This window comes from Amyelois transitella, chromosome W, assembly GCF_032362555.1.
Source record: "Amyelois transitella isolate CPQ chromosome W, ilAmyTran1.1, whole genome shotgun sequence".
NCBI classification, from domain to species: domain Eukaryota; kingdom Metazoa; phylum Arthropoda; class Insecta; order Lepidoptera; family Pyralidae; genus Amyelois; species Amyelois transitella.
In genome coordinates this window covers 6,916,070-6,988,158 of record NC_083536.1, presented here as the reverse complement: position 1 = coordinate 6,988,158, position 72,089 = coordinate 6,916,070, and the positions used below count along the sequence as shown (strand labels likewise).

Here is a 72,089-nt window from a genome sequence, read left to right as displayed (position 1 = left end):
AATCGATCTTTCCCCTCGTATCTTCACGAAAAATTCTCTTTTCGCGAACCGGACAATCGTCTAAGATCCTACAATAAACTTCTTCTATGTGTTCCTTTACACTCTTCCCATTCCTACTCTAAATCTTTCTCCGTAAAGGCTGCAAAGCTTTGGAATTCTCTCCCCTTGGACACTAAAAAAGCACAGACCCTCAACATATTTAAAAATAATGTATTTAAGTTCCTGTCCAGTTGAGCACCTAGATCGAACGTCAGGCAATTTATCTTAGTTTATGTATGTTTATTTATTAATAAGTTTATACATATATATTTATTGGATAGGTATATGTCTATTATATGTATTTCTGTTAGTATATTATTATATTGTTGCTAAAAACACAGTGACTTGCCGCTTTTTACTGAATTATCTAGTTCCTTTATTGTTTTGCCGGTTGACTGGAAGAGATCCCTTTATGGGATAAGTCCGCCATTGCTAGTGATTTGTTTATTTTATAACTTTGTACTTTTTTCTTGTTACTGTGTAAATTTCTATGCAATAAAGATATTACAAACAAAAACTTACTAAAAATAGTTTCGTGTACCAAAAAAAAAAGAACCGTTGTTTGGGTACGTGAACAGTTAACGTACCTAAATACTCTTTTGTGTTGAGACTTTACCTACCTGCAGTGAACAAAAACTTACCAAAAAGTTTTAGTGTACCCAAAAAAAAAAAAAACCGTTGTTTCGCGATACATGTGTAGGTACTATAATAGTTACGACTTTTTTTTACGCGGCCTGACTTTTTAAGACTTTTTATACAACTATTGTGTGTGTTGGACATTATTTATAAAGACTGGTGAACGTTGTGATAGTGCGTCTGGACTTTCGTGAACTCTTATTTCGACATACACGTATTGCTTCATCGTGTTACCATGGTGCTTACGAGATCTCGCGCAGAGAGTCCGTCGGCGGGCGCGGCCCAAGCTAATGTGGTGGCGTCGCCGCCGCCCACTCCGGAGGCTGTACAACAACCTGCACCTGCGCCAGAGGCTGTTCCATTGCCTCCGCTTGCTCCGATCATGATAACAACCGAGCAGCTGAGATTTTTAATGGAAAGGGTAAATGTCCCACCAACTGTAAGTAGTTCCTTACATGGTAATTTCGCAAAATGCACAGCAAGATTCGACGGCGAGAAGTCTAGCAACGTGGAATCTTTTGTAGACGCCATAGAGGTCTATAAAGATTGTGTTGGAGTAAGCGACGAAAACGCCTTGCGTGGCTTGCCTATGTTACTTACCGGGTTGGCTGCGACATGGTGGCAGGGTGTGAAGGATCATACCCCAACCTGGTCTGCCGCCATCGAAGCACTCAAACAGACGTTTGGACCAAGGTTGCCCCCGCACAAAATTTATAGAAAAATATTTGAAAGGGAACAGCGTAGTAACGAAGCTACAGACCTTTTCATATGTCACATCAGGGCATTAATGTCACAGTTACCCCTTCATTCCCTGTCGATGACCGTGCAATTAGATATGACGTATAGAAAATATATAGAAAAGATGTATTAGATCAATGTGTAATCTGCGCTCTAGAGATAGTTGTGTGCCTAAATTTAAATCGCTAAGAATATTAACATTCCCTTGTGTATACATATTGGAATTATGTTTATTTGTAAAATCAAATCCACTTTTATTTCCTAAATTTACGGAAACAAGAAAGAGGACAAATGACGTAAGAACACAGTACAAACAAAAACTGATTACAGGTGGACATAAGACTGCTATGATGGGCAAAAATGTAATAGGTAGGGCACCCATTATATTCAACAAATTGCCGGATACTTTAAAAAATCTGGACAGAATGACATTAAAAAAGAAATTAAAATTACTTCTGATTGAGAAATGCTACTATAATGTTCAAGAATTTCTAGATGATATTATTATAATTTAATTATTATTAATATGCATGACTCAGGAATTATATAATTATTTTAAATTGACAACAAATAAGGCTTTTTTAATTATTATTTAATTTTAATTTAATTCTTACTAATTAATTTAATTGCTTGTATGTTTTTGACTTTGAAATTTAATTGTAAATACGATATTGTACGTCCATTAGGACAGCTCACAGTGATGATCACAAATATGTAACAGCCTTTTAACCTATGTTGCACAATAAACATATTTGATTTGATTTGATTTGACGTACGGTTTGCTACATCGACGTATTCGTGAAAAGGTTTCGCGTTTGGAATTTTCTACCTTCGCTGAGCTTATTACTATGGCCCGTCGTGTCGAAGATATTTTGGATGAAAGCCGAACATCGACCAGCGATCTTAAACCGTTATGTTCGACGGCAAAGCCTACTACTGTACCCATTTCTCCGACGGCTTCGCAGTCGACAGTATCTTATAAGAATAAAGCTCGGCCACACTGTAATTACTGTAAAAAGTATGGTCATCTGAAAGATGCCTGTGAAAAGTTAGCCAAACAGAAACTTGGCACTGATGGAGAACCACGCGTCTCAACTATCACGTGTTTCGGGTGCGGTGCTCCCGGCGTGATCCGATCCAACTGCTCGACGTGTAAAAAGACAGAACCGGTTCCGTCCGTATCAACTTCGTTTCAATCTGTTTCTGCAAATAGTGTTAATATAGATTCGCGAGTGCGACCTTTGTTAGAAATTGAAATTTATGGTGAACGTGGTAAAGTGCTTATAGACACAGGTGCTAAACATTGTATAGGCAGTGTTAGTCTTAGAGCTCATTTAGTTAAGTATGGCCATAAGTTTGAAAATGTATTTACTGAGCTTAAATACGCGGACGGGCGGGCAGTTGCGCAAATTGTTGAACGTACGCAAGTTAGGGTTAGGGTGCGCGATGTCTGTTTAGATGTTAAGTTTATAATGTTGCCCAATGCTACTGAAAGTTTGTTGGGAATGAATTTTATTCAGGACGCTGGCATGGTATTAGATTTTTCTCGCGGTATATGGTTCATGAACCACGATAGGGTCCCTCAGCCCATCGTCTTTGAACCTAATGGTGTAAGGTCATACGAACCTTTGCATTGCTCGTCTGTGGGTCTTCACGAGGATGAAGGATTCCACTTAGGCAAGGACGAACGACAGCAGCTGTCCAACCTTCTGAATGTCAATGAGGACATTTTCACTCCAGGGGGAGGACCCACTCAGTTTGCTGTTCACCACATTGATACCGGAGACGCCAGGCCTATTGCGAGTCCTCCTTATCGCGTATCTCCAGCGAAAAAAGAAGTGATCAGAGCGGAATTAGAGAAAATGTTAGAAGATGACATCATCGAAGATGCTGAGTCAGAGTGGGCTTCCCCTGTGGTGCTGATACCCAAGAAGAATGGAGAGGTCCGCTTCTGTGTCGACTACCGGAAATTAAACAGCGTCACCCGTACTGATAAGTATCCACTTCCTGTCATAGATGACTTGTTGCAGAGTACCAGAGAAGGCTGTGTCATGTCCACCATAGATTTAAAGGCTGGTTACTGGCAGACTATTGTCGCTCCGGAGGATAGACCAAAGACGGCGTTCACCACACCTTTTGGTACATTCCAATTTCGCCGAATGCCGTTTGGACTTAAAAACGCGCCAGCGACTTTTCAGCGTTTGATCGACCGAATGAGGTCTGGTCTTAAAGACGTATGTGTACTGGCTTATTTGGATGATATTCTGGTAATATCACCAAATTTTAATCGTCACCTCCAGGACCTCCAGCAGGTTTTCGACCGTCTACGCCTGTTTAACTTAAAGGCTAATCGAAGTAAGTGTGTTTTTGCTAAAGAGAGGCTTACTTACTTGGGACATGTTGTGTCTTCACAAGGCATTGAACCAGATCCTCGAAAGGTGGAGGCTGTGCTGAAAATGTTGCCGCCGACGAACCTGAAGGCACTTAGGACCTTCTTACAGACGTGTTCCTGGTTTCGCAAATTTATTCCGCAATTCGCCGATGTCGCTCGTCCATTAACGGAACTCACTCGTAAGAACAAGATCTGGACTTGGAGAGAGGAACAGATGGTCGCATTTGAAACGCTTAAAACTAGGCTTTCTACCAGCCTAATTCTAAAGCAACCAGATTTTGAGAAGCCGTTCATAATAAGGACTGATGCGAGCGCATACGCATTAGGCGCTGTCTTGCTTCAAGGTGAAGATGTCCATGAAGAAAGACCAATAGAATTTGCAAGTCGCTTGCTCACGCAGGCTGAAAAGAATTATAATACCACTGAACGTGAAGCCTTGGCTGTGGTTTGGGCCTTAGATAGGTTCCGTGGCTACGTGGAGGGTGCAAAGGTCCGTGTCTCCACAGACCACCAGCCGTTAAAGTGGCTTATGGCGTTGAAGACGCCTACAGGACGTTTGGCTCGGTGGGCTTTAAAGATTCAGTCGTTTGATCTGGATATCGACTATACGCCAGGTAAGGTCAACGTTGTTGCCGACACTCTCAGTCGTCCTGTATGTGCTGATGCTGATGAACAGGTTTCGGAAGTCCAGAACACCTGTCCCGTCGTGGTTGATTTTCCTCAGTGGGCCCCAGAAGATATTCGTAGCGCCCAACTCGGTGATCCAGATATAGCTCGAATAATAAATAATTTTGAAGATACCGAAAATGCTGATATTACTCGATGGTCAGATCGAGGTTATTATCTTTCTCAAGGAGTGCTCTTTAGATGTGATCCGGATGCTGAGTCCGACGAGCCCCAGTTAGTTATTCCAGAGTCGTTGAGGGCGGAAGTTTTAAAGGAATTTCACGATGCGCCTACTGCTGGACACTTGGGTTTGGAGCGGACCTTGCGGAAGATTAAGGAGCGTTATTACTTTAATAATATGAAAACGTATGTGGCTCAATATCTTAAATCCTGTGACCTTTGTCAAAAGTATAAAGCCACCAATTTAAAGCCAGCAGGTCTGCTGCAAACCCCAGTGCCCCAGCAGCGTTTCGAGGTACTGGCGATGGACTTGTTTGGCCCTCTTCCCGAAGGAGAAAAGGGGGAGAAGTGGATCCTTTTAGTAGAGGATACTGCTAGTCGTTGGGTGGAGCTGTTCGCCATGCGTGATGCAACTGCAGAAACTTGCGCTAAGGTGCTTATTGAAGAAGTTTTTCTACGTTATGGGTTGCCCAGGCGGGTAATCTCCGATAACGGTACTCAATTTGTTTCGGCTGTAATGCAAAAGGCGATGTTTGTTTTCGGGGTTCACCAGGCTTTGATACCGGTGTACCATCCAGAGGCCAACCCCGCTGAGCGGAAGAACCGCGAGTTAAAGAAACATCTCGCCATCCTCGTGGGTACCGAGCATCGTTCCTGGCCACAGATGTTGCCAGCGGTACGTTTCTCTTCGAATAGCTCTTATAACGAAGGAACCGGCCATACGGCCGCATTTATAACTTTTGCACGTGAGTTGCGTACGCCTCTTGCAGTCCATACAGATTTCAGAACCATTGTGGAGCAGCAAAATTTTGTGCCTCAGATATCACCATATTTGAGAGATTTTGCTCGAATTCTTGTGGATGTCAGGAGACGTATTGAGTCGCAACAGGACAATAGGAAGGCTGTCGCCGATAAACAACGGAGGCAGGTTGCTCCGTTTAATGAGGGAGACATGGTCCTGGTGGAGGTCCATATGCCGAGTAATGCACAGCGTGGTATCACGAGCAAATTTGCTCCTAAGCGAGAGGGACCTTATCGCATATCTAAAGTTTGTAGTCCCACTTCTTATCTCGTCGTTGATTGTAACAACATTGTAAAGGGCAAATACCATGCCAGCGCCTTAACGCGTTACGTGGGTAAATCTCCTGTTATTGCGCATCAGCGCCATCGCGGTAGACCAGCCAAGTCACAGTCGGGTCGACCATGTAACTTGGAGGGGGAGGATATAGCGGGCAACATTGTAGGCCCTTCCGGGGGGACATCGCCTCACTCTCCGCCCCCCTCGTCCATACCACGCCGTTCCCAGCGCCCGCGCAGAGGACCGCGGACCGGTGCGGTATGCACCTCTTATTAGCGAGCGAGTTTTGTATTTCTTTTTATAAGTTACCGAAGTAAAGTTGTTATCCCGTAGTTGGCTTTTACTTCTCAATCTCGCCCCGCTATAATATGAGATATATAGCTGCAGTTATCATGATATTAGTAGATGTTTATTGGGAATTCTGGGACACTTTTGTGTCCCAGAATTCCCAATAAACAAAATTCGATTCATTCTAAACACAAAACATTAGTCGAATGCACTCACCTGACTCCGTTATAAAATTGATAAGAATCACCACCCGCGAGCTCGTGGAAAGATCACACACCGAACACACTTTTTACACATGATTCATTCTAACCATCAAACATTATTTTGTTGTGCTTTCCTGATTCCTGTTTTACCAACAAGATTTTACATGTTAAATTATTAAACGTGTTTATTCGTTAAACCTAAATTCATTTCGCTCAAATTCGTTGAGTACTGCAGACGAGTTTAAGCACATGCTAATAACTAGAAATGAAATTTGTGAAACAAAAAGACTCACTAAAATTAGATTGTATTTGTCCTGCTTCATCACAAGAACCAAAACGACACGGAAACCTTCTGCCGAACACAATACGTTGTATCGTTTGTGGTCCATCAAATTGTGGAAAAACCAACTTAGTAATAAGTTTATTGTTACATACAGATGGTCCACGATTTTGTAACTTATATGTTTATTCAAAATCTTTATATCAAGCAAAATACTTATTTTTAGAGAAAGTTATGAACATGGTTTCTGGTACAACCTTTCATAAATACAATCACAATTGTGAAATTTTGAGTCCTCACGAAGCGCTACCTGATTCAATTATAATATTTGATGATGTAGCTTGCGAAAATCAGAACAGCATTAGAGATTATTTTGCTATGGGTCGACATAAGAAAATTAATTGTTTTTATATTAATCAAACATATACAAAAATACCTAAACAACTAGTGAGAGACAATTCCAATTTGATTGTATTATTTAAACAAGATGATATTAATTTGAAACATGTTTATGATGAGCATGTAGGGTCTGATATGTCATGGAATCAATTTCGTGAAATGTGTTCAAAAGTTTGGAAAAAGCCTTTTAATTATCTTGTTATTAATAAGGATTGTGATAAAAACAAAGGATGTTATAGGTCAGCATTTGACACTTTTATAGTTCTAGATTAACATACTTAATACAATGTAGTGATAATGAAAGGTCACTTTAAAGTGTGATCTGCGACTGAACACAATATCAAGCAGTAAAATGGAAAAAACATTTAAAAAACAAATAGTAAAGTCAGCAGCAGCTGTTAAAAGAAAAGTGGGGATGATTAACGATACAAAAAACGTAAATAATATGGCACTGGAGAAAATTTTCAAACCTATTGTTGATCCCCTTAATTTGATAGCCAATAAAAATAATGAAAAATGGGTTGAGAATGAAAATAATTACATTCCCTCTGTTGGGAAAAAATGTAAAAATGAAAGTACATCGTCTTATTCATCCAATGAAGAATCGAATGACACTGTTTCTGAAAGCGACTTTCCTAATAATTACAACAAAACTTTAATTTCCACACCTTCTGAAGATCATAATGTCAGTGAAGGTTCGTTCAAATCTATTGCGTCTTCTCCAGATAATCGTCAAACTTTGTCGTGGTCTACATCATCAGAAGTAATGGATGCTATACCTTTTGGAGTAAGACATGAGCGGGGAAAACTAATGCTTGGCAATATTCGTGTTTTCGATAATGATAACATTCTGAAAATAGGAACTCGAATTTTAAAGAAGACAGATGGTTTAAGAGAGTTACTATTTAAAAGGAAACCTGATCTAGAAAAAGTCAGAGAGGAGGACTTGCAAAATTATAAATTGTTACTAATTGATACTAATGCACATCGACGTAATTATGAGTCATCTAAACCTATAAACAGTAACAAAGGTTTTAAATACATTAATGTCATTAAGCCTTTATTTAAATTCTCAAAAAATATGACTTCAAGTGTAGAAAGTCTCCCTCAAGGAAAAGGTATTCCACTTCTGAAAAAAGTAAAAAAATATACTGATTATGTTTATTGGGATGATCCCAACGAACTGGTAGAACGATTAAAATTGTTGTTAGGATCACGAGCGGCTGGCAATAGTGGTGTAGATAATGAAATTATTGCAGTCATAGAAGAATTACGAGAAGCTGGAATTATAAATATAGAACATAAACAGCTATCGCCACAGAAAATGACCAGTATAATTCGAGATCTCTAATCATCTAGACAGCAATGAATGTAGATAAGTTCGGTCATCACGTCCATAAACGTTTGCGATTATTGGAATTTATCGACACTTTAAACGATACATTGGTGAAAACTGATGCTGGACACTATGATTTGAAAACATCTAAATTAAAAGGTCTTTCATCTCCAAATGAAGCCGATGAAGCAGTGAACAAAGCATACGTCGATAATATACTACAAGAGTTAAGAAAAGAAATAAGAGTGGTTAATGATAATATACAAGTATATTTAAAAAAATTGGAAAAAGCTACATCAGACCGTTTGTCAAAATCGTTTTATACAAAACAAGAAACAGATAATTTGATTGAACTTAAATTGAACCAACACAATGAGCAAAAAAAACATAGTGGATGAAATTTATAAAGCAGCAAGAAGAAATTTTCCTCGTCGATTTACAATTATAAAAGGAATAGACGACTTATGGCAAGCTGATCTTATGGATTTTCAGAAATATTCTTATTTTAACAAAGGATATAAATATGTTTTAGTTGTAATAGATACTTTTACAAAATATGTGTGGACATATCCTATAAAATCAAAAAACAAAAAATGTGTGACAACAGCAATGTTTGAAATTGTATCTCGTTCAAAACGAAAACCTATAAATTTACAAACTGATTTAGGCAAAGAATTTTATAATGATGCTTTTAATAAATTGTGTAAGAAATATGACATTAATCATTATTCCACCTACTCCACCAAAAAAGCTTCTATTGTGGAAAGAGTTATTCGTACAATAAAATGTAATCTTTACAAAATGTTTAGTTTGTATGGTTGTTATAAATAGTTAGGACCAAATTTAAATTCCGTTGTAGAAAAATATAACAATACTACTCACCGTACTACTAAATTTAAACCAGTCGACGTAAATAAAGTAAACCAGATACATGTTAGATGTAACATATTGCGTGCACAAAAGCGAGTTTTATATCGCAAGCCTAAGTTCCACGTTGGTGATAGTGTTCGGATAAGTAAATTTAAAGGTGATTTTTATAAAGGATACACTCCCAACTGGTCGACAGAAATATTCGTTATTGTCAAGGTAAATGATACGAATCCACCAACATACCTATTAGAAGACAAACATAAACAGAAAATTTTGGGAGCTTTTTATGAATATGAATTACAAAAAACGAAATTTCCAGAAATTTATCTTATTGAAAGAGTTATTAAACGTAAAGGTCATAAACTTTATGTAAAGTGGTTAGGTTTAAGTGAAAAAGAAAATAGTTGGGTGGACAAGAATGCATTACTATCCATACATATAATAAAACTGTAACTGAACTTTGTCTGTACATTGAAGATATTTAAAAAAAAAATTTAACAGGGGTCTTTTTAGGGTCAGTAGAAGCCAAAACAATTTTTTTTAGAATTTTTGTCTGTCTGTCTGTCTGTCTGTCTGTCTGTCTGTCTGTCCGTCTGTCTGTCTGTATGTTTGTACGCGCATCACGCAAAATCTACCGAACGGATCTGAATGAAATTCGGCACAGATATAGTTAGTAACCTGGATTAGAATATAGGCTACTTTTTATCCTGAAATTCTATCCCAAGGGGATGAAATAGGGGGTGCAAGTTTGTATGGAACTTCATCATTTTTGAATCGATATAAAAAGCTATAAATAATTAATTATTATATGTATGGATAATGATAAAAAAAAATTATAAAAAAATTGCATTTTATTTATTTAATTCAATTTGCTTTGTTTATTTAGTTCCCGTGGTTTAGATATTTCTTTTTTGACCACCCGATACGAGATGGCGCCTCATGAGAATTTAAGACATAACACGATTGTAGCCGCTGGCAAATTTTTTAATTAATTAAAAATTCTTATGGAGATAATGTAACTGTATCTGATGAAAGAGTTATCAATCATTGCCTTTGTTCGCTTCAAGATGTTTTCTTATCAATTGATGGCCATTCTTTGAGTCACTACGGTCTTCCGGAACCACAAGAAACCTCTGACGATCCACAAGTGAGTCGCAAATATTCAGCAGATACAAGTTATGACGCTGTTGCAATGGCTGAGATCGTAAATAATGGTATTGGGATGATTTCCGATGAGCAAAAGTCTGTGTTTGACAACGTATTGAGAAGTGTTAACGAAGAACAGGGTGAAACATTTTTCCTTGACGCGCCCGGTGGTACAGGCAAAACCTTTTTGACTCGCTTATTACTGGCTGAGGTCAGAAGGCAAGGAAAGATAGCGTTAGCTGTTGCGTCTTCGGGGATAGCTGCCACCTTATTACCTAGAGGGAAAACAGCGCACACTATGTTCAAGATCCCTTTGGACCTGGATATAAATGAGACTCCAGTTTGTGCAGTGCAGTGTCACGGAACAGCGACAAAGCAAAAATACTAGCAGAATGTAGCCTAATCGTTTGGGACGAATGCACCATGGCTCATAAAAAAGCAGTGGAAGCAGTCGACCGTACGCTTAAAAATATCCGGCGAAACAATCACATTATGGGAGGTACCACTGTATTATTTTGTGGTGATTTCCACCAGACTCTACCCGTCATAAGCCGAGGTACTAGAGCTGATGAAGTAAACGCATGTCTCAAACGTTCCATACTCTGGCCTCAGGTTAGGAAATTAAGTCTAACACGTAATATGGGAGAATATGGGTGGTAATCCTCGAGCGCAAGAATTCTCAGATGTGTTATTAAAAATCGGTTATGGTACGTTGCCTGAATCGAACGGATTGGTGACTCTGCCAGAGAACCTCTGTCAAGTAGTACTTCGGTGGAGGAACTTATTCATTTCGTTTATATCTCAAACCTATCTCAAATAATTCATCACGAGGATTCTTGGATATGCGAGCGAGCAATCCTAACACCCAAAAATGAGCAAGCAGCTGCTGTTAATTTAAGTATTTTGGAAAAAATTGATGGGAGCGAGGTGGTATATCAATCCATAAATAGAGTTTTAGATAGTACCGATGCTACAACTTATCCGGTAGAGTTCCTTTATTCACTTTCGGCATCTGGACTGCCCGCGCATACAATTGCACTAAAAGTAGGCATTCCAATTATGTTGCTACGCAACTTAACCCCGCCGAAACTTTGTAATGGGATTCGTCTTAAAGTGATGTCGCTTCAGAACAATATTATAGAAGCTGAAATACTTACTGGTTGTGCAGCTGGTGAAATTGTTTTTATACTGCGCATTCCCCTCATTCCCAACAACTTTCCATTTCAATTTAAGCGTGTGCAGTTTCCAGTGGCTATATGTTTCGCGATGACAATTAACAAATCGCAAGGTCAAACGCTTGGAGCAGCCGGAGTCGACCTCAGGACGAATTGCTTCTCACACGGACAGTTCTACGTCGCTTGCTCGCGGGTCACTAGCTGTGACAGTTTATTTGTGATGTCTCCAATGGGCAAGACAGCAAATGTTGTATACAAAGAGATACTTTAACTCTCTATTATTATAATTTCCTTTTTTTGTCTGTAGAATTTATTAGTTTTTTAACACCTCCGCCCCGGGACTTTGCTTTTGTAGGAAAAATAAACTATGTTCTATTCCAGGCATTATTCTACCCGGGTACGTTAGTTTTATCAAAATCCATCCAGTAGAATTTGCGTGACTGAATAGCATCCTCAAACACGCACTCACGTAGGTACATCTATTTTTTTTTTTGCATAATATTAGTTTATGTCAATGCAAGGCTCTTTATCTAAGCAATCTTTTTATGGAAGCGAAATTAACGCAGGCGAAGCCGCGGGCAAAAGCTAGTTGTAATATAAAGTGAGCGTCATAATAAATATCTTCATTTCAAGAATATCTATGAAGAAGGGAAGAGGTATTTTAAATAACGTCATCAATAATTTACCTTTCGAACTACATATTCCTGGATATCAGTTTTGTGGACCAGGTACTAAACTTCAAAAACGATTATTAAGAGGTGAGCGAGGTATAAATAAATTGGATGAAGCTTGTATGTACCACGATATTGCATACAATAATAAGGATTTAAACATTCGACATAAAGCAGATTTAGACCTTTTGAATATGGCTAAGAAAAGAATAAAATCGAAGAGTGCTGGAAAAGGAGAAAAATTGGCTTCATGGATTGTAAAAAATGCAATGAAAGCAAAACTCAAAGCTGGCGCTGGAGTTCGTTCATTTATGAAAGTAGTGAAAAATATACAATCTAAGCTTAAAAATATTAAATCAAAGGACAAGCGTTCAACTATAAACTTTGCATATGCAACCGCAAAAAGACTATTTTCTAAAAATAACGGATCACGTACACGTTTACCACGATGTATACCCATTCCTAAATGCGGAGGCTTTTTACCGCTCATTCCCATCTTTGCCGGTCTGTCAGCTTTAGGTTCACTTGCTGGTGGCGCGGCAGGTATAGCAAAGGCTGTTAATGATTACAAAGTAGCTCAGAAAAACTTTGAAGAGTCTAAACGACATAACAAGATGATGGAATCTGTTGCTTTAGGAAAGGCCTTGTATATAAAACCATATAAAAAGGGAGCAGGATTATATCTAAGTCCTTCAAAAAACTGAAAAAGCGGCTACCCAGACGAGCACTAACCAATTTAGATATAATGGAACATGCTATTGATATTCCTTACTTTCGCGGAGTGTATATGAGAGATACTCTTCCTCGGAAACCAAAAAAAATTGAGTGTGCTATATTAAATTTAGATAGTTCTGACAATCCTGGAACACATTGGGTAGCCTACGTTAAATATATTAATTACTGTGAATATTTTGATAGTTTTGGTGATTTAAAACCACCATTGGAACTAGTAAATTATTTAAGTCCTTTAACTATAAATTATAATTATTTGCAATATCAATCTTATGGTACTATAAACTGTGGACACCTTTGTTTAAAGTTTTTAAAAGAATTTTGGAAACATCATTTGTATAAATAATATAATAAAAATATATTTGTATCAGTATAATAATGTCTTTCACTGTGTCAATAACAGGCAGAGGAGAATTTTTAACAACTAACTATTCCCCTACATTACAACTGAATGGAGAGTACGAATGTGGGCTTTTGTATTTTTCTACATTTAATTCTATACCTAACATAGACGCAAAAAATAACAAATTTTACTATGGAAAAGATGAAGTTATTGAAATTCCTGAAGGATCGTATGAGTTTCAAGATATTTGTGATTATCTGAAAAGTAACATAAAGAATGCAGCGTTGAAATTGGGTTGTAATAATAATACGTTAAAAACAAGAATTTTTTGTTCCAAAGATGTACACTTTAATAAAAATAATTCAATCGGAAAAATATTAGGATTTAATAGAGAATCAATCAAAGCTAATATAAGTACTGAATCTCAGCATCCTGTCAGCATTTTAGCAACAACTATTGTACGCATCGAATGTGATGTTATCAGCGGATCATTTGTAAACGGAAAAGCAAGCCATATTATTTATGAATTTGTGCCTAACGTACCCCCTGGTTACAGAATTATTGAAATACCTAAGAATTTAATTTACTTTCCTGTCAATCAGAGCTCAATAAATTCACTCAATATAAGGTTGTTAGACTCAGAAAATAAGCAAATTAACTTACGCGGTGAAGAAGTACAGTTGTATTTGCACTTTAAACCAAAATGTTAAATTTTCATAAAAACACCTTCACTCCTATTAAAAGACTCAGTCCTAAAGGATCACCTCACAAAGAAACATCGCTGCGATTTAAAAAAAAACTAACAAAAAAAAATAAAGACTTTTTAAGGCTACTAGGTTTGTTAATATGAACATTTTAAATATATGCCAACCCGCGTCTTACGACAATAGCATAGAAAGTTTTGAATATCATTCGTATAAGCCTTATGTATCAAGTTTTAACAAAAATGATGAAATACGGATACCGATTAATCAACAAGACTTGTATGTGTTGCCTGCACTCAGCTGTTTGTATATTGAGGGCAGAGTCGATGTGTATAAACAAAATAACGCTGGCAAAGAAAAAGTACCGAGTGTGCATTTCGTAAACAACCCCGTACTATTTCTATTTCAAGATATAAGATATGAACTAAATGGGATAGAAATAGATAAGATTAAAAATGCAGGTATTACCACAACAATTAAATCTTATCTATCATTGAACGAAAATGAATCCAAAAGCGCAAAAGTTTGGGGTTGGTCTCCTTCAGGCATTACCTCTGATGGAGGATTTTCTGTGTATATACCGTTAAATAAAATATTAGGTTTTGCAGAAGATTATGAAAAAATCATAATGAACTGTAAACATGAATTAGTACTATTGAGAAGTAATACAAATCTCAATTCCTTATTACTAAGTTCTGGAGAAATTGTCGAAGATATAATTATAAATAAAATAGTTTGGCGAGTTCCTCATGTTCGAGTGTCGGACCGTGAAAGAATCAATTTACTTAAACATTTAGAAAAAGATCGAGCGATAACCTTAGCGTTTCGTAACTGGGATTTGTATGGGTACCCATTGTTACCCAAAACCAGGAAACATACTTGGTCCATTAAAACTTCATCACAGTTGGAGAAACCAAGATTTGTTATTATTGCTTTACAAACAAACCGTAAAAGTAATGCAACAATGTCGATGGCAGAGTTCGACCATTGTCATATTCGAGACGTAAGAGTATTTCTAAATTCTTCATATTATCCGTATGAAGGTTTAAATATTAGTTTCGCAGACAACAGATATTCATTAATATATGAACAATACGCAAGATTTCATCAGTTTTATCATAGTCGCCGAGCGGAGCCGTTGATGGGATTAAAAGAATTTAGAGACATAGCTCCGTTATTTGTTATAGACTGTTCACGACAGCATGAAATGTTAAAGGGATCAATTGATGTGAGAGTTGAATTCGAATCTGACCAAGACATACCCGATCAAACGGCTGCATATTGTCTGATACTAAACGATTGCATATTTGAATACAAGCCATTGAGCAATATTGTTAAGAAGTTATCATGAATGCTAATAATTGTATTAGATAATCATAGATTTACAAGGGTTTAAGGATTTGAAAAATAATTTTATTGTTAAGGAATTTTCGATTGCAACTAAGGAATACACACAAACTTTCTTGGTTAAAGCACCTTATTCTTTTAAAACTTTTTCTGATGAAGAAAAAAAGCGAGTTCGATGGTTAGAAAATAATCGGGGACTACATTGGTATGAAGGGTTTATCGATTATCGAGAATTCCGGCGAGTTATAATTCCATATTTAAAAAGTAAAAATGTCTTAGTTAAAGGAAATGAGAAGATTGTATGGATTCAAGAGTTATGCAACGATTGTGAAATTATAGAACTGGGTGAAAAGGGTTGTCCTAAATTACTTAAATTATATGAGGATTATTGTGAGCAGAATAATCAGGTGTTAAATTGTGTTCATCATAAAAAAAGGTGTGCTTTGAAAAATGCACTCTGTTTAAAAAAGTGGTGTCAAGACAATTTTGTGTTTAAATCTTTATTTAAATTATAATAAGATTTTTCGAATAATAAAAATATTTTACTGAATAAAATATACTGTGTTTTTTTAATTTATTTAGGTTATGGTTCCTAATTAAACTATAAAATAAAGGCACATATCTTTTAAATTTTACGTTTATTGATACTAGTCTAATAACACAAATCTGTAAAAAATAACACAATGACATGAAAACTGATAAAGGAAATTACATTAATTGACATACATTTATATATAATTTTAAAACCAATTGGTATAACTATAGTTACAAATTTTTTTTGAAATATTACTAATATTTTTTTCAGTCTGGTCCATAATTTCATCACCAACATCTTTTACCACATATTGAGAGCTCAATAAGACCCTATCGTCCTGAAGACAGTCACTTATTAATTGATTACACTCTAAGTCAAGCACTTGAATCTTGATCAGTCTAAGACCTTAGTGGGGAGCACTTTTTATCACAAACGATTGATGGGGAACATGTGATTTGACAATCTTTTTGGAAAAATCTACCTTATTGCAACCCCCCTTTAACTTCATTTTCCGTTTATGAGTACTTAATTTTGATTGTTCGGTGGGACGACTCTGTATCTTGAAAAGTTCTTCGGAGAATCCAAACGAATCTCGAGGACATTGAAATGACTCTGGTATTAATGTTTCACTATCTGGAAAGATAGCGATATCGCGTCCTGTTGTCTGTAACAAAAAATAAAAATACACATAACAATAATTCCAATAAAACGGGTTTGATCCCCGACCAGGCTAACATGGAAAAATAGTGTTTATCTTATTTAAATTAATAATAAAGAAAGAATTTTTTTGGTACCTTCTGTTCACGCGCCTTTGCTTTTGATTTTTCGAAAGCTTGTATTTTAATTAATTCCTCAGTCAATCCATCTGATAGACGTTGAGCATGTTCAAAAGAATCGGGAATAAATGTTTCATTATCTGAATTCGCAGTCACATCATCTACGTATTGCGGCGTCTGTAAAAAAACATAAATTTAGAATAATATTAAATCAATCTTTTATCTATAAGAAACAATTAAATATATAAAGCAACTTACCATTGTTTTAGTTTTTAAATACTTAAATTTATTGGAAGCAACGTCCTGTGGTGTGGACTATGCGCTTGATCGTACAAAAGTGATACATGTCACATACAGTTTGCGCACTGCATTCAAATAAAAATGCATGCGCAGCGCGATTTTGTCCTTGCTAAAATGTTTTCTGTCATAGTCGTTCAAATTACTGTTCACGTTAGAACACGTTCATTCATATTGTAATTAGATACCAAGGTCTATCAATAAAATTTATTACAATGAATACATGCACAGAACGCTTCGTCCACACAGCGGTTTGACGAGCTCCGTGGCTCAGCGGTTATCAAGCTGAACTGAGACACGGAGACCTCGGGTTCGATCCCCGATCTTTTTTTCAGTTTGTCCCGAGTATGGTTTTCTATACGTGAATCAACAAAATGTAGTATTGATGAGTTAGTATTTTGCGACTCAAGTTTACAACTTACTGTAGGGCTCAATTTATGTAATTTATCCCTTGTGAGCATGTTTATAGTATTCTTTCGTCATTACTTTCTTTATAAAACTTTTTATTTTAAAATATGAATTAATAAAACAATTTATTATTTTATTATACCCATTTTATTCTTTTTCCTACATATTTACAAACAATACAGACATTTTCTGACTTAGAATATAAACAAAATATGAAATATGTTACAAATATGTATGTTTTTTTAAAACATTTAAATTTAACAAATAAGTATCCATTTTCAAAACCTGTTAAAAATTAAATATACTTGTGTGCCCCCATGCTTTAGTCGAAATCTTATTCTTTGATATGGCTCTCTTATCATCATCAGCTGATAAAGCAATTTTATTTACGGCACATGTAAATAATTCATGTTTAATTGATTTAAATAAAATATTTGTTTTACGAATTACGTTACCTTCATGCAGAGATTTTTCATAATCCGATACATTAAAATCACGCACAATGTTTCTCTTAATTCCTTTTGCTTTTTTTATTGTGCTATTGGTGGTTTTAATACAATATAACTTCGATCGAAGTCCAACAAATTCGGTTATAACTTTAGTCCCCATTTCAAGTTTAAATAGACCAGGAACTTTTTTATTTTGAATTGGTAAACTATATTCATTACTTTCACAATTACTAGTATCAAAATAATGTAAAAAGTATTTTTTTAAATCATAATAAAAGTTATTTGTTTGTATATGATATATAAAACTATCTGTATCAGTGTAACACATCTTAACATGACTTTTGTAATGGGGTTGTATAACTGAGTAATGAAAATCATACATATGACTTTTAGAAAGTTCTAAAACAGTAAAACCAATGTAAATGGGTTTGTTCAAAATAATTTCTTCAGGGTTTAATTGAACAGCTACTAAATTATCAGAAAAAACTGTTGCACTGTGGAAATTTGGACGTGCGATAAGTTTTTGAGCACAATTTCTTTTTTTAGTAAGATTTTCATTATCATCCCACTGATTAACCAGGTGCACATTAACTCGCTTCTCATTGTTTTCTAAAGTTTTTCCAAAAACGCTGTTGTTCAACAGTTTAAAAAAATCTTGTTCAAAAGCGGATGAACTTTTTTGTCTTAAAGTAGTATTCAAATCAATATATTGTTTTAAATACGGTCTTTGTCTAAATGTTATTACCCTATGTATTTTTTTCAAAATCAGTCCATGTTTTAAACAAGTTTTTAAATGAATGTAATGAATTACATAATAAAATTTATCATATAAATTCGGAATGAGTTTGTGATTTTTACCACCAGGTGGAATGCATTTTTCTGGACAAAATGGTAAATCATTATGTAAATTATGCAAGTGCTTAGGATAAACTAGGTCTACCTCTAGTATAAACCCATAGTCAGCATCATTTTCTACTTGAATTATATCCAATGTATTGATTTCATTTTGATTAAGAAACCTAAAATTGGATAATGGTAAATATTGACACATACTGAACCCATATAAATTGTTGCAGTCGATATAAGTAATATACGATGTAGGCTCTAAGGGTTTGTAATCAGGTAAGAAAGAATTATTTGCTTTAGCATGTCAATGGGAACATAGGCACACACCGCCGCGAATGCCCTGTTGTAACATTCGAATCATAGATAAATCATTGATAAGCTCTAACTGAACGCCTGTTTTAAGCAACATTGCATCAAAAGATAGACTAGGTGCGGTCAAATAAAATGCTGGATCCAACTGATAATGCTGTTTGCAAGTCCGACGAAAATTTTCAAATATATCTGATAGTAATAGCACATCAGTTTTCAAATAGAGATCCGTATATGAACCTAGGTCAGAAATTTTAAAGGTTGACCAAATTAAATTCGCATGCCTGTAATCCTCATCGGAGATATGTTCGTCATTCAGCGAACTGTAAAATAATTCTTTTGGTGGAAGTTGACTTTCTTGATAACGTTCCCATGAGCTCATGTACTCGTACGGATATACACCTTTACGAGTAAGTAACTGAAATTTCTCATCACAGGGGTAAAAATTTTTAAGGTATTTAAAGTCATCTGGTTTCAAAGTGTCTGATAATTTGCTTAAACTTGTAGCTAGAAATTTAAATGAATCAACAAAACGAAGCTGATAAAACTGATCATTTGAAACCGGTACAAATTTGGTGAATGAAACATAGTTTTCTTTAGTTTTGGGTATAATTTTTATGTCACCAGGAACTTCAGCCAAAGCTTTAATGAATAAGTGACAGTCATAACCGGCTAGGTTGTGGAAAAAGATGGGTACAAACGAGGGACGTTTAAATTGCAAATTGCATTGTGGGTGGGCAGGTCCTCTGTAGCGACCGGTAACATGACAATGGTCGCGTACCCGGTCCGAAAATACAAAGTTGTTACAAATATGGCAGCGAGTTGCTTTGATAAACTCCGTTTCATCATCATCAGTAAATATCATTGGGACTGGTTCGTTAACTATATCATATATTTTCTTTACGTCTTTGATAATAGACTCTACAAACCATCTTGCACAATCTGGGCCGCGGTATGATACGTAACTATTATAGTCAGTATTGTCACAACAAACAATATGGTATGCAAACGCTATAGGTATGTGTTTGTTCAAAGTCATAGTGTTATTAGAAGAGCAGCTTATGTCAGCGTTAGTTTGGAGCATTGATTCAAAATCAGCATAAATACAAAAGGGCATATTTTGTTTACGCTCATAATTTTTAAATTGTATCAGTGACCCGTTGTCAGGCAAAACGGTCACTACACCTCCACATGGATGAGTGTCAACTTCTTCTAAAGTCCCATTTAGTAAACAAAAATCACAAAAATAAACCTTACCGTGATGTGATGTGATTTGACTTCTAAAAAGTCTAGAATAGTCTTTTATTAAACATTAATGAGAGGAATTTTTATTTTCTAAAAAGAGTAAATGTATAATTTTGAAATTTCTGTTCCTATCCATTTCTGATTTGTATAAAGGGCCTACAATAGATTTGTTATTTTTTAAACCATATATGATAAACTTAATATTTGAGTTATTTTTTTCAAAAATTTTTATGTCATGAAAAGTAACAGGAAATGACATACCGCTTGTATCAAAAAGATCGTAAAAATGTGGATATGACGATGTTCGGTTAGGCCGTTTCTTGGTTGGATATAAAGCTGCTGTCACGCACCATAAAAAGCAATACTGATCCTTATTTATAATATTTAAACATGCTTTTTTAGATTGAATTGATTTAGGTAAACTTATAAAACTGGAACCGGCTAGAGGTTGGTATTTATTAAGATTGACCTCCATATATAAAATGTTTAAAAATGACCACCCACTGTCGCGATGTTCGAATTCCTCAATACTTTTTTTAAATTTCAAAACTGTCTCTAAATACAATTTGTTGAAATCATAATCAAAATATAATATTTTGTTTTTGGTAATAAATGACTTAACTGATTGCGAGTTATCTTTGAATTGTACGAATGTACCAAATAATTCAAAATTCACTTTCACACACGTGTGTTGTCCCAGGTATTTATCTAAAAGCGATTTTAACTTATCATGAATTTCATTAAAAATACATCTAAAGAGGATGATTGAGATTCAGTATTCGCTATTATCTTATAAGTTAAAATACGATTTCGAAATGCAGTGCTGACCATTTCTATACCATCATCATATTTTATAGTATGATTATTCTTTTTATGTAAATTGCTTCTCAAATGACCAACCCATGATTTATTGTGTATAGATGAGTTACACACAGTACAGAAAGGCATGTTAAAGGATTTTTTGATGAAACTTGAATCCAAAATAAAGGAATAATTAATGATTTATTACTTATTACACTACTTACATTGAAAACATTTAAGACGAAAATTAACACAAAAGTAATAGGTAATTTATGCCGAAGGAAGGAATCTTATTTTTTTACTTAAAATTAACCTTGTGACTATAGAACACGGGTTCTACCTCCTCAAATAGACTCCAAGCTCGTCCTAGGAAGGCTTGTAGTGATTCCCAAGACTTTGTGGATTCATCACACTGTAGCTTCACCGTTATAAGAGCCTTTTTATAACGAGCATCAGCAGGGTTGTTCACGTAATCCTGTGTTTTGTAGACCTTAAGATCCACAAAATAATCACCCTCGGTCTTCAAAGCACGTCGAGAGGTCCCCGTCGAAACTTTGCTGGAGAAACTTGACGTTACTTCTCCACCGCGATTCCTTGGTTTGCTGCAACCGGCTTCCTCTGCTTGGAGGATGTTAAAAATGTTCTTTTTTGTTCTGTAAAAATAAAAAATATTTTTAATTTTTTAATATATTTTAATAATTATTTTTTTTGCAAGTAAGAGACATAGGAAAAATTGTGTTGAGTTAACAAGCCCTGACCGGCTTCTATACGTTCTGCATGAAGATAAGCATTGTTCCCTAATCAAGAAAATAAATTAATAAAGTAATGATGAACAAAATGTAAATCGATGTTTTTGCGACAAAAAAAGAAAGGAGTTATATTATTTACCTGTTCGTTGAGGTAAAATCAGGTGATGGTGACGTAGCTTTGCGCTTCGATCCAGCAGCCAAGCTACGAACAATTTCTGGATAAGGCGATATGTCTCGGGTCTGCTTCGCAGCAACGGTTTTGCGCTGGCTCGTTTTCTTGCTCGCTTTCTTTGGGGGAGCTACAGCAGATAACACTGACGAGGCTTCGAATTCTGAGTCAGACCTGTAAAAGATATTAAAATTTTAAGTTTTGATACATTGTTAAGTACCTGAAAAATAAAAATGTAAATTTCACCAAAGATGAAAATACATATTTAATACTTACTAACATTTTTGAAATTTATCAAAAATATGCAGTATTTATACAGCAGTTCTTTTGGCGCAGCGGTTCCGGAGCACTCACAAATAATAATTTAATTTTCTTCATTGCCCGACTATTTAAACAGAAAATATCACTTGCTCATCAAAAAAATTGGTCAAGCGTAGGTTGATTCTGAATTTAATTATTGATAATCAATATCTTAGACTAATGTGAACCTTAACAACTAACGGTGAAGGTATATATTTTTTTAATACTTGATAAAAAAGGTTTATATTTTAAAAAAAATGCGTAGTTCAAACCGATACATGTATTAATATTTTAATTTTTATAATTTGAGTACTAAGTTAAGATGATAATATTGTCAACTATCAATTTATTTTTTAAAATACTTATCTCCAACATTTGGTTTGAAGATAAAATCGAATCATAATGTAAGCAGAATATATAAATCCCAGATCCAGATACTTAAATGTAAAAAAAAAATGTAAGTATATCTTAATTCAGTTGTGATCGAACCCGAGACCTCAAGTTACGGGCAGACTTGTTAACCACTATGTCACGAGGGTCATCATTGCATTCGAATACAATGACTACATAATTTGCTGTACAAGAATAATATTAAAATATCAGGAATCGTGTGGTGCTGACAGAGTAGAAAAACACCACCCAATATCTGCCTGCGGGCATTGTAAGAGGTGATTAAGGGGGAGGTCATCGGATGCTGTTCTTCTTGTATTAGACATTGTAGGTTGAACATAAAAAAGTCTTCAACCCTGGTCGTTGTCTTTGACAATGGGTAAACTATGTTAGTAACCATTAATCAGGGGTAGACAGAGCTAACAGATTTAAAAAGACTGAAAGGTCACATTTAACTGTAAGGGTTATGATAGAATAGAGATTCAAATAGTAGCAAGTTGATAGCTCATAATATACAAAAAGAATTCCAACTTTATTAGCCTAATTCTTTTCTAAAGCAAGTCATCATAGATAATATTGTTTGTTATGAATAGAAAATATTTTTATCGCATAAACTATTCAACCGATTTATATAGGATATACATACATAATTATGTATAATCACGCCCATATCTCTTTTGGGGTAGACAGAGCCCACAATTTTTTCAAAATATAGATTATATAATTTATGAGAACGATGGAGACATAGGATTTATAATGATTACCATACCCCATTCAAAATCAATATTAATTAGATTAAAATGAAGAAATTCATGAATAAGGTTTTAATGTAAAATGTATGCTTTAAAAGCTTTGAGAAACATTTAATATTGGTAGAAACAAAATTTAGCGGACCCCGGGCTCCCAAGCCATACCCTTGAGGATGCAACCAGGAACACGCTCTAATGAGAAATAGTCCATCCATCCATATAATCACGTCTACATTCCTGACGGGGTAGACAGAGCCAACAACCTTGAAAGGCTGACAGACCACGCTGAAGCCTATTTCTTACTCGCCCCTTGCGACATCCATGGGAAAGAGATGGAGAGGTCCTATTTTTCATTGGTGCCAGGAACCACACGGCGGATGAGAGATCGGTATAAACAAATTATGTATTTTGTTACAAAACTTACTTTGATATTCGATCATCGTCATTCTACAAAGCACATCCGCTAATGCTTAAACATAATTTTTATTATATTGCATTTGCATGTTTGCATATTGTTATTAGGACGACTACACACTTAATTTACTTACAAACTCAAAGTATGGTATTGATATTCTGTGTTACATACATACCTATGAAATCCTTAAGTAGGTAGCGGTTGTCCAATTACATCTACAAGTTTCTATAGGGATTCATGTTATTCTCTAATAATAATATTGATTACGTAGACTTAACTAACACGGTGCTTGATATAGCAATAGTACGTAACCATAAGAAAGCTGGAATGTAGCCCAAATTCTAGTACATATACCTATGAGTACATACCTGAAGGTGGTTTTGTCTTTCAAACAAATTACAATTGATATAAAAGTGTTTACTCAGTAAGTGTGTAAACACCCTTAATTACTGTGTATCTGCTTACTTTGCGTATTTCACTCGTTCGTACATTAGACCATTTTGTTGCTAAGAACTAAGTTGTGATGTTGTGTTGTGTGTGATAATTTATTAAGATTACTAGCTGTGCCTGCGACTTCGTCCGCGTGGAATAGTTATTTTGGCATCATTGAAGCCCTCAAGGATGCTCCTTCCCCGAATTTTTTCACATTTCCCATTATTTCTTTGCTCCTTATAGTTGCAGCATGATGTTATAGAGCCTAAAGCCTTCCTCGATAAATGGTCTATTCAACACAAAAAGAATTTTTCAATTCGAACCTGTAGTTCTTGAGATAAGCGCATTCAAAGAAACAAACAAACTCTTCAGTTTTATAATATTAGTATAGATTAATCTAAGTGCCTATTTAAACTAAAAAAAAATATTCTAATAGAATTATAACCAGAAATATGTACCTACAACTTACAAAAGAAAAAGAAATGAAAATAAAGTTGAAACGCCTGTGCAATACTATCTTGCCGTCGTCGGGTCTTCCCACACTCCCTTAGGGGAGTCGGAGTAGATTGGTCAGGGCGTTTGGCCCTCTTCAATGACATCATCGCTGCCTACGACAGTAGGCAGGTCGATGGGGCGGCCGTGGCGGCCTGGGTCTTCACGTTTTCATACACTGGGAGTTCCCATCGGCGGCGGCGTCGTCACTGGTCGACGACGTCTGCCGCAAAGCAGCGAGGGGAGGGTTTCACCCGACGGTCCGGAGGGCGGGCGTGGAGCGGCGAGATGCCGCGCAGGTGGCTGTGTGATGACGCGTCCGCCCTCTCGAACATCTAGGTTCTCCCAATTCAGGTTCCTGAGGATCGTCGAGTTCCTCACGTAGCGCAGGGTTGTTTCCGACGACTGCTCTGAGACTTTGGTTCTCTTAGGCTCTGAGTCTTCTCCTGTTGGTCTCAGAGCAGTATACGTACCACGCCAGGGCCGCGTACGTGAGGCGGGATCTGACGTACGTTTGGTAGATCCCGAGCTTCGTCCTCAGGGGGAGGCTGGAGGAGAGAACTGCGTGAAGTCTTCCCCTGGCTGCCTTGGTCATGAAGCTTGCACTCGCCTCCCGCCCCTTTTATACCCTACGTTACTACGTACTACGTACTTAACCGTTACGCAAAAATAATTCAGTATTTACGCGCGATGGCTTGTTAGCCTATTTCATTTCATGTATAAGTTTGGTGTTTCTATACCGATTTCGATGTTTCTTTTTTTATTGAGTACCTAGGTATTTATATGAATTTTTAAGAATTACGAATGAGTATAAGTGTTATTGGTATTATAAACGTCAGAGTATAGAAATATAATCAGAAATCTCCGAACTGCTAAGCTATTAGGAATTACACGTGTTATTGTGAGTCAACCATAACAGATAGACTTATGCTGTCGTAGGATATTTTTTTAATAATTTTATTTAGAATATTTCCGTAATACATGGTTTCGCTGTAGCTTTAACCATTAAGGCTGCACACGCGACGGAAGCTTAAAAAATCAAGTAACTTCTCCCGTTTTCCCAACATTTACTTTCACTGCTCTACTCCTACTAATTGTAGCGTAATGAAAAGTATACTATAACCTGCTCAGGAGTATGAAGAATAACTGTACCAAGTTTCGTTAAAATCCGTCAAGTAGTTTTTGTTTCTATAAAGAACATACAGACAGACAGACAGACAGACAAAAATTTTACTGATTGCATTTTTGGCATCAGTATCGATCACTAATCACCCCCTGATAGTTATTTTGAAAATATATTCAATGTACAGAATTGACCTCTCTACAGATTTATTATAAGTATAGAAGATATAGAAGAAGATAGAAGATAATGTCGGTCTGTTTATTTATAATTTAAAGTTTCTGCTATTATTGTTAAACAAAGTGAACTTAGGAAGTATGGTTGGTGCGTGATCTTACCAAGGGCTCGCAGGAAGTTTACTTACCACGGTTTCTTCCAGCCAATCATCAGTTAGGAATTAGGAAGTGTGGTTGGTGCGTGATCTTACCATGGGCTCGCAGGAAGTTTACTTACCACGGTTTCTTCCAGCCAATCATCAGTTAGGAATTAGGAAGTATGGTCGGTGCGTGATCTTACCACGGGCTCGCAGAAAGTTACTTACCATGGTGCTTTCAACCGATCATCAGTTAGGAATTAGGAAGTGTGGTCGGTGCGTGATCTTACCACGGGCTCGCAGAAAGTTACTTACCATGGTGCTTTCAACCGATCATCAGTTAGGAATTAGGAAGTGTGGTCGGTGCGTGATCTTACCACGGGCTCGCAGAAAGTTACTTACCATGGTGCTTTCAACCGATCATCAGTTAGGAATTAGGAAGTGTGGTCGGTGCGTGATCTTACCACGGGCTCGCAGAAAGTTACTTACCACGGTGCTTTCAACCGATCATCAGTTAGGAATTAGGAAGGGCTCGCAGGAACTTACTAACCACGGTGCTTCCAACCGGTGAACAGTTATGTGTAAAAAGTGTGTTCGGTGTGTGATCTTTCCACGAGCTCGCGGGTGGTGATTCTTATCAATTTTATAACGGAGTCAGGTGAGTGCATTCGACTAATGTTTTGTGTTTAGAATGAATCGAATATTGTTTATTGGGAATTCTGGGACACAAAAGTGTCCCAGAATTCCCAATAAACATCTACTGATATTCTTTAGGAGGCTGCCATTCACTCTCATCAAACGATGATGGTTCGTACACGGAATAGAAGAATTCGGCAAACATATTACAAATTTGAGCGGGATCATCCGAACAAGTAGTTTTATAAGACATAGTAGATGGTATTGACGATTTTTTTTTATTAAGATTTTTCATATATCTCCAGAAATAGTTAGGATTATCTTTTATATTATTTTCTACATAGGATATATATTGTGCGAAACATTTTTTGCTTTCCGCTTTAAATCTTTTACGGTATAGGGAGAATAATTCATAATCACTAACATTTCCGTACGACTTCCACTTGAACCAGGCCTTTTCTTTATTTTTAAATAATTTTATGAGGGGAGGTGTGAACCATGCTGGGTGCCGTACGGATTTTTCTCTAATCTTCGGCGTATATATTCTAATAATTTTGTATATTGTCTCATAGAAAACATTTACAGCTTGGTCCGGTTTTAAGTCACCTAAAATATTATACCAATCGATTTGATTCAAATCACTATTAATACAGGCATAGTCAGCTTTTTTAAAACAGTATTTGGAAAGTGGTTTTAGTGACATGCAGGAAATATTTTGTTCCAACGTTATAAATACACAAAATACTGGGTGGTGCGGCACAGGGCTCAGCAACGCATCGCACTGTGTCAAAAAACAATCATCATTGGATAATATTAAATCAAGCGTACGACCTATTTCATTCTTTAATGAGTTGTATTGTTGTGTATTCGTAAGTGACATAAAATTCAAAAGTTCGACGCTATTTACACATGAGCTCTCCAGCTTTGGTATAATTTTATTAGAGTTATCTGGAAACCAAGTTATCTTCGGTAAGTTGTAGTCACCAAATAAATATACTTTGTCGGTCATGGAATCATTACATAAAGTTTGCAGAATCCCGAAATGATCGCAGTACAAATTGTAGCTCGAGTTAGGAGGTATGTATGTTGCACTAAATAAATGTCGATTAGGTTGTGTCGCGGACGGCAGGGCGACCACAAGGTGCTCGAAGGCCGCGGCGGCGCGGGGAGGCGATGCGAGTGCGACGAGTGCCGGCCGCAGCTCGCGGCGCACGGCGACCAGCACACCCCCGCCGTCCCGCTTGCCCGCGGCCGTCAAGTCGCGGTCGCATCGAAACACTAAATACCTATCATCGATAAGCTCGTCGTCCATTACACCAGGCTGCAACCAAGTTTCAACTAAGATGATCACGTCATAGGAGTACGCCAAAATATTCATGTGCAATGTATGTAATTTCGTCTTAAGTCCACCACAGTTTTGATAGTATACAGACAGTTTACTACACATTATCAAATGGAAAATAATAAATAAGTATTGGTAAAAATAATATTATTGTTCTCACACTATAGGTGTTCATGAGTACAGAGTAGTCATTTATTTTATAACTATGCCACTTATAAATATTTGTTATGAAGATAAATAACAATGTTAACAGTACATGCTTCATTATTAAGAAATGTGCAGTTCTTATAACAATTTTGAGATATAACATGTTCATGTTTCTAATCAGATGGCGACAGAAAGCTATTTTTCCTTAACACAGTTTGTCATTTTTTAAAATAAGTACACATGAGCCACTTGTAAATATTATAAGGTAATATGTTATATTTTTATCCAGGAAGGTATTATCATATTTGCAGTATACACGTAAAATGGATTGACAAAAAACAAAAAAAATACTTCCCTTATTGTTCGTTAGATTTCTGGTTAGAAATAAATTTGATAATGTCATTCGGTGAGCGAATGGCCACAACATGCGATGACTCAGACTTGCGCGCAAGCACAGTAGCATGCCTGATCCATACAAACTTAAAACTATGTTTCTTTGCAGCTTCGCGACATTGACGAAATAATATTTTGTTATTTAGCGTTAGATGCTCATTCATGTAAATATTGAGACATGTACCAGACAGCCCAAGCTGTTCAGATTTAAGACCTTTTGACAGGCGGTACGCACTTAACACATTGTCACGAAGCATGCGAGATGAAAACATAACAATTATGTTTTTTGGGCGGCTACTTACTTGCGCGTGAGGCACGCGATGTATAGCTAGGATATCATTCTTAGAAACAGGGTGCTTGATGAGGGATCCTATGGATTCTATTAAGGTAAGTAGATTTTCGTTACGCCTTTCCGGGAGATTTGAGATCTCGATATTGTTATTTCTTGCTTGCTGTTCGAGGGAATCTATTTTATTTTCTAGTGACCGATAGTAGTCCGGGTCAACCGGTGATTTCTTCAAGGTAGCCTCCATATTGTGGACCTTACTCTCAATAGACTCACACTGCTGTGCTTGGAATTGAACACTCTCCTGTAAATTGCTTAAGTCCTGTGTCATCCTGTTATATTTAGTGTCCAAGTCATCTATGTGTTGTTTTAAGGTGCTATTTTCAATACGCAAAGTATTTATTTCCGTTTTGATTTCAGATGTGACTAGCGACAGGTTTTCCAAGTCCTTTTTTATAACATTATTGATGTTCTCATTAATTTGCGTTAGTGAGTTTACGAAATCCGTATGCAGGTCCGACATTGCTTTTTTAAATTCCATCGAAAATGAAGTAAAATTGCACGCACAATCAGGTTGTTTACGTTTCCTCATCGTGACCATATCTGAGCTCGTTAGGTTGGGATTTGAATAAGTCTTCGTTGGCGACCGCTGCATTTTGTCCTTGTCCGCCGGCGTGACTGCTCAAGTGAAAGCGAGACGGCCTAATGCGATGCCACAGTCTAAGTGCAACCGATAATTGCACTAGTTATCGTATTCAATTGAGGTAGACAAGTTAAACGAAAATTATTCACTTTACACAAAGCGGTTAAATGTTCTGAAAATCCTCATCGTTACTAGTAGAGGGTTAGGGTTGTTCAAGAGAGGGCTCGTCGAGATTATTTATCATTTTCTCACTAGTGTAGGCTGTGTCGTAGTCATAGTAGGCATTATTCATATTAGTGTAGTCGTAATAGTCGATATATTGGTAATAGTCTGTATAATAGTCATCACAGTAGTCTGTATAAGTTACGCAATCATTTACTTTCACATCCCTGGTTTTAAAATAATTAGAGGGTGGTGGAGTTCCAAACTTACGCCAATCGTGTCCGGAAGGGGGTAGCGTATTGGATACATTTGAAGTGACGCCATAGCTCGCTCATAGGGCGTGGTCCCTGATGGGATTGATTCTGATTGCCACGATGGGGTTGATTTTGATTGTTAGCGAAATTTGGATTTCTAGTTGGTAGTTTAAATACATTACTATGAGGATTGTAGTTGGGCGGTAGTGCCCGGAACATCTGTTGAGTGCGAGTGGGGAATTTGAATTGGGGCTGAGGTAAGCCCGGAGGGGTAGGTCTGTTAAACTGGGATAAGTTTGGCATGGCCTGTTAATTGGCATCATGGAATTGTTAAAGGTGAATGGCTTTGGAAATGGGGGTATCAGAGCTGGGGGTATAAAATGTGGAGTGGCTTTATAACTAGAGGGACCCTGTAAAGATTTAGGTAGTGATTCGTTTCGTTGCTGTAAACAAATTATATTAAGTTCTTCGTGCACATATTCCAATGCCTTTTCAATACTATCTGGGCGCATGCACCTTATTCGAGAACCAAGGGGCTCTTTAAGCCCGCGTACAAATGCTTGCAGTGTTAATTTTTTATATAAATCTCGTTTAGCCTGAATAGTGGTTTCAAGAGTCTCGTGTAGGGTGACATACGTCATGATTGTACTGAACAAGGTCTGACACCGCTCATAAAGTTCCTGCGGTGTACCGTTACCTTGTGACTGTAATGATAGATCGTTATATAATGCGGTTTCGTCCCTATGATCAGAAAAATTAATAATAAGTACTGTTCTAATTCCAATCCAATTATCCGTTATGCCATTCGAATTAATAGTTCGAGCGGCGGAGCCAGTTACCTTATTTAAGATGCCATTAATTAATGATAAATTATTCAACAAATGTTCTGGCCCTTCTCTTACATAAGTCTTTACCAATTGATCGCATATTTTTATGAACCTAGTTAATATATTAGGGTTACCATCGAATTCCGGCACTACGCGGAGCGCCTTATAAATATTATCTGGTGTGGTAGTCATCGTTAAATCAGATTCTAAGTTACTTAAATCTCTATTCAAATCTACTGCACTACACCTCGACTGTTTAGAAGAAACAGTCTCGGGACCTACTTTTCTAGGGTGGAAAATCTTGATGATTTACCGGGACTTAGAAGACTAGGAAAGCAACACAACAGATTAATTCAGTGGTGTACTTACATATACATCTCGGTTTCTCTGAGCGTTATCGATGTCTGGATACCTCGGCACTGTTATCTTCTTACAGGATACTCGGTGAGGACTTGAAAGTCTATCAGCACAGCGATGACGACGGTTTCGATTTTGGAAAGTCTATTCGCGCACTAACCCGGGAATCCTACCGACTGCGCCAATTACGATAGCAGTTCCCGCAGGACTCAAAAAAAACCGAAATTAATTTATAACTAATTTATTTAAAGTAAAAGAATTACAATATAAAACTTATGAACTAACGAAGTGACGATCCGAAGTTAGGAATTCAAGTCGCCGGGCTGACGCAATGCACAGCCGATGTTCCAACGTGACTTCACGTGTCGCATAGTCAGCGGTTTACTTTAGGTGCATAGAAATATCACGTTGTTCTAGAATGTTCGATGTCTAGTCAGCATATTCCATTAGGGTTGCGTATATGACAAGTGAAAAAGAAAATAGTTGGGTGGACAAGAATGCATTACTATTGTAATATGTAAGCGACATAATAAATATCTTCATTTTAAGAATATCTATGAAGAAGGGAAGAGGCATTTTAAATAACGTCATCAATAATTTACCTTTCGAACAACATATTCCTGGATATCAGTTTTGTGGACCAGGTACTAAATTTCAAAAACGATTATTGAGAGGTGAGCGAGGTATAAATAAATTGGATGAAGCTTGTATGTACCACGATATTGCATACAACAATAAGGATTTAAACATTCGACATAAAGCAGATTTAGACCTTTTGAATATGGCTAAGAAAAGAATAAAATCGAAGAGTGCTGGAAAAGGAGAAAAATTAGCTTCATGGATTGTAAAAATGCAATGAAAGCAAAACTCAAAGCTGGCGCTGGAGTTCGTTCATTTATGAAAGTAGTGAAAAATATACAATCTGAGCTTAAAAATATTATATCAAAGGACAAGCGTTCAACTATAAACTATGCATATGCAACCGCAAAAAGACTATTTTCTAAAAATAACGGATCACGTACACGTTTACCACGATGTATACCCATTCCTAAATGCGGAGGCTTTTTACCGCTCATTCCCATCTTTGCCGGTCTGTCAGCTTTAGGTTCACTTGCTGCTGGCGCGGCAGGTATAGCAAAGGCTGTTAATGATTACAAAGTAGCTCAGAAAAACTTTGAAGAGTCTAAACGACATAACAAGATGATGGAACATAGAACATGCTATTGATATTCCTTACTTTCGCGGAGTGTATATGAGAGATACTCTTCCTCGGAAACCAAAAAAAATTGAGTGTGCTATATTAAATTTAGATAGTTCTGACAATCCTGGAACACATTGGGTAGCCTACGTTAAATATATTAATGACTGTGAATGTTTTGATAGTTTTGGTGATTTAAAACCACCATTGGAACTAGTAAATTATTTAAGTCCTTTGACTATAAATTATAATTATTTGCAATATCAATCTTATGGTACTATAAACTGTGGACACCTTTGTTTAAAGTTTTTAAAAGATTTTGGAAACATCATTTGTATAAATAATATAATAAAAATATATTTGTATCAGTATAATAATGTCTTTCACTGTGTCAATAACAGGCAGAGGAGATTTTTTAACAACTAACTATTCCCCTACATTACAACTGAACTTTACTAATGTGGGCTTTTGTATTTTTCTACATTTAATTCTATACCTAACATAGACGCAAAAAAATAACAAATTTTACTATGGAAAAGATGAAGTTATTGCAATTCCTGAAAGATCGTATGAGTTTCGAGATATTTGTGATTATCTGAAAAGTAACATAAAGAATTCAGCGTGAAATTGGGTTGTAATAATAATACGTTAAAAACAAGATTTTTTGTTCCAAAGATGTACACTTTAATAAAAATAATTCAATCGGAAAAATATAAGGATTTAATAGAGAATCAATCAAAGCTAATATAAGTACTGAATCTCAGCATCCTGTCAGCATTTTAGTAACAACTATCGTACGCATCGAATGTGATGTTATCAGCGGATCATTTGTAAACGGAAAAGCAAGCCATATTATTTATGAATTTGTGCCTAACGTACCCCCTGGTTACAGAATTATTGAAATACCTAAGAATTTAATTTACTTTCCTGTCAATCAGAGCTCAATAAATTCCCTCAATATAAGGTTGTTAGACGCAGAAAACAAGCAAATTAACTTACGCGGTGAAGAAGTACAGTTGTATTTGCACTTTAAACCAAAATGTTAAATTTTCATAAAAACACCTTCACTCCTATTAAAAGACTCAGTCCTAAAGGATCACCTCACAAAGAAACATCGCTGCGATTAAAAAAAAAACTAACAAAAAAAAAAGACTTTTTAAGGCTACTAGGTTTGTTAATATGAACATTTTATATATATGCCAACCAGCGTCTTACGACAATAGCATAGAAAGTTTTGAATATCATTCGTATAAGCCTTATGTATTAAGTTTTAACAAAAATTTAACAAAAATGATGAAATACGGATACCGATTAATCAACAAGACTTGTATGTGTTGCCTGCACTCAGCTGTTTGTATATTGAGGGCAGAGTCGATGTGTATAAACAAAATAACGCTGGCAAAGAAAAAGTGCCGAGTGTGCATTTCGTAAACAACCCTGTACTATTTCTATTTCAAGATATAAGATATGAACTAAATGGGATAGAAATAGATAAGATTAAAAATGCAGGTATTACCACAACAATTAAATCTTATCTATCATTGAACGAAAATGAATCCAAAAGCGCAAAAGTTTGGGGTTGGTCTCCTTTAGGCATTACCTCCGATGGAGGATTTTCTGTGTATATACCGTTAAATAAAATATTAGGTTTTGCAGAAGATTATGAAAAAATCATAATGAACTGTAAACATGAATTAATTTTATTGAGAAGTAATACAAATCTCAATTCCTTATTACTAAGTTCTGGAGAAATTGTCGAAGATATAATTATAAATAAAATAGTTTGGCGAGTTCCTCATGTTCGAGTGTCGGACCGTGAAAGAATCAATTTACTTAAACATTTAGAAAAAGATCGAGCGATAACCTTAGCGTTTCGTAACTGGGATTTGTATGAGTACCCATTGTTACCCAAAACCAGGAAACATACTTGGTCCATTAAAACTTCATCACAGTTGGAGAAACCAAGATTTGTTATTATTGCTTTACAAGCAAACCGTAAAAGTAATGCAACAATGTCGATGGCAGAGTTCGACCATTGTCATATTCGAGATGTAAGAGTATTTTTAAATTCTTCATATTATCCGTATGAAGGTTTAAATATTAGTTTCTCAGACAACAGATATTCATTAATATATGAACAATACGCAAGATTTCATCGGTCTTATCATAGTCGCCGAGCGGAGCCGTTGATGGGATAAAAGAACTTAGAGACATAGCCCCGTTATTTGTTATAGACTGTTTACGACAGCATGAAATGTTAAAGGGATCAATTGATGTGAGAGTTGAATTCGAATCTGACCAAGACATACCCGATCAAACGGCTGCATATTGTCTGATACTAAACGATTGCATATTTGAATACAAGCCATTGAGCAATATTGTTAAGAAGTTATAAAATAAATAAAAATAAAAAATAAAAATATATTTATTGCCAAAAACATTTACATACCGCTGTTACAAACATAACTTAACTAATTATCAAGTTTTGATATAAACAATCTTATAATTTTACAATAATACAAACAATGTACGCTAACAGAAGCTTATAAAAATATTATTGTTTTTAACATGACCTAGAATAATGTTGAGGGTAGAAGCAATAAGTTTGGTAACAGCAGATATCGACGGCTACTCCCCGCACTAGTAAAAACTGTGTTGCGGCAGAGTAGTTATCATCGTCCGCAGTGACCATTTTACATTGACCCATGTACGGCTAATAGGCGCTTTACAAAACAGATCTATTTAAAATTGGTTTATGTGGTGACAATAATAGTATGCGCAAGATTGTCAGATAAAGAATATACTTAACAACAGGATATAGTGATGTAATTTAATTAATGGTTCAAATTCTATTACTAGGTAACCAAGTTGCTTAATATATTTTGTACCAATAAACTATTAAAATATATTTACTAAGTATATGTACATTGATAAAATAAAAGTATTTAATTATATAAATATTTAGTAATTGTTTACTAAAATTATACCATATAACTGTAGATTATATATATTTATTAATAAGTATAGTTTAGTATATATATATATATAAACATATATAAATACACAATTCACATATATATTCTAAATGCGCGGTTTGGTAAGATTTTCTGTAGCTTGATAATCTAACGTTAATAAGTAATTAGTGACCAGTTTTTTGCAAGACCTGAATGTTTCATCCCTAAGAGTTTGAGCAACCACGCTGCCTATTTTATTATATATCCAGGGACCCAAATATGAGAAACAGTTACGAGCAAATCTAGTTCTGGATTGAGGGACCATGTAAACAGTAGCAACCCGCCTGCGTGAGATTACACTGGGAGGTGGAACCTTATGTTGTCTCAAAATGACTTGTTTTACAAATAGTTGACGCACGGTTAAAACTGGAAACACTTTATAAAGTTCAGTTGTTGAATAGTCAAATCTTTTAAAATTTAATATTTTAATTATTGCTCGTTGCGTCCGTTCTATTTTAATAAGATTTGTCTTATTGGCACTTCCCCAGGCTGTAATACCGTACTCCAATAGGGACTGACAAAGTGAATAATAAACTATTTTGTTTGTGGCGTAATCACGTATGTGCCTTATTTTTTTTACTATGCATATTAGTTTTCTTACCCTATTACTGAGTACTTCAATTTGGTGTTTCCAGTTTAAGTTACGGTCAATCATTATACCTAGGTATTTAATATATGGTACTGACATTAGACTATAACAATCACAAAACTCATTATTAATACATGTATCTGTGTGTAATTTAATATTTAGTCCAGTCGGTTGTCCACTAGCATTCATACTAAAAGTAATATATTTTGTCTTTTCGCAGTTAAGTGTAAGCAAGTTGGTATCAAGCCATTCCATGACAACCCTTAGACCATCTTCAGTCGCTTTGTGGACCTCCTTCCAAGTAGGCGCATTAAACAAGAGAACAGTGTCATCAGCGAAGGATATTATTTCAGAATTATTTAGAGCGATTTTACTAAAATCGTTTAAATATACCAAAAATAGAGTAGGCCCTAGCACCGAACCTTGCGGTACCCCAAAGTTAATGTTTACAGATTCACTGATCACACCATTTATTTTCACGCATTGAGTCCGGTCACAGAGGTAAGACTTAAATAATTCCAACGTAATCCCACGTACCCCTGCGCATTCTAGTTTTCGTAATAGCAAAGGAATAGAGACAGTGTCAAATGCCTTCGCAAAGTCCAGGAATACGCCTAAGCATTTGTTCTTTTTATCTAAATTGTAAGTGACATTATGAACTAGATCTTCAATAGCATTAGAAGTTGACAACCCCTCCCTGAAACCATATTGATTTGAAGAAAAGAAACTGTTAGCGTCAAGAAAACTTTTTAGCCGTGAGTTAATAGCCTTTTCAAGTATTTTGGCAATCACTGGAAGAAGCGAAATCGGCCTATAATTATTGACACTATCTCTATTCCCTGACTTGAACACAGGTATGACTATGGATTTCTTCAGCGCCTTAGGAAAGATACCTTTTGAGAAACACAAATTGCATAGATACGCTATTGGCTCCGCTAAATAGTCCGCACAGTCTTTTATAAGTTTAGAAGACACCCTATCCCAGCCAGTTGACGAGGTGGTTTTCAAAGAATTAATTATTTTTCTTATTTCATACTCATCGGTTGGTAAGAGAGTGAGGGAGTTCATTGGTCCAGACCTCTTCCTAAGTTATCATGAATGCTAATACAATAATCATAGATTTACAAGGGTTTAAGGATCTGAAAAATAATTTTATTGTTAAGGAATTTTCGATTGCAACTAAGGAATACACACAAACTTTCTTGGTTAAAGCACCTTATTCTTTTATAACTCTTTCTGATGAAGAAAAAAAGCGAGTTCGATGGTTAGAAAATAATCTGGGACTACATTAGTATGAAGGGTTTATCGATTATCGAGAATTCCGGCGAGTTATAATTCCATATTTAAAAAGTAAAAATGTCATAATTAAAGGAAATGAGAAGATTGTATGGATTCATGAGTTATGCAACTATTGTGAAATTATAGAACTGGGTGAAAATGGTTGTCCTAAATTACTTAAATTATATGAGGATTATTGTGAGGAGAATAATCAGGTGTTAAATTGTGTTCGACATAAAAAAGGTGTGCTTTGAAAAATGCACTCTGTTTAAAAAAGTGGTGTCAAGACAATTTTGTGTTTAATTCTTTATTTAAATTATAATAAGATTTTTCGAAAAATAAAAATATTTTACTGAATAAAATATACTGTGTTCTTTTTATTTATTTAGGTTATAGTTCCTAATTAAACTATAAAATAAAGGCACATATCTTTTAAATTGTACGTTTATTGATACTAGGTAAATAACACAAATCTGTAAAAAATAACACAATGACACGAAAACTGATAAAGTAAATTACATTAATTGACATACATTTATATATATATAATTTTAAAACCAATTGGTATAACTATAGTTACAAATTTTTTTTGAAATATTACTAATATTTTTTTCAGTCTGGTCCATAATTTCATCACCAACACTGCCGCGCAATTTAAGAACGCAGTAAAGAACACGAGAACAGTTTCGAGAAAAACGCGGTCAAAGTTTTAAACTTATTTTAGGCTACCTAAAATATGTTATGCAAAAAATTTTAAAAATAACTATGCTGACTTAAAGAGCATAACTCGAAGATTATCTTGATAGTGGCGCTTGGTTTTTAAATTATTATATAGTGCATAAAATTTAATTAAAACTGTTTATGTTATGGCTTAATTATTTTTTTCATAAGACATTATTTTCATGAATGCAGTAAAATTGATCCTTACCGCATTTATGCTAAAATCCCTATATTTACAGCACATAGGTTACGTGAATTAATGTTATTTTACATTTTGCAACACAATATATGCGCCGTAACTTTATAATATACTGCATTTGATAGATAACATGAAAGGAAATGACTTATATCACAGATTATATAGCGCAGTAATATTGCATTTACACTGCATTTTTCTTAAATCAGTAACGCTTTCATTTTGAACTATACCAAAATAAAAAATAAAATGAGATTTACAAATTACTTTTGAAATCCTTTTACTTTATAAATCACAGATTTTAAAACGTTCAATCATTTCAAAATCTTATAAAATAAATTAAAGATCTTCTTGGTCATCAAAAAAACATCTCCGTTTGCTTAACATAATAAAATTATAACTAATAATTAAGTATAAAATGGCACCCATTTTGAGGTTCGTAAGGTAACAATCAGTTCAAAAACTTATAAAATAAATTAAAAACCTTCCTGGAAGTTGTTCCTTAAGTTCGTAAGTTCCTTGTTAAGCAAATGGACATGTCCATTTGCTTAACAAATAAAATTAATAATTCGATAAGTACGAAATAATAACCTCTGAGGTTCAAAAGTTTGAATAAGAATGTAAATGTTTCATTATAAGTTTTATTTAACAATTACTAATCATATTGAAAAAAATAAATCTATATTTAATTTAATCTATTAAATCTCATATAAGTAATTTTTTTTTAATGTACTTATATGAGATTTAACATTTTGAGCATTTTGTTTTCGATGTATTATTTCAAATTCAATTCAAATTCAAAATTTTTATTCATTAATATAGGATACTATATATCGCTTAATAATTGTCAAAACTTATGGTTTAACAACATTGGTTGACGTCAAATAAATTACTTAAAAACTAAGTTTACTGCCGCTTCCAAGGCGTCAGTGCAGAAGAAGCGGTAACAAACTGCACTGCAGCATATTCTTTAACAACGTCAACTTCACAATATTAATTAAACTTAGAATAGAATGTGGACGAGAGAATACAATGTTCAAATTTATATATTTATGAGATTTAATATTGAAAAAAGAAAAAAAAAATAATATATATATATATTATGGATTGCCAATTTTAAAAAGATTTATGTACTGAATTTTCATTTAAGTTCAAATCAAACTACAATTAATTACGAGGTTCCTGTGCCAAGCTCAAGTCAGGTCTTTTTATCATTAAGGTAATTATCAGTCCTATAATAAGCCTTCTCACAAAGTACTTTCTTTACATATCTACTCTTTGAATTTTCGGCTGGGCATATCAAGAAACAGACTCCGGCAACCTATTATAAAATCGTATACAGTTCCCCATAAATGATTTACTAACTTTGCTAAGCCTATGAAACGGCATGACTAATTTATGTTTATTACGTAAATTTCTATCAGTTGTGGCACTAACTTTTTGAAAAAAAGAGGTATTTTTCCTAACATACATTATAAGATCAAAAATGTACTGGGACGCTTCTGTAGGTATGTTTATTTTCTCAAAGAGTTGTCTTAACGAGTCTCTTGGTCCTAAACCGTAAATTGCGCGAACGGCTCTTTTCACTTAATAGTAAAAAATCACAGATATCATACACCCGCGCGCGGCCCTACCGCACGCGAACCTATTTAATCTAAGGTAATCAATTTTAACAAAAAAAAAATACTTTAAAATTATCTTAAACTGAAACTAATTCAGCCTTGCCAAACTTAATCAATTAAGTCCTCGCGACGCGCATCGCCTCAATGAATTGCTGTTGCCCGTGCGCCGTACCGCTGTCGTGGCTAGTGACCAACCAACCCCCTTCCCCTCGTCGAATTTTATAAATGCAGTAAAATACTTCACTATGTCGAAATTTCTGGCGCAGGTTGATTTTCGTACGTATATTGCTGGAGCATTAATGCAGTAAGTGATCTTAAGACATTAAACTAAATATCGTTCTTGTGATAAACAAATACATGAACATACAATAAATGCCGTAATTGTCAGTTGCCGCGTTCATGACATGTTAAACCTAAAAACAATTCCGACGAGCTTTTTGATAAACGCAGTATAATTGTAGTTGCTGCATTAATATTATGTGAGAGTCATTTGCTTTTACCATGGCAACATATAAAAAATGACGTTATTGGTAAATACTGCACTATTGTTTTGTTGCTAATACCATTATGAAATGTTTTTACATAATACTAAATAAGTAAGTGTTTTTACTGCAGTTATATTATGAAAGTAAAATTAAAATCTGCTCATTACTGCATTTATGTTATAACGTATTTCCGTTTCTAAGCAAGATAGAAGAAAACGAGTCTTTGATTCTTGTAGATCGCAATGTCAGCATCTCCTACATTTAAGACAACCATAAACGCAGTAAGTGGTACTTACTGCATTCATAAATTGCGCGGCAGAACATCTTTTACCACATATTGAGAGCTCAATAAGACCCTATCGTCCTGAATACAGTCACTTATTACTTGATTACACTCTAAGTCAAGCACTTGAATCTTGATCAGTCTAAGACCTTTGTGGGGAGCACTTTTTATCACAAAAGATTGATGGGGAACATGTGATTTGACAATCTTTTTGGAAATATCTACCTTATTGCGACCCCCCTTTAACTTCATTTTCCGTTTGAGTACTTAATTTTGATTGTTCGGTGGGACGACTCTGTATCTTGAAAAGTTCTTCGGAGAATCCAAACGAATCTCGAGGACATTGAAATGACTCTGGTATTAATGTTTCACTATCTGGAAAGATAGGGGTATCGCGTCCTGTTGTCTGTAACAAAAAATAAAAATACACATAACAATAATTCTAATAAAACGGGTTTGATCCCCGACCAGGCTAACATGGAAAAATAGTGTTATTCAGAATGACCTGGGTGGGATTTATTATAAATTATAGTATCGTTGGTACTTATCCTGCGACACAAGTTTACCACTTACTATGGGGCTAGCTCAATCTGTGTGGTTTATCCCATCTTATTATTATTAATAATAAAGAAATAAACTTTTTGGTACCTTCTGTTCACGCGCCTTTGCTTTTGATTTTTCGAAAGCTTGTATTTTAATTAATTCCTCAGTCAATCCATCTGATAGACGTTGAGCATGTTCAAAAGAATCGGGAATAAATATTTCATTATCTGAATACGCAGTCACATCATCTACGTATTGCGGCGTCTGTAAGAAAAACATAAATTTAGAATAACATTAAATCAATCTAATATCTATAAGAAACAATTAAATATAAAAAGGAACTTACCATTGTTTTAGTTTTTTAAATACTTAAATTTATTGGAAGGAACGTCCTGTGGTGTGGACTATGCGCTTGATCGTACAAAAGCGATACATGTCACATAAGTACAGTTTGCTCACTGCACTCAAACAAAAATGCATGCGCAGCGCGATTTTGTCTTTTCTTAAATGTTTTGTGTCATATTCGTTCACTTCACTCAATTACTGTTCACGTTAGAACACGTTTATTCATATTGTAATTAGATACCAAGGTATTTCAATAAAATTTATTACAATGAACAAAAAATACATGCACAGAACGCTTCGTCCACACAGCGGTTTGACGAGCTCCGTGGCTCAGCGGTTATTAAGCTGATCTGAGACACGGAGACCTCGGGTTCGATCCCCGACCGGGTCAAGATGTAAAACGATCTTTTTTTTCAGTTTGTCCCGAGTATGGTTTTCTATACGTGAATCTACAAAATATAGTATTGTTGAGTTAGTATTTTGCGACTCTAGTGTACAACTTACTGTAGGGCTCAATTTACGTAATTTATCCCTTGTGAGCATGTTCATAACTATTCTTTCGTCATTAGTTTCTTTATAAGACTTTTTATTTTAAAAATATGAATTAATAAAACAATTTATTATTTTATTAAACCCATTTTATTCTTTTTCCTACATATTTACAAACAATACAGACATTTTCTGACTTAGAATATAAACAAAATATGAAAAATGTTACAAATATGTATGTTTAACAGTAAAAACATTTAAATTTAACAAATAAGTATCCATTTTCAAAACCTGTTAAAAAATAAATATACTTGTGTGCCCCCATGCTTTAGTCGAATTCTTATTCTTTGATATGCCGTCAATGTGCCTTACTTGATACTGCAGGTTAACTTGATACAAATAACTGGTTTTTTCGAACGCACCCATATTTTTTTACACATGGTAACATTACTGCTGGCAAGTGTCATGGCGACAGGAGAAAAGTGTGTGCAAGATAAATAATAACTAAAGTAAGTCTTTTCAAGCCTATTTTATGAATAATTAGAGTTGAAAGTTTTCACAATAAATTGTTAAGTTCTGTGGTTCATAAAACTTCACATGTTACTCGATCTGTGTTGATCTTTGTCAAAATCTGGTCTTTGCATAACCTAACCTTACTATTTAGCTACAAACTATCAAAGGTTTCGTGAATTTTAAGTTAAAACGACGGCTTGTGTGCCACTCCAAATGAAAATATTTCGAAGTGGTTGTAATTTGATACATTTGTTTCATGTTATCTACTGTCTCATGTTACCTACTGTTTCAAGTTACCAACTGTCTCAAGTTATTTACTATGTCTCAAAATGGCTTAATAATTGTTAAAACTTTCTTTTTAATTAAAAGCTCGTTTTGCGGCCATTTTTTTCTGTCAAAAATTTAATATTTCAATGAAATCATAGAAACCATAGATTCATGTAAACTTGTTGTCAAGTATTTTAAATATAATATGAATGTGAACGAAAAGGATTTTTTTTGCGATTAATGGATAATCTTTTCATAAAAATAACAATGGTGTAAAATGTTCTATTCTTATTAATCAATCCTATAAAAATTATCTTTTGATGTATGTCACAGATATAATAACATTACATTTAATGTAATGTTTTTATATCTGTGGTGTATGTAATGAATTTTCATGTCTACTATGGTTTTGAAGATTTCAATGGAAGGGTAAAATAATTGACAAGAAAATTTGCCAAGAAAGACAATTATCTTGGGCTTACCTAAATCTTCATTTCGATTTTTTGACAGAACATGGGAAGGTATCGAAAGAAAATTGGGTCACGGCCATACCGTAACTACTCCAATGAAGCGGTTGAAAATGCAGTGGCTTCAGTGCGAAAAGGTATGTCGATTAGAAAAGCTGCAGAAAAATATAATGTTCCACCAGCCACTGTACAGAGAAAAGTGCGTTGTAAGCATATGAATAAAGTTGGAAGACCCACAGTTTTTTCAAATGAAGATGAAAATATAATTGTAGAAGCCTTAATTCTTTGCGGGAAATGGGGATTTCCTATAACAGCCTTTGACTTGACGCTTATTGTGAAGCAATACCTTGACACGAAGGGAAAGACAGAACCTAGATTTAAGAACAATTTGCCAGGAAGATTTTGGTTGAAAGGATTTTTAGACCGAAACAAACATGAAATTTCGTACAAGTTTTGTGAAAACATTAAAAGAGCAAGAGCTGCTGTTAATCCTGAAATGATATCTGATTATTTTGATAATCTAATGATTAGCTTGGAGGGAGTAAAACCAGAAGCAATTGTGAATTTTGATGAAACTAACTTTACCGACGACCCTGGAAAAACAAAAGTATTAGTAAGAAGAGGTTTCAAAAGTCCAAAAAATATCATTGACGCTTCGAAATCGAGCACATCGGTTATGTTTGCAGGATCAGCATCAGGAGCTTTATTACCAATATATGTCGTATATAAGGCTGAGCACCTTTACGATTCTTGGTTGAGAGGAGGGCCAGCTAATACATTCTACAATCGAACAAGAAGCGGTTGGTTTGACAGTACAACGTTTGAAGACTGGTTTTTCAAAGTGGTTGTACCTTATTTCAGTTCGGTAGGTGAAGGTCCGAAAGCAATACTAGGAGATAACCTGGCAAGTCATCTGTCTGTAAAGGTTATACAAAAATGTGCGGAATCAGATATTCGTTTCATATTTCTCCCTGCAAATAGTTCACACTTAACCCAACCGCTTGATGTCGCTTACTTCCGTCCACTTAAAGCAATATGGCGAAAAACCTTATTAGAATGGAAGCAGAAAACCAGGGGCTGCATTCCCAAAGATCAGTTTCCGCGACTTTTAAAACGATCGTTAGATCAACTGTTGACATCTTCAGAGAATTTAAAGTCAGGGTTTCGTGCAGCTGGGATTTGCCTTCTCAACAAACAAACAGTTCTGGCCAAGCTTCCCGTTGAAACTCCAGAAAATAACAGCACATCTAAAGAATGGGCGAGTGCATTCGAAAGTTTTTTAAAAGAAAGTCGTCTTAATACATCAGCTCCTCTTAAAGTGAGAAAGAAAAAATTGCAAGCTTCGGCAGGTCAAAGCCTTACAGTCTCCGATATTACAAATCCTTCAAATACTCAAAATATTGAAGAAGTAGACGTGGGAATTTGTGATGCAGAAGAAGATTATTTAGAAGTAAACATAGATTCAGATCCATTATTTACGCAACCGAAAACAGCACGTGAAGAAGACACGGATACTACAGTTTCTAGCAATTATTCTGTACATGATACATCTGATAGTGATAATATATCTGAATTACAAGATTTCGATAATTTGATAGAAAAAACCACAACCCAATCAAATATCATTCCTAACATTAAATTAAAACAACAAAGAAAACATGTATATTTAGATTCTGAAGATCAAGAAAATATATTTTTCCAGCCAAGAGTCTCTAAATCACGAGAAAAATCAAAAGGTGAAGAGGACATAATTTCGCAATCAAAAATATCTAAATCAGTACAGAAACTGTCTTCTTCCACAAAAGATCAAAATAATGTAATTACTCAGCCAGAAGTATTTGCATCACCACAGGAACCATTATCTTCCACTAATCAAGACGACATTATTACGCTACCAAAAGTATATGAACCAGAACAGCAACCATCTACCTCTAAATCTATTGATATAAAACGCAAACCTAAAGATCAAAACGATATAACTTCGCAGCCAAAAGTATTTAAATCAACACAGCAACCATCATCCTCCAAATCTGCTAAAATGAAACTGAAACAAATTTTAAGTGAAACCAAGAATGAACATATAGAAACCGAACCTACTTCTGAAGTATCTGTAAAAATGTATGACTTTGTAAAAATTCACTTAATATATGATGGCTTTAAAAATAAACCAATGGTAAAAGAGTTCTTTGCTCAGATAACTGAAATATTAAATGAGAATGAGTATTCCTGTAAGTTTTTGAGAAAAAGCACAAATAAAGGAATTTATGTATTTCCCCCTGTTGATGATATTATGACTGTTGACTCTCAAAAAATTATATCAGTTGTTAAGCCAGTATTGTTGAAAAGAGGTCGTTACAGTTTCAATGTAAATGTAAGTAATATAAAGCCAAATCTTATTATTAATGAAGACTGATTGAAATTTTAAGACTGAAGAATATTGTTTATTAGTTGTAAGTTCAAGTACTCACTTAAGTGTTGTCAATTTGATACATGCAGTCAACTTGAAACGTCTCATTTTAGAAACTGATTTATCTGATTATTTTTGTAATGTTTAATTATTGTAATGATTAGCTTATAAAGCTACCAAAAACGTGTATTATTTTTTTAGTTACTATAGTACCCACTATATATGAAAATATTGGAGTATGATTGTTATAAGTTTTTGAGTTATGTAAGATTAAATTCTTGTTTCATTATTTTCTCCTTATTTTACTTTAGAAAAGTATTTCTATTTGTTTTCACTGCATTGCCAAATAAGCGAACAACGTTGATTTAAACTGATTGTAATGAATATTAATAAAAATTGAGCTATACGGAACTTGTTTCATTTTTGGTACTTAAAATTTAGTGCAGCTGCCCAAAAAAAAAATTTTCAGTTGGTCATGTAGTTTTTGAATTTTTTTACTGTCTCAAGTATTCATTTAAATTCTATTCATGATACTTTCATATGTTTTGTGTGGTGTATCAATTATGGCACTTCATGATGGTAACATGAGACAGCAAAAATAAAAAAAATAAAAAATCTGTGATGTACCTATGGGCTTGGGGAAGCATTTTTTGGATAAAAAAGGTACAGACTATATTATAGATGTGAATACTGTCACTATTCGTTGACACAGTAAAAGTTTATAAACACCTGAATTCCAAAACTGTCTCAAGTAAGGCGCTATGACGGTGGCTCTCTTATCATCATCAGCTGATAAAGCAATTTTATTTACGGCACATGTAAATAATTCACGTTTAATTGATTTAAATAAAATATTTGTTTTACGAATAACGTTACCTTCATGCAGAGATTTTTCATAATCTGATACATTAAAATCACGTACAATGTTTCTCTTAATTCCTGGCTACCTAGACAATGCCGTACTGGGTCCAAAAATGAAACTCGAAATACGAAGAAATCTGTATTAAAGACTGTACACATATAAATTGTCAAACACTATACAAAAAACCATAAAAATAACTAAAGCGCGTTCTAATACGGCAGCACGCCATCTGTTGTGAAAAATAGGAAAACTAATCGGACATCCCGCCCGCCAAGAACTCTGTTCTTCTCTTCTACCTTTCCTTTTGGTTAGGTTCACCATCTTGGTGTGTATTCTATACTTGAGGTAACATTATTAATTTTGATGTAGGGCGTTTCAGAACTGAAGTTTTAGTCTTTAATGTTACCACTCTAACTCCTCCGTCTGGTCCTGGATGTACTGCAGTTATTCTACCCAACAACCATTTTGCTGGCGGCATGTCGTCTTCTCTAATTATTACTAAGTCACCTAATCTGTATTCTTTTTTCGGCGGGTAGCAGTTAAACAAAAAGTCATATTTTTTAGCCTCTCTATATTTTTCATATTTAAAAATTTTATACTACAGAGTTTATGCATAATTCATATGTTAATTATCATTAAATAACATAGTCTACCTGCCAGTTGTGAAATTTTCCTATTACCTGAAGAATACACCATGGAAACTGTTCAAAAATCCATGAATGATATGATGACACTTTTCAATGCTAAGATGGCAGACTTCCAGTGCAGTTTGCAACAGGCTAATACGTCACCAAACATCACTTCACTAGCTGCAGCCTTTGCTGATTTCAGAAGCTTCATCAATGTTACTATGGGGTCACTGCAGAAACAAGTTGCACTGCTTTCACAACAACAGGAGCAATTCGAGATGAATTTCCGACGTAATATTCTACTTCTCCATGGTTTATCTGAGAGCTCCAATGAAAATCTTGTTCCAGCAATCATCAGTATGGCAATTTCTAAGTTCAAGATAGCCAATTTCACCGAGGCCAATATTGCTCGCTGTTATCGTTTGGGACGTTCCGCAATTGACAACAAGCCAAGGCCAATTTTGATTGAATTTTTAAATATTTCTTCAAAAGATAAATTCTGGCATGCCAAGACTACACTTAAGGGCTCAGGATTGACCCTCTCTGAATATCTGACTAAGAACAGGCATCAGGCGTTCATGGCGGCTCGTCAGCACTTTGGTGTTAACAAGTGTTGGACGCGAGATGGTTGTGTTTTCATCATTGGGCGTGATGGGTCAAGACATCGTGTTTGCACCATCGAGGAGGTCAACAAACTTCGAGAAGACTTCCCATCTAATACACCAAAGGACTCGAATGCGCAAAATGTTTCTGAATTGTTGCTCGAGGACGGAAAACCAGCGGCAAAACCTGCATCAGTGCCAGCGGCTTCGGCAATCGTCGTGGGCTCGTCGTCGCGTTCGAAACGGGCGATTATGAAGAAATAATGCCGAGCCTAGGCTAACGATGTGATGTTCGGCTACCTTCTTGTATTTATATTTTCTTCTGCGGTAGACAAATATGTTGAGCCGACAAAACTTTTGCTTGGTTTGTTTTTTGTTTTGTTTTGGTGGCGTGGGTGACATCATCCGTCATTCAACTTGACAATGACAGTTTGTTTTTTCTTTAAATGTTTCTTTGTTTTTGTTATAGTTTCTATATCTTTTTGTATAAATTTGTGGGTGCTTTATTCGAGTGCATTTGAGATGAATAGGCATACCTTGGCACTAAATTACCGTGTTCCAAAATTATTATTTTTTTTTTTTTTGTGAAATTCATGATGGTTTTACTTTAATTAGATTATGTCATTTGGTGTTTTCTTTGTTCTCATGACTTAGTCTGCTGGCGGGTGGCTTAACATATGTAATTGCTAGTTTAGCAAAAATATTTGATATTATTTTATTTTATAGTATTTTGTATTATAAGTTATATTTATGTGTAGTTTAAATGATAGTATACATTCTATTCCTCTTCCACTTAACGAGATTGTTGACAACTGTTTTACTGATGTTTCAAAAAATTTTAACATTATCCATATTAATGCACAAAGTATTCCAGGTCATTATCCTGATCTACTTACCTGTTTTGATAGTAAGCATATACATGCAATTTTAGTCTCTGAATCCTGGTTCAATTCCTGTCATCCTTCCACTTCTTATTCTTTGCCGGGGTTTCAACTCATACGCAATGACCGCCCTGATAAGGGTGGCGGCGGCGTCGCTATTTACTTAAGATCATACATCCCTTCTAATGTTCTTCGCTTCTCTCAAATAGCTGACTCCTCTCGGGAAGCTGAATATTTGTTTGTTGAAATCACCCTTTCACATACTCCTGTCCTTCTCGGTGTCTTTTATAGCTCTTCTTCTAATATTAATTACTTTTCCACATTTGAACTTCTGTTAGAAGATCTTATGCCTTCCTATAAGCATACTATTATTATGGGCGATTTCAACACTTGTTTGATTAAAAGTGATAGTCGTGCAAATGCATTAACTTCAATTGCTGATTCTTGCAATTTATCCATTCTCCCACTCCTCACCACGCACCACTTTCCTGGTTGCGTTCCTTCTCTTCTAGATCTAATTTTTGTTTCCTCCCCAGAACTGGTAGTCAAACATGGTCAGTGTAATGCTGACATATTCTCTTACCATGACCTCTTATACCTTTCATTCAAAATTAAACCTCCTAAACCCAAATCCAAAATACTTTTGCTGCGTGATTTTGGTGGCATTAATTTTGACCTACTGCGACGGGATGCCTTTGAAACTAATTGGGAATCTGTGTTTGATTCTCACTCTGTTGACGACCAGATTAAAACATTTAATGCCCTACTTACCGAGATTTATGACAAACACGCTCCTATTCGTCCTGTTAGGTTAAAACATTTGCCCGCTCCATGGCTGACCGATGATATTAAAGCATGTATTACCAAAAAACACTTTGCTAAAACTAAGTTTAAGATTGACCCAGTGAAATATCGTGACAAGTATATTGAAGCCCGCAATGCTTGCAACAAGATGTGTAGGGAGGCCCAACGCCGTCATATTTACAAATCTGTTGAAAATGGTGATCCAGGCAAAGTCTGGAAATTTTTAAAGTCATTGGGAGTTGGAAAGTAAAATCATACTGTTTCCAAATCTCTGGATATTAATGATCTTAACAGACATTTCTCTTCTTCTAGTGACTTCGGTGGCAATGATAAAAATTCCATATTAAACCACCTTAACTCTCTTTCTTCTCCCGACTACTCTCCTTTTTCATTTAGCCTAATTACTGAGTGTGATGTTCGGAGGTGCATTCTTGCTGTAACATCGAACGCTATAGGAACTGATGACATCAGCCGGAAAATGATTCTGCCAATTTTAGACATTATTATTCCTACCATGACTCAAATTTTCAACAACTCCCTTTCTACCGGCTGCTTTCCCTCTATTTGGAAAAATGCTTTCGTTACACCTTTACCCAAAAAATCAAACCCTACTTCCTTTTCTGATTACCGTCCTATTTCCATCCTCCCATTTTTGTCTAAAATTCTTGAACGCTTGGTTCAGTTACAGTTAAACGGGTTCCTTCGGCTGAATCATATTCTTAATACCTATCAGTCAGGATTCCGTGCAGGACACAGTACTACGTCGGCCCTTATCACTATCAGTGAAGACATCCGTCTTGCTATGGATAATTCACAGTTGACAATTCTCACATTACTTGATTTTACGAATGCCTTCAACACGGTCGACCATGACGTTCTTTTGAGCTTGATGCGCACTCTGAACATATCTCCTTCGGTTATTATGTGGTTCACTTCGTACCTCAGTGGCCGTCAGCAGTGTATCCGTATTGACGAAAACCTATCGTCGTGGTGTCACATCTCGGCTGGGGTACCTCAAGGCGGTGTTCTCTCTCCTTTATTGTTCGCGCTTTTTATTAACCGTATCTCTGATAACCTTCGGTCTTCCTACCACCTTTATGCAGACGATCTTCAAATTTATTGTCATTCCTCCGCTGATGGTTTGCGCTCTGCAATTGCGACTATTAACAACGATTTGATGAGCATATCAGACTGGAGCAGATCTTTTGGCATAAAAGTTAATCCTTCCAAAACGCAGGCAATTATAATCGGCAGCCCTTATTTTGTTTCCCGTATAGACTGGAATTCTATACCGTCCCTTATATTCAACAATGTGGTTATTCCTTTCAGTGACAAGGTGAAAAATTTGGGTCTGATATTTGACAAAACTTTGTCTTGGACGCCTCACATTAATGATGTGAGCAGGAAAGTTTTTGTTGCTTTCAGCTCACTCAGAAGGCTTCGTAATTTTCTGCCTTATGACACCAAAATTGCGCTGTCACAATCCCTTCTCCTCCCTCTTCTTGATTACGCTGATACTTGTTATCTGGATGTCACTGAAGAACAATTAAACAAATTAGAGCGTCTTCAAAATCTATCCATTCGATTCATATTTGGGCTTCGTAAATACGACCATGTTTCTTCATTTCGATCGCAACTGAAGTGGCTCCCGATCCGACTTCGTCGCAACTTGCACATTGTGACAATGCTCTATTCGGTCTTATTTGATCCGTTTTCTCCATCTTATTTAAAGGAGCGCTTCAATTTTTATAGCGATGCCCAAGGCGCCACACGCAGTCTGCGTAGCACGTTTACTCTACGACTAAGAGTACCGACATCCAACACCAATTTTTACTCCCACTCTTTTACTGTACAAGCTGTCCGTCTATGGAATGCTCTCCCTGTCGATATCAGGAAAGCCCAGACTATTAATAGTTTCAAAAATCTCGTTAGGTCTCATTATCTTTCTACTCTATCCTAAGTATATGTTATTTTTATGTATTTATGCGTATTTGTATATATTATATATAGATATATATTATGTATGTATTTTATTATGTTCAAACATTTATTTTTCTTGCTCTGCGCCAACGCCAATCTCCTGTTTGATTTCCTTCCACCCAAAGGTTGACTGGAAGAGATTGCTTTAGCGATAAGTCCGCCTTTGTACCATATACATATGTCTGCTTTGTGTTGTTTTGTATGTTTTACTCATATGGTGCAATAAAGAGTTTTATCTATCTATCTATCTAATCTGGGTGCTTTTGACTTAGTTTGCCATTTGCTTCGTTGTTGCAAATTGTGAAGATAATCCTTCGACCACCTGTTCCAGAAGCTACTTGTCATCTTTTGGGTAAGCTTCCAGCGTTGTAAAGGACTAATTATTTCATTGACATTAATTAATTTTTCAGGTAATAGGATCAACGGTTTTCCTACTAAAAAGTGTGCTGGGGTTAATGGTGTCAAGTCATCCGGATGATCACTGAGCGGGCAAATGGGTCTGGAATTGAGGCACGCCTCTATCTGACAAAGAACGGTCGACATCTCTTCATATGTTAGTGTTGAGTCGCCGATTGTTTTTAACAAGTGCGTCTTCACTGACTTCACACCTGATTCCCATAACCCCCCGAAATTGACTTTTTGGTGGTATAAAATGCCATCTCGTGCCATCGTTCTCTAACAATTCCGCTATCTCTTTGACTACACCAGACATACTTTGACCAAACATTTGTGTCAGTTCGTTGGCCGCACCAACGAAGTTCAAGCCATTGTCGCTCCACATATCTAAACAGTGTCCTCGACGTGACACAAATCGGCGAAATGCCGCGATATATCCTGGTGTAGTGAGGTCGCTCACTGCTTCCAAGTGAATCGCCTTTGTTTTCATGCATACAAATAATGAAATATATCCCTTAGAAGACTTTTGTCCTCTACCCTTTGAGACTCTCATTTGAATAGGACCTGCAAAGTCAACACCACAAGCTTCAAATACTCTCCCTGGGTTGACTCGTACACTTGGGAGTTCGCCCATAAGTGGCTGTTTTGGTTTAGAATTGTATCTTATACATCGTATGCAATTACTGATGTGTCTTTTCACTGATGGTTTCAAGCCTATTATCCAATACCGGGATCGAAGCAAATTCATGGTAGAGGCTGTTCCGCCGTGCATCAAACGTTCGTGAGCGTCCTGGATCAACAGCTCTCCGAGGTGAGTATTCTTTGGTATTATTATTTGATGTTTTTTATCATGTGTTATTTTAGCTGCTTGCAACCTGCCACCTACGCGTAACAATCCATGTTCGTCTATGTATGGGGTGAGCGATATTAATTTACTTCGCTTTTTAATCTTTCCTTTTTCTTTCAGATTTTCAAGTTCCTCAGCAAATTCTGTTTCCTGAATCATTCTTATGCAAGAGTCAAGAGTTGTCTTCATTTCATCAGCGGTAAGGTAAGTAGGATATTTTTCCCGTAGTTCTTTTTTTGTTTTCAGATTGAGAAATCTTCTGCAAAAGGTAAGTACTCTAAGCATTCTTTTTAGCGTAGAAAATCTTTCTAAAATTGTGTGTTCTTCTTTTTTGTTAAAAAATGCCTTTGTAGTTTGTTTTCTTTCTTCTAATTTTGTTTCTGGTATTTGTTTCTTATTTGTGTTGATTGTCTTTCTTTTCATCCACTGAAGTCCCTTCCACCACAGCTGATTGTCTTTTAATTCTGAGGGTTCAATACCACGGGATGCAATGTCAGCAGGATTTTCTTCAGATGCTACATGGTTCCATCTATCATTATCTAGTCGAGTTTGAATTTCTGTGATTCGGTTGGCTACAAATGTTTGCCAACGTATAGGTTGTGATTGTATCCAGGCTAAAGCAACAGTCGAATCAGTGTATGCATAGACGTTGTGTTTTGGAATATTCAATATATTTGTTGCTTCAGCCAGAAGTTTCGCCAGAAGTACTGCCGCGCACAACTCTAAACGAGCGACAGAGATCTGTTTCAGAGGTGCCACCTTTGTTTTACTTTCCAATATTGTAACATGGACTTCATCTCCTTGAATTACTCGCACGTATAAAACTGCGGCATATGCTAAAGTTGATGCATCTGCGAATCCGACAAGCTCAACTTTATCATTGTCAGGGTGAGTATGAATCCACCTGTCTAGTTGTATATTTTGTAGGGTGAGTAATTGTTTTCGAAACTCTAACCATTCTTCTCGAAGATTGTCTGGTATCTGGGCATCCCAGTCAGCATTGGAAAGCCATAGTTTTTGAATTAACACCTTTGCGCGTATTATAACTGGAGCAAGCCATCCGAACGGGTCGAAAAGGCGTGCTACATCTGATAGTATACTTCTTTTAGTGATTGGTAAAGTTGGTTCAGGTAAGTTAACGGAAATTTTAAACTTATCATCGTTTCGGTCCCATGATATCCCTAGAATCTTTATGATTTTGTCAAATTTGATTTCATATGGTTGTAGTTGATCTTTTGTTTGTTGTATCGTATTAAGTAAATTGTCAGAGTTACTAGACCATTTTTGCAATATAAATCCTGCACTTTGAAGTAGTTCATTTACTTGTTTGTACTACTCTGTCAAGAAAGTAGCAGGAAAAGATCAATAATACACAAACTGTTTGTTATTCATCCAAATTTATTTTATCACCTTCAAAATATGCTCCTTTAAAAACGATACACTTACGCCAACGAATAATCCAATCATCAAAACATTTTTTAAACGCTGTTTCCGGAATTGAGGTCAGTTCTCGCCGCGAATTCTCTTTTATGTCTTCTACCGATTGAAAACGGGTGCCACGAAGTGGTAATTTGAGTTTAGGAAAAAGAAAAAAGTCGGCTGGAGCCATATCTGGTGAATATGGTGGTTGCTCGATGGTATTTGTTGAGTGTTTGGTTAAAAATTCGTTCACAATGATGGCCTTGTGCGAAGGTGCATTACCATGGTGCAAAATCCAAGAATTTTCTTTCCACAAATCTGGCCTTTTTCGTCGGATTTGCTCTCTTAAACGCCGCATAACACTCAAATAATATTCCTTATTTACCGTTTGACCTTCCGGCAAGAATTCCGAGTGCACAACACCGCGATAGTCAAAGAAAACAGTCAACATGACTTTGACTTTTGAACGACTTTGGCGTGGTTTTTTCGGTTTCGGTTCAGTTGGAAGGCGCCACTCCGAAGCTTGTTGACTAGTTTGCATGTCAAACTCGTAAACCCACGTCTCGTCACCAGTAACAATGCGTTTCATGAATGTTGGGTCGGAATTGACTCGTTCTAGCATGTCCTCAGCGACTCTCATGCGATTGAGTTTTTGAAAAAAATTCAGGTCTTTTGGGACTAGCCGAGCGGCAACATGTTTCATACCCAAATTATTAGTTAAAATGGTACGGATCGATTCGTGAGATACAGAAAGTTCGGTGGCTATCTCTCTCAAAGTTGAATGAGGATTTTCAGTCACTATTTCCTTCACTTTTGCGATGTTAACTTCAGTTGCAGACGTTGATGGCCTACCAGAGCGAGGCAAATCTTCCATCACATCTCGACCGCTTTTGAACGCTTTGTACCACTCATAAGCACGAGTTTTTGATAAAGTCGATTCACCGTAAGCCTTCTGTAACATTTTCAGTGACTCCGAACACGATATTCCATTGGCATTGCAAAATTTAAGACAAACTCTTTGTTCGATGTTTTTATCCATTATGAAATTAGCAATACACACTAGATATGATATAACTAAAAATAGCACTGTATTTAATGTAAACAACAGATGCAACTCAAACTCCGCGCCAAAATGGAAAACAGTTGTGCCAATCTAACAACAACAAAAAAAAACAAAAATTTGAATTTGGAACCATAAATAAATAATCCATTCCCGATACTTTTCTGACTGAATGTATATTTCTATAGCTAGAATATCATCATGTGCACCGGGCATTAAATCATCCATATAGAAACAGGACTTTACAATTTCAGCTCCTAATGGATATTTGTGTTTTTCGTCTTCAGCTACTTGAAATAAGGTGCGAACAGCAAGAAATGGGGCGCATGCAGTACCGAATGTGACGGTAAGTAAGTTGTAGGATCTACAGTCTTCGTGAGGATTGTCTCTCCATATGATACGCTGATAATTTGAGTGAATTTTGGAAATCAAGACTTGACGGTACATTTTTATTATGTCACTTACTAGAGCTATTTTGTGTTGTCTCCAAAGTATTATTAATGAACGTAAATCTTTTTGTAATACAGGTCCAGTAAGCAGTGTATCATTCAGTGACTGTCCTTTAGAACCCTTTGAAGATGCGTCAAAAACGACTCTTAATTTACTTGTATCTTTATCGTTACGGATCACTGCATGATGAGGTAAGTATATCACATCCCTTTCTTCTGTTTTAGCTAAAGTCATATGACCTAAATCTTCATACTCTTTGATGACCTTTGTATATTCTTCTTTTAGTTTACTGTTTTGTTCTAACTTTCGCTCTAGTTGTAAGAATCTTGAAGTAGCTATGTCTTTTGTCATCCCACATTTGTCTACCGGTGTCTTTATCCCTTCTTTAAACGGTAATTGTACCTTGTATCTTCCAGATTCTGTTCTAGTTGTAGTTTCTTTGTAAATCTCTTCACATCTTTTCTCATCTTTAGTTAATTTTCTTTCATAGAAGCATAAATTATTGTTTTGTACAAAGTCATGTTTCTCTTTGTATTGTAGTTTTACAAATTGTTTACATTGGTAAATGTAATGATCTTCTTTACAGAATGCGCACGAACCAGATTCTACAGTAGCATGAAATGTTTTACTCTTATTTGTCTTAGTTGCAGGTTCTATCATTTCAAGAGATCTAAATCTGCTTTCCATAAATTGTTTTAGTGTATCAAATGAAGGAAAATCCTCTCTTTCAGCCGAGATTCCTTGCTCCCACAAGCGATGACTTTCAGGATCTAATTTTGAAACTGTCAAATAAATTATGATAGCATCCCACTAGTCTGCAGGCAAGCCCAAGTTCTTCAACGAGGTTAAGCATTCGACAGTAGTATCAAGTAGTTGTTTGATATGAAAAGCTGATTCTGACTGTCTTCGCCAATTATTTATTTTTTAATATATTTTTTATAAACGCAACACTACATACACGCACTCTTTCACGCACGCACTCAATCCTATTCCTGTCCCACTCTCACTCCTTTCACAAATGTCAAAATAATTTAAAAAGAAAACGTTCTAATTTCGTCTCCGCGCGCAACTGCACCGCTCTCTGCATCGGTTGTGAATATTCGCAAAATTCATCAAAGACGCTAAAACTTTATTAATTACGCACCCCGGGGTTAATTTGTGAAGTGCAGTGATTTGTATTTCCCAAAAACTACCCTTTGGATCGTGGAAGATACCGGCGCTGGACGAGAGCTCGAGTTACGGATAAAAGGTACTCCTTGTCCATATCCTTCCGCGACACCAAGTGTTCCTCACGAGCCGTATCCCTATCTGCTATCCTCACATTACTCTTCTTCAACGCAATACTTCTCACACGCTATTAATATTGTATATTTTACTCAATTCCAACGCACCACGCAACGCATTTCATTACTACATACTTAACTACCTACATTACGCTACACTTTCATTCGCTTAAACACTCATAAACTCATATGTTTCTCTTAAATATAATAATTTATTATCTTATATATTCACAATAGAATATATATTACGCATAACAAATATTCGTTCAATTGTATTTTTCGAGATAATTTGATATTTTTTGTTACGAATTTGCGTCAAATTATTTATCGACATCGCCGCCATATTTATTTTCACCGATTTATTTTATAAATTTATTTTCTAGTTAAAGTAATTTTTTACATATTTTCATTTTAAAATGTCGAAACAAAAGTCTGAATGTGCATATTCTCCCGAAATTGTTCGATTAACAGCAAAAAAGGAACATCTTTTTGCTATTATTCAAGACGCATATACACTTAGTAAAGATATTTCCGATGAAACAAACAAAGAGCAGTTCTTGATAATGATACAATCGCTTGAAAAAACTAGGACTGATTTTATGCAAACGCTCGATGATTTAGCCATAGCTCAAATCTCTTTTGATCCAAAATCAAAACCGGATTACTCCAGTATGAAATCTTTTGACCAACTTTATTGTCATATTAAAGCTTGCGAAAATAAATACAACTGTAAGATTTCCAGGTGCGATCAAAAGTTTGAATTGTTGAATAAGAAATTACCCCCGCTTAATTTGATATCATTTGATGGTACCCCGACAAAATGGTCACTCTTTTATGAAAACTTTAAGAGTTTAATTCACGAAAATCCCCGCTTGACGGATGCGGAGAAGGTTCAGTATCTGGTAGGCAAACTAACAGGTAAAGCCCTAACAGTATGTTCCGGTATACCTCCCACGTCAGACAATTATTTGATTATTTGGAACGCGCTTTTGAAGAAATACCAAGATATCAGAGTCCAAGCGTCATTGTATATTGACCAAATGATTAATTTTAAGACTGGCCAATCCCTTGATACATTCTTGGAGCAATTTTGCTCGGCCGAATCTGCGTTACGCAGATTAAAAATCGATAACTTGTCCGATTATATTTTTACGCATATAGCACTCAATAAACTTGACAAAGAAACAGTAAGGTTATTTGAGCAAATGCATTCATGTGTTGAGATACCTACTTTTTCTCAAATAACGCAATTTGTCAATCATCAAAACAAGATACAAACGCTTCGTTCGTCCGCCTATACTATGAACAAAACGCTACCCTCGAACGCTAATAAAAATACTAACAAAAATAAAGCAACGCATAATTATTTCGCTAACACCGATCAGATAAATACCAAAACAGACATACGTAATTCTAATTCTAAAAACTCACTATCTTACAATTGTTTGATATGCAATTCTCAACCTTCACACGCATTGTATAAGTGTCAATATTTCTTGAATCAGACTCCAGTTTCCAGAAATAATTTAGTCACTAAGTACAATTTTTGTATTAATTGCCTCGGATTTCATAATATTGCAGTCTGTCGTTCTCAACGTAACTGTAATATTTGTCAGCAAAGACATCATTCATTGTTGCACATGCATGATACTCAAAGTGCTATCACACCGTCTAGTCACAAGGCGACGTCAGTGAGCTATCCGTCTCACTCGCACGCACCGTATTCAGCCCCTGTTGCCGATACGCTCACACAGTCGAATTCTATGCAGCAAGTACACGCAGACTCGAATAATTTAAATAATGTTGCGCTGTCGGTTGTTACTTCGTCTCGTTGTAATGAGCTAGGTAATACCGTTGTTTTACCTACTGCTTCCGTTTATGTTTTTAATAAGAATAAGCGACATAATTTACGTCTATTTTTAGATTGTGGATCTATGAGCCACTTCATCACAAAATCTTGCTGTGATCGATTAAATTTAAAAATAACTCCCGCTTCCTCCTCGATTAAAGGTATCGGTCAGACCGAAGGTGTATCATACGGAGTCACTACTCTGAAATTCCATTCCCGTTTCGATCCTATGTGTTCGTATGATATAGTTGCGCGTGTTATTGACTCGATCACCGACCACCTACCCAACTATGAGTTAGATATTTCTAAATTAACTCACTTTAGTGACTTACCAATGGCTGACTATAATTACCACACGCCCGGCGAGGTGGATTGTTTAATTGGTAACGAGCTCTTCCCGTTTCTGTTAGGAAGTGACAAAGTGACTTCACCGCATTCTTCCGTAGTTGCGTTAGAAACTACTCTTGGATATGTAGCCATGGGTAAGGCTGCTGTTACGCGCATCAAGCCCTGTCGCAATGCTAATAATAAAACTTTCTTTTGTTTTACTGAACAAACCTCAACGCTAGAATCAATTACTCAACGCTTTTGGGAACTCGACAATGTCCCTCATAAAATTCATATGAGGCCTGACGATCAGTGTCAATAACAGGTATATATGAATTCAATTTTTTTTTAAATATTCGTTTGTTTGTTTGTTTGTTTGTTTGTAAATTCTTTATTGTACATAACAAATTATAAGTAATACATAAAAAAAACATAAAAAATAACGACGTACAAGGGCGGACTTATCCCTGTGAGGGATTTCTTCCAGTCAACCAGGTATTTCAAAGAAATATATTATATAAAGGGATAGTAGCTGCAGCTAGGTACAATGACAAAAAGAAAAGGTAAAAAATAAAATAAAATAAAAATAATTAAATATAAACATACTTAAATAATAAAACAATATACATACTTATACATACATGATATACACATAACAACTCAATGCGTTACACGATCGAAAAATATTTTTTTGACTTGGAGTTTAAAGGAGTCAAGAGAAGTAGCCGTTCTTACGACCGCAGGCAGTTTATTCCACAATCTAGCAGCGAGGACGGCGAAGATTTGGAATAGGAATGCGAGGAATAAGCAGGAATTGACAAAAAAGGAATATTACAAGCACGAAAACGATTATCAAGGACACGAAGCTTAAACTTCTGGAATAAGTACTTTGGGCAATGGGGATTATATAGGACATTAAATAGAAGGTAAAGGACATGGCAGTTGCGGCGAAGTCTGATTGGAAGCCAATTAAGCTTGTTACAAAACTCAGAAACATGGTCGAATTTGCGCAATCCAAAGATAAATCTGATGCACTGATTCTGCAACCTTTCCAGCCTGTCAAGTAGTCCCTCGTTGAGATCTTAATATGCCACGTCTGCATAGTCAAGGAGAGACAATAAAAGAGATTGAGCCAGAAGAAATTTGGTACTAGTGGGAAGAAAATTTTGGAGACGTCTCAGCGAGTGCAGTCTTACATATAATTTCCTACTAATCTCATTTGTTTGGGGACCCCAAGACAAACATTGATCAATAATGATACCCAAATTAGTCACAGAAGAGGAGTACCAACGTGCAATCAAATCTGGAAATATAATATGAACTACCAATTATAATAGCCTGAGATTTAGCAGCATTCACCATGAGTCCAAAATTTCGAGACCACTCAGCAATCTTGGTTAGGTTAGAATTGATTTTGTGTATTGCAGAATTGAGATTTTGAAGGGGTGCTGCGGAATAAATTTGTAGGTCATCAGCGTAGAGATGAAAAGAAGAAGACAGAGTTTTAGTAATGCCATCAATATACATGGAGAATAGAATAGGAGAAAGGATACCGCCTTGCGGAACACCGGAGCCAACATCACACCAATCAGAACTAACATTGTCGACTTTAACAGATTGACGGCGACCTGAAAGAGTTTTTATATTTCAAAAAATCAATTTCTACATTTATCTTAAAACAAATCGAGCTTAACTTGGAATAATAATTTGTATTAGTGTCAATATAATGGCAATTCTCGTATTTCTGTGATATGAATTTTAATTGATTATTTAATAATGTTATTTCTAATAAATTGTTATACAGTACATTCAAGATAAATATATTATTGGAATTGTAATTACATATAATGTTACATAATTCTGTATAAAGCTTATAAGGGTTTGCGCCATTTGATCCAACAGCTAATATTAATAGATCTTCTTTATGTAGCTTATTTTTTAGATCACTATTTTTTAATGGCTTTAGAATGTCCTCATCGGTAGAATTTGGTTTTACAATTCCAATCACATCGTATTGATTATTCCATTGCCCACTTCTGGTTTCGATCAATCTTTTTGCCATCCCACGTGCCTGTTGGTCACCGTAAATAAATATTTTGCGATGTGGTTTAAGATTGGAAATAATTGAAGCGTTACCATCATCATTAATTAACTGAGGTATTTGGGGTGAAGTAGGAGTAATTTTGTTGTCTTTGAAATGGTCTAAATTATTCAATGAGATGTTCTTCCTCGGTTGAGATGTTTGCAGATCAAGCGGGGTGGTGACATGCCTGGTAAACTTTCCTTTTTTATTGGATTTCGTTTCAGTTCTTTTTTTTAATGTTTTCTTGGGGGTAGACTTATTATTTGATGTCGGTTTAGTTAATTCTATTGAGTCATATAGATTCAAAACCAGCAACATCCACTTTAACAGAAATTAGAGCAGTAGATTTTTTTAATTTTTATCTGATAGAACAGTGTCTAATCAATTATAATTACATCTTATTGTTGAAAAACGTATGTAGTTTACGAAATTTTCAATATTAACTTCATCGTCTACAAAATAAATAATAATTATATTGGGATAATGCTGTTTTTGCATCTCAAACATGGATGTTGCTACTTTTGCTTCTTTTTAATTTGGATATTGCTATATTTGCATCTGAGGTTTCTAGTGTATACGCGGATTAATATTTTTGATACTTATTATTGAAATCTCAATTCCTTTTTTATTCATGTAAATATGTTATATTAAAGAAAGAAATAAAATCCACTTTAATATGAAATCAAACTTTAATGATATAAAGGTAAATTGAACATCAAATTAGACAAGATTAAATTAAACAAAATCAGTCAAACATGCATATCATCCACTTCTTCTTGCATCTCACAAAGGCTTTCATCATCGGCATGTTCCTCATATTCATGTTCAACTTCGTTAAATTTAATTGAGCGATAAAGATTTGAAGAACTCTAATTCATCATTTTCCTCCCATTCATCACCCCAATGACTCTTAAGTAAAGTCAAAGCATCTTTCTTTTTTTAATTATAATTTCTGTAGTTTTTCACACAAAATCGTCATAATGATATCACATCAAATGTAAATGTGTAATGGGGTATCTGTTTACAGAAATTCATGCTATAATAGAGAATTTTACATCGCGATTTGTTTATATTTCTGGAAAGTTCTTAAAAAATATATTTACAATCTATCGGTCTGTAACCAATGCAGACCACAAAAAAATATAGCATCAAACAATTTCTTCAAACGAATCATGAATTCACGAATCATTAATGTGAAAACACCGTTAAGTATCAATGTGCTATAACTTACCGCTTAATTTTGGCCACATTTCTCCTCCATGTTTCGGGCATTGCTTTCCTTTTTCGGGAATTTTTATTATTGCAAGGGCTAGGAAAACATTCCATCTTGAAGATTTTTCTAGTTCCTTTTCAAGTTATCACTATTTTCCTATCACTAATTAATAAGGAACGCACTGAAAAAAAAACAACAAAGATGCCATAGAAATGGCAGCGAAATCCTGTGCTCTGATTGGTCGAAAGGGATAATGCTGTCTTTGTACCTGACAGGGTAGGATATTGCTGTGTTTGCCATTAACTTCACGATTTAAAGTCTGTTTTTTATAGGATATTGATGTTTTTGCTACGATCATTTTACATGCCTACATATATTTAAAACAACGCTTTCAGACTACATTCAAAGTTGCGATAGTGAAAAAATGGATGTTGCTGGTTTTGAATCTATATGACTCAATATTTCTGTTTGCTAGCATTACTTTAAGTTTCTTATTTTCTGTAATTAAATTTTGTATTTATTTGTCAGCTATTTTTATGTCTTCCGTTAATTTCCCTACTGTTTTCTCCAATTCGATAATTCTTTTATGCTGATTTAATCCTTCATCGGGACAACTTCTGTTAAGGAGACTGTTAGGTAACCGACTAAAATCCTTTTCCTTACCTACAACGCCATCTAGTATCTTCCTGTGACATCTACACGTCAAGATTGCAACCCCCTCCCGGGCGGTCGCGCCAACAAGTAGTCGAAAAAAGATCGAAGTCACGCAAGCTCGCGCGCATAACAAAATTAAAAATACTCAAAAATACCCAAAAGTGATTACTGCTGTGTGATAATTATTCAATTCATTCACCTCTAAGACAAGGAACAGTGCCCCGGGGACAGAAGATTAACAGCAAGCCAAATTCACAAAAAATTACCTGTAAGTACCTACCCCTTCCTTTTAGTCGGCATTGTTTCTATTTTGGGTGTTAATTTATATCAACAAGCATTAGTTTACGCAACATAATTTGGTTCTTTGAGCCGGATATGTAATTGGCGTTTCAACAGGGTATCAAAATAGACATTATTTCACTTGTTAGCCTACGCCTTGTAGGTACCTACTTACGTTTTATTCAACTCATATTTTGCACAAATATTCATTCAATAGTTCTATTTGTTGCAATATTATAGTTATATACGTAGTAATACATCTATACTTATCTATTTCTATCATATTTAATATCTTTACGACTCAATTTAGTGTATTTTTGTGTTGCGGCACGCGTTATACCTACCTGCCATTTTCGTTCGTAATTCAAAATGGCTCCGTTGTCGGAACTTGAAATAAAAATTAATACACTTATTAGTCGAAAAGAACGATATTTTAGGCGTGTTCAACAATATTATGATGTAGCTAAAAGTGTAGAGAACAATAGTTTCGAACTTAGCAAATTGTCCGTGCGGGTCCCTGACCTCGAGTCCACGCGTGGGATATTTGAAAAAATTGTCGATGAAATTACCGCGTTGCAATTGAAACGTGACCCGAATTATATTATTTCTGATCAAGAAGTACATGCTTTCGATGATCTTTATTTCAAGATAAAACGAATACTTCAAAAGTTTGATGAATCGTGCTCAAAATCGTCGAAACATAGTGAAATAAAAAACGGATCGGAACGCGGCGCCCAGCCTCATTTACCTAAAATCGAGTTAGTGCATTTTGATGGAAAATTAGAGAATTGGGTTACATTTCGTGATACATTTTCGAGTTTGATCCATACAAATACTGCGATAGGCGATATCGAAAAATTCTATTATCTATTGTCAGTAGTCAGCGGACCTGCGCTTCAAATCGTTAAAAGTTTGCCTGTATCGAATGATAATTATACCATCGTGTGGACAAGTCTATGTGACAGGTACGAAAACAAACGTGCTATAGCCACGCGTTATTTGGATAAGTTGTTTGCGTTTAAGCCGTTGCCTAATGAGTCTGTAAACGGATTAAATTCATTTTTAGAAACATTTCAGGAGTGTGTTCAGGCCCTTGAATTGTTGAAAATAAATGATTTAGCGGGATTTATTCTATGTTATATCGGACTTCGTAATTTAGACCCGGTTTCTAGACGTGAATTCGAACAAAAAATTTATTCTAAGTGCCGTGTGGTTCCCGGCACCAATACAAAAAAGAATAGGACCACTCCATCTCTTTCCCATGGATGTCGTAAAAGGCGACTAAGGGATAGGCTTACAAACTTAGGATTCTTTTTTAGGCGACAGGCTAGCAACCTGTCACTAATTGAATCTCAATTCTATCATTAAGCCAAATAGCTGAACGTGGCCTTTCAGTCTTTTCAAGACTGTTGGCTCTGTCTACCCCGTAAGGGATATAGACGTGATGATATGTATGTATGTATGTATGTAATTTATTCTAAGGAAATACCTATTATTAGAACATTAATCGATTTTGTCAACAATCAAACCCGTATGTTAGAAATGTCAACAAGTACAAGTACCTTTAAGCCCGGTGTTAGTAAGTTGTCTATGTCTTCGTTTTCAAATAAATCTAGTGGTAAACCTAACACGAAAAATATCAATACAAAAACGTGTTTGGCTAGTAATGCGGCCACTGTTAAGGCTGAGCCTACAAACAAAGGCTGTTTGTATTGCAATAAACCTTTTCATTCAATTTATAAATGTTACGAATACATTGCGTTGACACCGGTGCAACGAGTAAACAAAATAAAGGAACTCCGCTTGTGCGAGAACTGTCTCCGTCAAGGTCACGCGCTTAGCGAGTGTCCGTCAAAGATAACGTGTACGGTATGCAAAAGTAAACATCATCACACGTTACATGTTGATTCTAAAATGAATTTAGTGAGTACGGATAGTGATCGTTCTTGTTATGATAATGTTAACAATAATCATGGGACTCAAGTTTCATTGACGTGTTCTACTGGGTCCACAGTAATTTTAGGTACTGCGGTTGTTCATGTATCTGATGTTTTAGGCAAATATCAGCCCGTACGTGTAGTGATCGACAGTGGTTCTCAAACCAGTTTTATGACAAATGATTGTGCACAACGTTTAGGACTTTCGCGTCAAAAGTGCAACACTCAGTTGTTGGGTTTAGGAGGAACAGCTGTTCGTGATCAAGGTGTGGTTTTATGTCAAATCAAACCAACCATATCCAACAACCCCATTTTCAATATTAAAACGGTAGTAATTCCAAAAATTTCTGGTGATATGCCATCGGTCGATTTGTCGGAAGAATTAAAATTCGAATATAAACATTTGGTGTTAGCTGACCCTACCTTTTATTACCCGAGCCGCATCGATATGCTGCTCGGCAGTGACGTGTTTCCATTAATTTATGACGGTGGTAAATATCATCCGTCACGACAGGGATTACCTTTGGCGTTAAGTAGTGTGTTTGGTTACGTGATTACCGGTCAGATGACATTAAATAATAATACTCAAAATGTGTCGACTTGCATGTTTACTAGTTCAGCAGAGGTTCATGACTTAATTCAATCTTTTTGGGAGACTGAAACTTTAGCTTGTGACTTACCTAAAAACCCGGAAGACGTCATATCCGAACATATGTTTGTTAAGGAACATAAACGGGATAGTACCGGTCGATACGTGGTGAGTTACCCGTTTAAACCAAACGCTGATTTAGGTGATTCGAAACAAATTGCATTGAAAAAATATCAAAATTTAGAACGAAAATTATCGCGTTTACCTCTTTTGCGAGGAGAGTATAAAAAGTTCATGGATGAGTACGTTTCACTCGGTCACATGGTTTGTGTCGGTGACGTCTCACAAGTGGAGTCAGGGTACGTAATCCCTCACCACTGTGTTCACAAGCCTGACAGTAGTAGTACAAAACTTCGTGTAGTTTTTGACGCCTCCTGTCCAACTACAAACGATAAATCTTTAAATTCTGTTTTATACACAGGTCCAAAACTGCAAGCTGACCTTGTGGAATTATTAATTCGTTTTCGATTACGTGAAATTTCATTGTGCGGTGACATTTCAAAGATGTACCGTTGTATATTAATTGATACATCTCAACGTAAATTTCAGCATATACTGTGGCGTGATTCGCCCAGCGAACCTATAAAGGTGTACGAACTGTGCACAGTGACGTACGGGGTAGTGAGTAGCCCGTTTTTGGCGATCCGTACGTTGCAACAGTTAGCTGCGGACGAAGGCAGTCGCTTTCCCGACGCTGCCCGCGCTCTGCGCGAAGGGTTTTATGTCGACGATTTCCTTTGGTCAGTAGATAATGTAGAAGAAGCATTGAAACTTCAGCAAGAGCTTGTTGAATTACTCAAATTGGGCGGATTTGAATTGCGTAAATGGTCGAGTAATAGCGTTCAGGTACTCAATAAACTGCCTAGCGATCAACTCGAGCCCCCGGTTCAATTTGATGATGGTAAAACCTTGTCGATTAAAATCCTTGGTTTACATTGGTTACCGGAAGAAGACGCATTTTCTTTCCGTACTACACAGATGACAACGAATGTCACGAAACGTTCGGTGCTTTCTGAAATAGCTAAGCTATTTGATCCCTTGGGATTCGCTGCGCCATGCACATTCCTTGCTAAGCATTTTATGCAAAAACTATGGTGCGCGCAACTAGGATGGGATGATTCTCTCCCTAAGACTTTACTTGATGAATGGTTAACCTTTTCATCTCAAATACCGTTGTTATCGAAATTGAGACATAATCGACATCTTTTTATCAAACACCATACGGTAGCTCAAGTAGTAGGTTTTTGTGATGCTTCAGTGGCTGGATTCGCAGCCACCGTGTATATTCGCAGTCAGGATGCACATGGGAATGTGAACGTGAGTTTACTGTTATCTAAATCTAAGGTCTCGCCCTTAAAAACAGTATCAATCCCTCGTCTTGAATTGATAGCTGCTCATTTATTGTCAAAGGTTCTATGCTATGTGGTGGCTATGTTGTCTAAAGACGTGCAGATCGATGAGGTGCTAGCGTTCACCGACAGTTCGGTGGCACTGACGTGGATAAATACGCCTGCATTCAAGTTAAAAACCTTTATTGCTAACAGGGTTACTAAAATTAATGAAAATCCATATGAGCTGCAGTGGTATCACGTCAATGGTACTGATAATCCCGCCGATGTGTGCTCTCGCGGTGCCACCCCGGCGCAATTACTTGAGATCGCGGATCAGTGGCTCCGTGGCCCACACTGGTTGTATGAACCACGACAAACATGGCCGGTGCGGACAATTGATGAGTTTAGAGGTGAACCATTAGAACTCAAACCTGTCAAACATAATAATACATTGCTGAGTGAAGGTTCCAACGTAAAAACGGATTTTTACTCAATAATTCTTAAATTTTCAAATTTTAATCGATTATTGCGTGTATTTGCTTGGTGTCTGAGATTCATAAATAATTCTAGAGTTTCTTCCCTTAATAGAACAAAAGGTGCCTTGCTTACCGCTGAATTAAATCAATCTCATGATAAAATTATTCAAATAGTTCAACTTAATCATTTTCAACATGACATTGAATCTTTAAAGAAAGGCAATCAATGCTCTCAAAGTCTACGTAAACTCGACCCGTTCATAGATAGCCGTGGTCTCCTCATGGTGGGGGGTAGACTTTCACAAGCAGACTTGCCATTTACTCAACGTCACCCATTGATTTTGCCTAAAAATTCGCACTTTACTAATATTTTGATAGACTATTATCACACTGTCTATTTACATACTGGGCCTAGGTCACTTCAAAATATACTAGCTCAAAGATATTGGATTGTAGCTGCCAGGTGTATAATACGGTCTCGTCTGTCAAGATGTATTAGATGCTTTAAAAATAGGCCCTCTATTAATCAACCTAAGATGGGTTCTTTACCTAAATGCCGTTTACAAGATGTATACCCATTTCACACAGTCGGTGTCGATATAGGAGGTCCATTTTACATTAAAGAGTCAACTCGACGTAACGCAAAATTATCAAAGGCGTATTTATGTCTTTTTGTTTGTTACTCAACGCGAGCAGTACATCTCGAAGTAGTCTCTGCGTTAACTACTGAATGCTTCTTGGCTGCATTCGACCGATTTACGGCTCGACGTGGCCTTCCGCATACGGTCTATTCCGATAACGGTAAAAATTTTGTGGCTGCCGGCAAGCATTTCAATGAATTATTTGACTTCTACAATAAAAATCAACATCAACTAACTGATAAGTTTACAGTCAGGAAGGTAACGTGGAAATATAATCCTCCGGCAGGAAGTCATTTTGGCGGAATGTTTGAAGCCGGAATTAAATCGGCTAAATATCATTTAAAACGCGTACTTGGTACACGTGCTTTGTCGTTCGAAGAACTGTGCACTTTATTTTCTAATATAGAAGCGATTTTAAACTCGCGGCCTCTGTGCAGTTTGTCAAACGATCCCAACGAATTCGACGTCTTGACCCCAGGACATTTTTTAGTTGGTCGTCAATTAGTGTCGACTCCTACTTACGACTCCTCGAATACGTCTCTTAATCGCTTAACGCGATGGCAATGTATTCAGCAGGCCACGCTGCATTTTTGGCGTCGGTGGAAAGGTGAATACCTACATACATTGCAGCAAAGACAAAAATGGCTAGTTGACACACCTAACTTATCCGTAGATGACTTAGTTTTGATCCATAACGACAACATTCCATGCCAACAATGGAGCCTAGGACGTGTCGAAAAAATTCATCCCGGACTTGATGGAAGGGTTCGCGTTGTTACCGTTCGAACGCAAAATTCGCGACTGCAGCGCCCTGTCACTAAATTGAGTCCTCTCCCAAAAGAGCAGGATGAATAGATACATTATCATTTTCAAATTCATTCAATATAACATACATATATATATAGTTAAGTAATAAAGTTAAATAATATTTATAGTTATATATAGTATATTTATATTTATATCCACATTTATACAGTCCACTTAAAATATTCTATATCTAGATAATACCTATTTTATCTCGAACAGGTACACTGATCTCGTAAGTTCTCGTATTGTACTCAAAACATTATTTATTCTGTGTTTATCCATTTTGAAATCAATGTTGATTTCGGTGGGGGGAAATGTTAGGTAACCGACTAAAATCCTTTTCCTTACCTACAACGCCATCTAGTATCTTCCTGTGACATCTACACGTCAAGATTGCAACCCCCTCCCGGGCGGTCGCGCCAACAAGTAGTCGAAAAAAGATCGAAGTCACGCAAGCTCGCGCGCATAACAAAATTAAAAATACTCAAAAATACCCAAAAGTGATTACTGCTGTGTGATAATTATTCAATTCATTCACCTCTAAGACAAGGAACAGTGCCCCGGGGACAGAAGATTAACAGCAAGCCAAATTCACAAAAAATTACCTGTAAGTACCTACCCCTTCCTTTTAGTCGGCATTGTTTCTATTTTGGGTGTTAATTTATATCAACAAGCAATTAGTTTACGCAACAGAGACTTTTTACAGACTTTACTAGTTTCAGACATTTAGCACAAACCTTGCTGGTATCCATTTTTATATATTATATAAGATATGTACAAAAAAGGCAGTAGTAAGTGATCAACGATGATGTATTAGTGATCAATGTATATAACACTGTATGGTCTTTGTTCACTGCGTCAATTTGAGGTTATAATTTTTAAGTTTATACACCATTAATCACTCTTATTTATATCCATCGTTCACAAACTTTATAAGTCTAGTTTTAACGCACGGGTAATGTAAGTCCCATTAGAATAAATTGACATTTCGTTTAAGGTGAGTGAATCATTGTTTTGAAATTTAATGTTTGTTTTATATAATTGATCGCGTTTGCGAATACATTTATCTAATCCAGGGTTTGATAGATCTGACTTTTTTTTGGAATTACCACAATGGTTGTGTTTTCATTGATGATTTTTTGCAGTGTTGATACTAGTATATTAGCCGCAGCATTAGGATTATCATTCGAGTAAAAAGGAGACCAATTATATATTTGCAGTGTTTTGCCTATTTTGTCGTGGTCAAGTTTGAGATTATAAAACGAAGTTACGTTTTTATCTATGTCTACCTTTTCTAACACCAGAAGTATAGGTCTATGGTCAGTAAAATCGTTATGTATAAGTGTCTGAGCTTTTAAATTAGTTTTGACCATGAAATGTTCAATATATCTTTCTTTTCTGGTTGGTTTATAGACTCCTGTTAATAGTCCATGTGAATTCATCATTTCTGAGTAAAGATTTCTGAATATATTATCATACCCTGGAAGAACGTTTATCACCTGTGACGATTATATTTTTTGATTTTATGCATTTGAGAATATCGTCTATAAAGTTTATATATTTAGTTGGATTTTTAAAAGAGGGTGATCTGTATGAACAAATGAGTGAATAATCATTTTCAGTAAAAGACAACTGCCTTCGCTAACAACGAGTTCTGAGCAAGAGCATGGAATATTAGATTTGATATATACATTCAGTCAGAAAAGTATCGGGAATGGATTATTTATTTATGGTTCCAAATTCAAATTTTTGTTTTTTTTGTTGTTGTTAGATTGGCACAACTGTTTTCCATTTTGGCGCGGAGTTTGAGTTGCATCTGTTGTTTACATTAAATACAGTGCTATTTTTAGTTATATCATATCTAGTGTGTATTGCTAATTTCATAATGGATAAAAACATCGAACAAAGAGTTTGTCTTAAATTTTGCATTGCCAATGGAATATCGTGTTCGGAGTCACTGAAAATGTTACAGAAGGCTTACGGTGAATCGACTTTATCAAAAACTCGTGCTTATGAGTGGTACAAAGCGTTCAAAAGCGGTCGAGATGTGATGGAAGATTTGCCTCGCTCTGGTAGGCCATCAACGTCTGCAACTGAAGTTAACATCGCAAAAGTGAAGGAAATAGTGACTGAAAATCCTCATTCAACTTTGAGAGAGATAGCCACCGAACTTTCTGTATCTCACGAGTCGATCGGTACCATTTTAACTAATAATTTGGGTATGAAACATGTTGCCGCTCGGCTAGTCCCAAAAGACCTGAATTTTTTTCAAAAACTCAATCGCATGAGAGTCGCTGAGGACATGCTAGAACGAGTCAATTCCGACCCAACATTCATGAAACGCATTGTTACTGGTAACGAGACGTGGGTTTACGAGTTTGACATGCAAACTAGTCAACAAGCTTCGGAGTGGCGCCTTCCAACTGAACCGAAACCGAAAAAACCACGCCAAAGTCGTTCAAAAGTCAAAGTCATGTTGACTGTTTTCTTTGACTATCGCGGTGTTGTGCACTCGGAATTCTTGCCGGAAGGTCAAACGGTAAATAAGGAATATTATTTGAGTGTTATGCGGCGTTTAAGAGAGCAAATCAGACGAAAAAGGCCAGATTTGTGGAAAGAAAATTCTTGGATTTTTCACCATGGTAATGCACCTTCGCACAAGGCCATCATTGTGAACGAATTTTTAACCAAACACTCAACAAATACCATCGAGCAACCACCATATTCACCAGATATGGCTCCAGCCGACTTTTTTCTTTTTCCTAAACTCAAATTACCACTTCGTGGCACCCGTTTTCAATCGGTAGAAGACATAAAAGAGAATTCGCGGCGAGAACTGACCTCAATTCCGGAAACTGCGTTTAAAAAATGTTTTGATGATTGGATTATTCGTTGGCGTAAGTGTATCGTTTCTAAAGGAGCATATTTTGAAGGTGATAAAATAAATTTGGATGAATAACAAACAGTTTGTGTATTATTGATCTTTTTTATTGAGCTTACTTAATTTATCAAACATAAATAAAACTCAAATTGAAGAATCAATCATCATAATACCTGAAAACCCTAGTCATATATTGAGGGAAGATAATGAACAAAGCAAGGATGAACGAATTCCAATTGTAAAGGTACCTCAAGTCAAAAAAGAGACA

The 72,089-nt window shown here is 35.8% G+C and overlaps 3 protein-coding genes across 3 annotated transcripts; 2 read left to right on the top strand and 1 right to left on the bottom strand.

Annotated features, from left to right (window-relative positions):
- Nucleotides 1-7,251: 7,251 nt before the first annotated feature.
- LOC132904121 (uncharacterized) lies at nucleotides 7,252-8,250 on the top strand. The gene has a single exon (XM_060954043.1). The coding sequence runs from the start codon at nucleotides 7,252-7,254 to the stop codon at nucleotides 8,248-8,250; it is 999 nt and encodes a 332-aa protein (XP_060810026.1).
- A 20,249-nt stretch (nucleotides 8,251-28,499) lies between these two features.
- On the bottom strand, nucleotides 28,500-29,477 carry LOC106140447 (uncharacterized). The gene has a single exon (XM_013342039.2). It carries the CDS (start codon nucleotides 29,475-29,477, stop codon nucleotides 28,500-28,502), a length of 978 nt encoding a protein of 325 aa, XP_013197493.2.
- A 12,712-nt stretch (nucleotides 29,478-42,189) lies between these two features.
- LOC132904033 (uncharacterized) lies at nucleotides 42,190-46,209 on the top strand. The gene is made up of 2 exons (XM_060953961.1): nucleotides 42,190-42,336; nucleotides 43,118-46,209. Exon 2 carries the CDS (start codon nucleotides 43,121-43,123, stop codon nucleotides 45,485-45,487), a length of 2,367 nt encoding a protein of 788 aa, XP_060809944.1. The 5' UTR covers nucleotides 42,190-42,336; nucleotides 43,118-43,120; the 3' UTR covers nucleotides 45,488-46,209.
- The last annotated feature ends 25,880 nt before the right edge of the window (nucleotides 46,210-72,089 follow it).

Coding starts and splice junctions, on each gene's coding strand:
- LOC132904121 (XM_060954043.1), top strand. CDS start 7,252: ATGGAAAAAACATTTAAAAAACAAATAGTAAAGTCAGCAGCAGCTGTT.
- LOC106140447 (XM_013342039.2), bottom strand. CDS start 29,477: ATGCAGCGGTCGCCAACGAAGACTTATTCAAATCCCAACCTAACGAGC.
- LOC132904033 (XM_060953961.1), top strand. CDS start 43,121: ATGGGAAGGTATCGAAAGAAAATTGGGTCACGGCCATACCGTAACTAC.